Below are 72,089 nucleotides of genomic sequence, written 5' to 3'. Positions count from 1 at the left end.
GTGATTACAAATATTTTTGCTCTGAAATTTGAAGCTCTGTCTCAGCAATATATGAAACAAACGACAAAAATTTCACATTTTCATATACTGGCTATTGTTGCCGTTAATATGACCAGGATTTAAAGAGCGCCGTACCATTAGGTGCTAACTTTACTTTTGATAGAGTTGACTAAGACCTGGATTGATAATTCACATGTTTCTAGATACTTCCATGCTGAGAATGTATGTCCTCTTATATAAGAAGTACAATATGGTGTGATTACGAAAACATAAATAAAATAGTTAGATAATTAAACAATAATTAGAATGATAAAAATAAAGATTATTATTCACATTGATCTCTACACAATAATTTGGGGGGGGGGGCCTTAGCACCTTTACACCCAAAACTTTTGGCAAAGTGATGTACAACATGAACATTTTGTTTTAGCGACAATGTTTTTTTATTTTTTTAAACTTCGTTTAGTATCAGCTTAAAACTAGCATTCATGGAAGAAGATAAGTAAATATATATATCTTATGGTGGTGAGATATATTGTGTATTCCACATCATCGCATATATTCCCATTTTGAAATGTGCAATAAAACGAAGTTGACATAATAAAGTAAAGGTTATTTTGGCCATGGATGTAGATAAGCAAAGGGGTTTGATGTAAAAGTATTGTACCCTGCATAACTTTTCGCATGTCTAGCAAAATCAAGGAACGATAACTTTCCAATCAGATTTATCTTATTCAAATCACCCATCAGCAATCCTTGCTCCTCATCTCGCTGACTATTGTTCCGTCTCTGGTGAGAAATCCAGCCACATCCTGTGAAACATAACAACGTTTAAGAATTGAAACATTACAAACAGTCTAGTGATGATTACTCAGCAGACAAGTGTCTGCCTAGTCGCAGTTTTGAGTAAAACAATATGCAAGGAGGTTTCTACACTCATTGATTAGAAGCGTATTTGTGAAAATGGCAAAGACGGAACTGTAATTCTGTTTCTGGTGCATGTTAAATTGTTGTTGTTGCCTTACAATCTATTATGCTAACTCCTTATGCCATATAAAAGTACATTTGTCATTTCCCGGACCATCATTATTGTGTTCTCCCAAGACCCAAGACCCCTTTGTATGTTTACACGTGTGCTGTTAGATGTCAGCAACAGTGTCTGATATCAGTTTTTGTTTTTCAGTCGTGGGAGATTTCATTTACATTAAGGCAAAACAGCTTTCCATAAAATTTTGTTCAACCTTTGAAAAAAAAATGTCACGACAGCAGTGAGAGGCCAGACACGCACGACGAACATAATATCTCTCGCACGCATCAATAATGACTGTTACCACATTTAGCATTCTGATGACAATTTTTATCTTTTGTTGATAATGTGAAATCCCCAATGTTATGACGAAATACACTCAGCAAAAAAAAAAAAGCAAACACTTTTTCAAGTTCATTTTTTCTCATAGACTATTTGGCTAATAACTGCGTTTTATATACCATGTGAAAGATTTTTTAATTGGCTATTAACTTAGCAGTTCGATTAAAAGGGAAACTTAACGCATGGTTGAACACATTCGCTTTTGAGGCACAAAAGTAAAAATTGCAAAAATGGGCAAGTTGTTATTCAAGCGTGTATGCTGTTCTAAATAACAATGACAACAAAAGACAAATTCAATACAATCAAATTCCAAATTGATTCATAAAAATCAACCTATGATCTCTATAATGTCTCTGTAACCCTCCAAAGATGAAGAAAGGCAAAAAGTAATGGAGGAAATTGAAGAATCTTCAGTCAAATCCATAGTCAAAAGACATTAGAGAAAAAGAAATGGTACCATAGAAGGTTAGATTTGAAACGTTATTCGAAATTAAGAAAATTGAAATAATTTTCGTTATTGAATTTGTCTTATTCATTCTTAAATTCCTTAATTAAAATGTGAAATGAAGAAATTCTGTCGATTTTATCACCTTTGCGGCTTACTTCCAATTCATTTAACGTTTGAATTGGTAGAAAATTCTTATGTTCCACCTTCAGTTTCCCGATTTTGTATTTGTTTTAGAATATAAAGAGAAACGAGGGAACGGAAACTTATTTCTGCAATTTCATTCATGTCTCTCATTGCGCTAAATTGGTCTTTTGTTATTATTGCCATCTTGTAGGTCATTTGCAAATGAATTTCAATATGCCATTTTTTTGCAATTTTTACTTTTCTGCCTTGGAGTACAAGACCAAATCTGTTCACTCATGCGTAAAGTTTCTTATAATCCTACTAGGTCGATAGCCAATTAAATGATCTTTAATATGGTATACGACACAATGATTTTCATCAAAATCTTCTCCGAAAAATATTAATTGGAAAAAGTGTTTACTTTCTTTCTTTCTTTGTTGCTGAGTGTAGATAACTCTTATTTTCACTCAGACTTTAGCCGGGGCTCGACATTGCCATCTGAGGAGATGACTGGATGGGTGCACGTCACGAGACCGACACCCACGAGTCATACAGCCCACAAGTCATACAGCTCCCAAGTCATACAGCCCACGAGTCATACAGCTCACAAGTCATACAGCCCATGGGTTCGACACTAAAGGTGCGATCACACATTGCCGGTTGAGATGGCGGTTCATGGCGGTTCGGCAATTCGCCGTGCTCCGCCAAAGACCGTGTTCACACCGTATACAAACCCTGGTCATCCGTCACTCATTCGCCATAAACCCCGAGAACCGCGGGTAACCGCCAGAAAAATTAAACGTGTTTAATTTTTCGTGGCGGTCTTGGCGGTTTGAAATAGACCGTGTTCAAAACGCCGTTCAACGTGTAAAGAACGCATTCTCCGTGTCTGCCACGCAAGATCTGTGATAATACCGTGTCAACACCGCCATATCTTTTAATGCAAAAACAAATGTAGAACTTAAAAGAGAATAATGTCTCCGGCGACACTTCATGGCGGAGCAATAAAAATAATGAGAAAAAAAAAGGCAAAGATGAACCCATAATGCAAGATCGGGTAAATATATTGAATGATAAAGTTTCATTACTTTTTTTATTTCAACACATAGAGTAACAAAGAAAATTTAACGTTCAAATAGTTGGTAGGTATGTTGAATAGTACATCAGTTACATTGAAAGGTGTGTTCACAATTTCGTTAAAAATTACCAGGTTAAAAGATTGCCAGTTACGTGAACCTGTTAGTTATACACAGAAGACTTATGTAAAAATAAGGTATGTTGGGTTCTGCTTTCGTGATTATATATGCCTTTTTGTAAGACTGCATGTTGATACAGATGTTGAAGCTTAAGAGAGTAGAGGGAAAAACGATGTTGAAAGTTGAAAAAAGAACACCATTATATTACGTGAACCTGTAAATAAACAGGAAACTATGTAGATATACTGTATTCTTCTTTGATAACCAATATTCTGCTAAGCTAAACTGGTCTTCCATGGGGTCCAGTTGGATGTAAGGTGGGACCACTTCACCGGGTTAACACACTGCTCTTTTCGATGAACGAATGAAGCGGGATCTTTAACGTGTATGAGTTGTGACTCTCTCTCTTACTAGTCAGGTCGCTTAGTGAAATTACCGTTACACGGCGGATAAAAGCACCAAATTTGGCACACGGATTCTTTGAAGACCGAGAAACAATATTAGAGTAGGAGCCCACCGGGAATTTTTAAGAAAAACACTAAAAAGATCAAATTTCAAAATGGCCGACACTTAAAGGACAAACCCCTCATTTTTCATGTCACACGGGTGATACGACGACAATATTTTGTATATTTCTGTCTTTGGTTTGGCTTACAATCTTAATTAGGACATTGGAGTAGGAGCATTGTTTGTATTCTTGCTTAATGTAAAGTCTCTGAACTGCTGGGGGGTATAGGGCAAAAAGAGTGGGACCCCCCCCCCCCCTTAAAAATGGTTGTTGTTCTTTTTTGTCTTTCGTGGATTTTTTGTTTTTGTTTTGCCCTTGCACGACGGATAAAAGCATCAATTATTAAACTATTAAATTACTATTAAACAATATCAGAGTAGGAGCCTTCTCGGAATTCTTAAGGAAAACACAAGAAAAAAAATCAAATTTCAAAATGGCCGACGCTTATGGAAGATCCCCACTTTTCTTGCGATATGGGTGACAATATTTATGCATTCTTTTTGTATTTTTGTTTACTTAGAACCTTAATTTGGACATTAATTGTGGAAGGAGCTTTGTTTACATTTTTCGCGTAATAAAGTGTCTGAATTGCTTGGGGGGGGGGGGGAAAGGGGCGGAACCCCCTTAAAAATGGTTGTATGCTTGAACTTTTGCGGTTCTTTTTGTTTTCGTTTTGTACTTACACGGCGGATAAAAGCATCAAATTTGGCACACGGATTCCTTGAAGGCCATGAAACAATATTAGAAAAACAATATAAGAAAAACACAAAAGCGGTCAAATTTCAAATTGGCTCGATCACACCTATGGCAACCCTCCCCCCCCCCCCCCCACACACACACACACTTACATGTCATGTGGGTGATACGACGACATTTTTTTTTTAATTCTAGGTTTGGCTTACTAGGACCTTAATTTGTACACTATGATAGGAATTTTGTTTAATATTTTGCGTAATATAAAGTGTCTGAACTGCGGGGGAGGGGGTGGGAAGATGGGGCTAACCCCTCCTCCCAAACAAAGGTTATTTGCTTGTTTTTGCGTGTGTTTTTTTCTCTCTGTTAACAGAAAGATCATATAACCCTCCAAATCAAACCGTTACCTTGAATACAAATATACATTCAAGTCCAAGTTGCGCAAGAGTTTGGTTGCTTGAGCATTAGTAGTTTGTGTCGAATGCATCATTCATTGTGATTCAAATTGAAGGAAAGAAAAGTACCTTATCATGCAGAACATTTGCACTTGCAGAGAGGGGAGCAAACCAGGTTCGCCTTGCTGCACTTGCAGGTGGGAGCAGTCTCTTTTGCAAGAGCACTTGATTAGCTCCGTACACGCCTTGGAAATCTCTGGAATTATCATCCAGACAGGTACTCAAGACCCAGATATCTTTGTCCAAGCAAAGTCCTTCGGCGAAGGAACCGCCAGCTGATCCTGAGTGCTGTTTGTCCAGATTACTGCCTGGTGAACTGCTCGTCGGACATGGTGCATAAGTGCATCTCTGGTCGGTGGCAATTTTTCCATAGTCCGATTCTTGTGGCAGAAGAGTTCCCTTCTTACCTCATTTACTGAGGTCAGAGGACTAGTTTTGTCATAGAGGACAACAACCAGTCTCTCCAGCTTTGAGAAGTGGTCATCATGAAGACTCAGGATATGAAAGGGATTACGGGCAAGATACACAAATGTGTCCGTGACTTCTTCGTAAGCCTTCCAAGCTTGCCAAACAGACTTCTTGCCCTTCCCACTGAAGGCAGATGTTGTGTCACAACCAGAAAATGCGTGGAAAATAGGTAATGTGACTGTGGTTCTCCAAGGCTTGGCAGATGGCGTTGATGTGGTAAAATCTGTAAGTCTTGCCCGTTCCGAAAGCAACCCAGATGTCAGCCAAAGGCTGAATAGTAATTAGATCGTGAAATTTGCCGACAAGGATGACTACTACATCTGTGTCAACAGTGCGCACATGAATTGTCTTTCCTCCATGTTGAAGAGCATGAAGCACATGGACCACAACTCTAGTATCTGCTTCTTCATGATTGCAGTTTTGCATGGAGATGCTGGCGCCAACATTCACCACAGTTTCCCCTGAAGTGATATAAACAGCCTTAGTTGGTTGCCAGGTGAAATCGTCGATCTTGGACGTCAAGAAGGCAAACAGCTCCTTCTTGTTATTTGGATCACGTAGGAAGTCCATCCACATCCCTGGCAACTTGGTCTCACCCGACACCTTTCTGCGCCTCTTTTTTCCCGGGTTGACTCTTTCAAACTGTCTGAGATGTATGTGTCCCAAACAACATCCACCCTCATTGCGTCTTGGAGCTGTTTTTGAATGTAAGGGATGAATACCCTGTCTGCATACTCATGGAAGGTACTCACGCCAGAAACGGGAAGGCAGTGTACAATGACGGCACCATCGAGAACTTTGCAGTCACAGGCTGAGGGTGGCTCTGATTGGCCAGGATGCTCAAGACATTTTAGCAGGTCAGACTTTGTGTTTGGCAGGCGAAGTTTTCCGAAGTCTGAAAGAGATGGAGGGAAGGACTGTACTTCATGTGCAAAGAACTCAGCCAAGTCGCTTTCTCTAGTCTGCATAGATATGTACAGCTGTCCAAAGAGTGCCACATTATTCTGAAGCAATTTAACCTTTTTCCCTTGCTTTGATGTCACCCTGCGCTTAGGCTGCCTGAATAGTGCTAGGGAATTCCCCTTGACTGGGTCGTGAATAGAGTGACTATGTGCGTCAAGTACATTTCTGACAAAGTCAGTGTACTGTTTCCTTCCTGTATCCTCCAGGTAAGAAGACCTGCTACCATTGATTTATCTGCGCAATTTCGACTGTCGAGCGTTACGAGATCTGGAAAGTCATCGAGGAAAGGATTGCCCATTCGCCTGATGGTATTTGAGAGGCTTGACACCTGTCCCTGGAAAGTGTTTTGTCCCGAGAGACCCTGTTCATTGTGCTTGCTGTTTTTCGGGATCCCCAAGTCATCATTTTCAAGGCATCCTCCTTCAAACTGCTCAAGAAGCCGCGCCATCTCTGGCCCTGAGAGCATCCACCGTCGAAAGGCAACGGGATTCTCGGTAAGCCCTACAGCACCCCCAGAGCCCTTCACGATCTTGTTTTCCTGCTCATGAGCCTGGTCAAATGAGATCGCCGAGAACTTGCTCATTGTCTTAGAAAGCACCCAGTGAGAGCGTTTCTTGAACTCATCCTTGATAGTGTTTTGTAAGGACTTCATATCCCTGATGTGGACAGGCACCCATCGTGCGTAGTTTATGGCCCAGTGCAAAGAACAGGGGAGTGAGTTCTTCCAATTCTTCCATATACAGAGGAAAATTCCTCTCTCTGTGAGCCTTGATGAAGATGAGAATAAGGGTTTCATATCCCATGATCTGGTCCCAGTACATGAAAATAGGGTTCTTCTTCACCATGCCATCTCTCCAAGCTGTAGCATCTGTTGAGCCATCACGCAACATGAAAGCCTCCCGCTGGAGGTTGTGCAGTGTCAAGAGAGTTACTTGGTGGGCATGTCTGGTTCTAGTTAGATGAGTAGCTTTCAGGTATGAGTCTGCTGTACCAGATGATGCGACTTCTGCTTCTGTGAGGGCTGTAGTCCAACCAGAACATTCCAAGATATCCCCCAGTGTATTCTAGAGGGCCATTTCTGTGTGTAGACCACCAAGCGTAACCACGTGTACTTTCTCACCGTGAGTGTCTGGCCATTTCCATTGTACAAACTTAGCTATGGAAAACAGTGGTTTGTCAAACGTAGTGACTGGTATTTGTCCCGGATTCAGAAATTTAACGGCTTGTGTCACAACATCCATACCATGCTTGATCATAGCAGGGGTGGCCGACTTCTCATAGAACAGAGGGAGGAGTGCACATTTTGCTGGAGGCTCTTCTGATAGAGGTTGTTGAGAGGCATGATATGAAGCCCATGCAACTGCTTCGTTTGTGAGTTTTGTCTCTATTAGCGGCAGTGCATGTTCTATCCACTTATGTTCTTCTTCTCTGGCCTTATCTATGCAACTCGTAACTGGGAATACGTCACACTGTGGCACCTCTACTGCTGTGGTCTTCAAAGCCACAGCAGGAACGTCGGTATAGAAATCAAGAAGAGTGCGCTTTTCATGGTAGCATAATCGGAGGTCTGCTCTCTCCAGGTTCGGCCAAGGTTGGTAACTGGAAAAGAGTGATCCCAGTCCCATGAAATGAGGTCTGAGAAGTTTTTGAGCTGGGGTTGTGGTCCAAGTTGTCAAGTGCGCCAACTGTGAAAATTCCTTTCTTGAGGCTAGCAGGGGCCACTACTCCATCTTTCACAAATCGTTCGCATGAAGCAGTGGCAATCCAGTCTTCAATCTCCATAATTCTATCATATAAAATACTAAAGCCCAGATGACATAACTGCTTTATGAGTTTCTTGCTCCTTGATGATCCATGGACTTTTATGCCAATGTAGATTGGAAGAGGAGGCTCACGCTCCGTGTTGTGTCTGGCATTCTGAGTGTTATGTGATGAACGTTTCTTTGAATTCAAAACGATGCTCTGGCCGATGGTCAGGCAAGCTTGTGAGTCCTGCTTGTCCTGGTCTTTCAGGTTAGGACAATTTAAAATCATGGAGACAAGAGACTTGAGGCTTGAAGGCAATGAGTTTTCTTGACAACCTTCTGGAAAGTCACCGGAAAATCTGAAGCCTTGGTGGCTAAACATGTCTTTCCTGCCTATGGTGGCACCTTGGCGAGGATAACAGCCTCTTCCGAGAAGTCACGAATCTTCAAAGCTTCCTTCAATATGTCTCTCATGCCCTCTTTGAAAACAAGGATGGTATTTCGCCCATCATACTGTTCTTGCGCCTCTGGAAAGTGTTCCAGCAAGGAACTCTTCAGTCTTGTTTTGTTGACTTTTTTTTAGTATGCCCAGTTCCTGAAGACGATTTGTGTAGAGATTGTGGATCTCGTTTAGTCTGAAAAACATGGTTCCAGACCCTACTGAGTTTTCAATGTAAGTAGTCAGTTCAACAAACGCACGAGATTCGTTCATCCTTTCATCTGTGTTTTCTGGCGTCTGGCCTGCCTTGCGATTGTGACTGCGATAGCGATTTCTGAGCTTGACAAGACATGTCAAATGATATTTTGCTTCCATTGCAATGAGATCTCCTCCAACTATTCTGGCCATTAGTAATTTGTGATTATGGTCTGTGATCATGTTCCGGATATTTTTGTAAGCGTTGAATGTTGACGCTTCGTGGAGAACATCATCCTCTGCTCCTTTCTCACAAAAGAAACATTTTTTAATATCTAATGCTCTGCGTTTACTGGGCCTTTTCTGCTCTTCATTTTTCTTTTCTTTGCCTTCTCCAATTTTGAGTTATTGAATTTCAAATGGCAAGATTTGCGCCATTGAGCTGAGTGTGTAACGAAGTTTTCGACAGTTTCTTCACTCCCAAAACAGAGTTCAATCGGAACAGCATCAATGGCTCGGAACTGTTTGACATTGGACAGGAATGTCTTGTAGGCATCTGTCTTGTCACCACTTGCCTTTGAACTCTTCAGCGGACACTTCAGTGGTACCTTGCTGGCAAATCACACAACGATCCCACTTGAACACCATGATGGATCACATTCTGAAAATCAAAAGTATTGGTACTTAATCCAATTGTTGTATAGGCTTAAACCTTTGAATTCGATCGCGTCATTTCACTTAAGGTGTATTGGAGTAATTTGTCATCTATTTTCTGTAGAGCTTTTGGGGAATTGATGGTTGAAGTGTGGCAGCAAGGACATTAAACTGGTGAAAACTGATCTCTAATATGTACATGCGTGTTGCCTTGGGATGTTACACCAGAAAGTAGGCCTACATGTACATGATAAAGGTAATCCTCTGGGGGAAAAAAAGGAATTATACAGTTTTTTGTAAAGCAACCATGGTTATCAGCTAGTTCCTTTGGTCAAATGAAACAGTCTGCAACTTACAAATCTCCCTCGACCCACGAAACTTTAAACATCTTCAAACAAACATACAGATTATGGCCAGCACAACTATACGACAAGACATCGTGTCTATCTTTCTGTCCTCATTTTGTATCAATATCAGTAAAATTCCTGGTAAATGATAAAAACTTACCCATAATCTCAGAAGAGAAATTTTCTGTTGCTCAGACACGTGTCGGTGGCACAAGAAGTAAGCAGTAGCTGAATGTAGTCTAACATTCTCACCAGTGGTTTCTAAGATGTCTGTATTCAATGTGACTGGTCTGGATGAACAACGCTTATCTCGACATGACCTTTCACACCAGAGGAAGTGGTTTGTGGTTTAAGTAATTAATTAATAATGCTCATTGATTTCATGAAATTTAGAGCATGCTAGATTTATGATGGGAGTCTAATGTTTCCAAAAGACTGATAATGTACGTCGTCGGGACCGGCAGTTTGTTTGTTTGCTTGTTTGTTTGTTTTTTTTTTTCGTTATATCAAAGTTTCGTTATGGTTGAACAGTAAAGAATACAAAGATAGATTACAGTTTTGGGACCTGATTTTTTACTTCGTTGTAACGAAAATTATAACTGCGTTCATCATAACAGGAGTGCGTTGTATCCACTAATTAATTTTACTGCACTGCAAAATAATTTCAGCGTAAAATGAGTGTCTCAGAGCATAAGAGTATAGAGCAGGGACTGATCCAGGAATTCCATGGGGGGGGGGGGATGGGGCGCCTTTACAAAATTAAAGAGGTTGAACGCGCTTCCTCATTTTTTTCCTTTTATTTGTTTTGTTTTAACAAAGATAAAGGGATCACGCCCGCCAGGAACCGCCACTGAGTAGGAAAACTGTTCAAATCAGAAAATATTTTCTGTCTACTAGTATCTAAACTGTTTACATTGTATTTGATCTGTATATAATATATAGGCCTACATATTCAATTAATTCCACCAACTCCATGTTTCAAATGATGTTTATGTTGATCACAGTCTCAAATTTTGATTTATGTTTTCAGTTCCATGAAAAAATAAACCAATTAACAACAGATCTGAACCTATATTGTCTAGTTACGTAAATACTAGTACTGTATATATCTAACAAAAATTTAAAGAAATATAGAAATTCTGCATTTTCACTGTAAAAATCAAAAAATTCCAGAGGTCTCCTGCTCTAATATCAACGGGTAGGTCCTAAGGGATCACCTCTCCAAATTTGGTGCTTTTATCCGCCCTGTAACGGTAAGCCCAAAGTTTGACATTAAGCGACCTGACTATACACGGGACCTCCATTTTATGTCCTATCCGAGGGACAGAGTGTTTTGCCTCTTGCTAGAGGGGACGGTATGATTACACACTACATCGCTCAGTCCTGACTCGGGTGTGAACCCAGGCCCTTAGACTCGCTACCGACTGAGCCAACTCACCGCCATCGGGTAGCTCGGAGTCATTAGAGATAGGTGTCGAGCAACCAAATTCTATTTTTGTGGCCTGATCTTCTATTTGAATTAAAACCAAATATTTGAATGTGAAAACAGGTTGGAATGTTTCCCTTGATTTAGCGGCTCTATACTTTCTCTTTTTACCCGATGACTGACATTTTAAGTGTAATGATTTTAGTGGCCCGAACGGATGAGCGGTGAAAACAGCTAGTCTTGAGCCCTGCCCTAGCTAATGGGTGTCAAAATACCTCTGCCAAATCATAATGGTCAAAACTTTTGATTTCGATATAATATACGGGTCTAACGGTCCTGGTCTAGACCGTCCTAGATCTCGAAAAATAAGGGTTAAAAACTTTTTATTTACTATAAGCAAATAGTACATGCTCTTTCATGCACTATCCCAGCCAATTTACACACCAAATGGATAATTCACCCTCGAGCAGGGTGTTCTATTTCTATAAAACTGCACTTGGGCTAATTGTGCATTTGTCGCGTATATAGTCTAGTCCATGTAAAGTGCATGCAAAATCCTGCACTATTTGTGTGTGTGTGTGTGTGTGTGTGTATATATATATATATATATATAAATTACATAATATATCATGAATATATATGTTGATAAAGATAGATAAAGGTAGGCCTATTATGTGCGTGAGTGAGCGCGCACGCGGGTGTGTGTGTGTGGGCGTGTGTGAGTTCATTTAGAAATGATGTTGTCGTCTGCTGTTGTTCGTCATCGATAAACAGGTCCATATAGGCTACCATGACTGTACTTGTTGAGCAGCTGAGAAATCACTAATGTAATGATGTATTATTATTCATTTCAATATTCATATCTTTCATATGTTTTCTTCGTTTTGTGATGGATAAACAATTACACTATTTAGCAGAACTGGTTGATTGCCACTATCGTTATGCACTATTACTTTTGGTGGACGTCGATATAATCATTCTTACATAAAGATATAGCTTACATATTTTGAATGGTCTTCCCTTGAATAAAGATCATGTTTTATTCACTTCGATTTGCTTAGCATTATGGTTAGCGAGCATATCAAGTTTTCACACCTTTTCGTAGGTCCTCCAGATATTGGCTTGGCAGAAGTATTGCAACAAGGAGGAACATGATGACTACGGCAACAGGCAGACCAATAGCTAGTCCAATGATGAGACCCAAATTATCGCTCATTCCTGAAATTTGTGGGAGATAGAAATATATTATTTACATAACTGTTATCATAGTTTAACTCATCTAACTCGAATTACTTGACATGAATATACACACATGATAATTTGTATTTTCCTTAGCGCCAAAGATGTAGGCCCTACTAGACTACAACTATAATGAGGGCACATGCATACAACGCAATCAGTTCTTTTAGCGTATTGTTCACAGAAAATGTCTCGAAAAGTCGTGAGATATAAGAAGATATACTTTCTAACTTTGTACTAGGTAGAAAAGATACATATGCATATCGTCCTGATCGTCGTAAAACTAATAAAAGAGATAGAAATAACACTTTTGTTGGACATTAGTTGTCAATCTATTACCTAACCTCCCGTCTTTTTTTTTTTTCGTGACTACTCATGAATAATAAATTCAATGTTTTTATTCTGTGGCATAAAACTGGTAAAATTTCACCAAACCTGATGTCTGTAGGACAGTGATTTGCGCAATAGACACGCTATTCACTGAGTCACCGGTAGCAATGCACACGAAGGTTTGCGCTGTTCCATGTTTGGCTGAAACGGTGATTGTTTCGAGTCTCTCGTATGTGTCGTCTGGTAGTGTTATCTGTTGTGAGACCACAGAATTCAGTTTCTTTCCCGACTCTTCGGTCCATGACATCGCAATGTTTGGCCTGAATCCACTAACGACACACGTTAGGTTCGTGTAAGGAGTGTTGGGATGAGTTTGGTATGAACACCGGCTTTGATCGGACAGGCTATTACCGACGCATTCCTTGATTTCATGTTTTGATGCTTTCGCTACAAAAAGAATGAATCATGTTCAAACAATGTTTATTTTGTATCTGAACTCGAATCCTTCCTACAGAAATGGGAAAAGCACCTCTTGATTTTTATGGTATGAACTTAAACTTCCGTTATCAATAAATGAGTCTACAATGTTCGAAGAAGATACGAAGAGTTTGTTTGCAAAATCCGATAAATCCATATTTGTCAAATGGAGATATTTGCGATTAAAGGTCAAGAAAAATAAAGAGAATAATAAGAACATTTTTGCTTCTTTTGACCATAACTTCCAAAATATACCTTCATATGTAATGACCAATATGTCATTCAAAAGGTATTATTTTGTACTTTATGACAAAGACTGTACTTCAAAATCTTCAAAAATGGACTTATCGGTTTGTGCAAACAAACTCTTCATACAGAGCTTAATAAGAGAATAAGGAATATATTAATCACATTCATGACAGACCTGGTATCCCACATTTTATTTCCCAAATGTTATTGCTACTTATTGTGCTTTCTTAAAGCTAGTCACGATAAAATTTCTCCGCAGGTCCATAATAGCATCTTACCAGGTGCACGTGGTACAATGAACTACAGTAATTATTTCACGACGCGGATTATATAATTCAAATTCATATTTCTTTTTCTTTTATCTATTCGTAGCGTTTGAATAATTCGCTGTATCATGTCATATTTGTGTGTAATAGTTATGACTCTCCTGAAGAATAAGCAGTTCTTATACAAGAAATAAAGGACATTAAAGGGGTGGTACAGTATTGGTGGAGATGAGAATTGGGCTTTTAACTTTTTGCAAGATACCAAGAATACACTTCTGAAATAGTACAGAGCATACCATTTTAAGAGGAATTCAAAGTTTATTTGATGAAAATCGGGTTTGGAATGACTGAAACATCCAAAAACAAAGTAAAACAAAGCGATCGTAATAAAATGTGGGTCCCACACTTCATCAGAATCGCTCTGTTTTGGATATCTCAGCCATTTCAAACCAATTTTCATCAAATAAACGTTGAATTCCTCATGGAATCACATGTTCTTTCATATCTAATGAGAGGTTTCTCATTATCTCACCAAAAAAAAAATGTTAGAAATCTGAAATTAGGTGTCAACCAAAACTATATGATCCCTTGTCTTTATTTTTTATTTTGCAACACGTTTGTATTTTATATGTTGCTTTAATTTGTTACTACATCGGATGAATAACGTTATCAACAGCAATAACAACAGCAACAACAACAAAGTGACCTAGCTTTATCAGGGATTGACAAGCAGTCACAAACCTTTATCATCCAATTCACAAAATTGTCTCCATAGTTAAAAGGAAATTAATCTTAATCAATTTCTGAGAAAATAACATTTTCGGCTGCTATACGCAACGAAAGAAAATCTTCAAATATCTGATATACAATGAAACCTCCTTTGAAATAAAGAAAATGTTTCTTTGAAAGAAAGAAAAACCACTCCAAAATATTCTAAATTTCATAAGAAAGAGTCCAAATTCATGCAGAACAGTGCAAACATTATCAAAATCGGATAAAAAATAAGTAAGTAATGACATTTTGAAATTTCAAAATTTTTCAAAACACTTCTTGACCAGTCGTTATAACTATATTCAAATCAGAAAAAATGATGATGTCTATAATTGTGATGAAATGAAAACAAAACTCATATTTCAGCCATGTAATCAAAAACCAGACAGAATTGAAGAAAAAAGTTACTCCTGATTACACTGAGAAAAAAAGAAAGTAAATACTTTTTCAAGTTTATATTTCTCATATTAGTTCTCATTCATGGGTAAGTTTTCTTCCATATAACAATAAGAACATACGACAAATTTTACATAATTAGATACACGAATGAAGTTGCAAAATTAAACCTTTGAAGACTAAAATATCAATTAAGGCCAAAAATAAGGGGAAAAGGAAGAATCGTACGTCAAATCCATATTCAAATGAAATAAGAGAAGAAGCAATATTTTTTTAATGGTAGAAATTTCAATTTGTTTTCAAACTAGGAAAATTGTAAATGATATTTGGTTCTTAAATTTATCTCATGAATCCTGAAATTACTAAATAAAAAGAGTGAAATAAAGAATTTCTGTCTATCCCGTCATCTTAATGACATTACTCCCTTTGTCGCTTGAAGTTTAAAGGGATCGTGTAGTTTTGGTTGAGACCGAACTCCAGGTTTGTATTATTTTTGTTAAGTAATGACAAACTTCCCATGATATATGAAAAAGCATGTAATTCCATGAGGAATTCAACGTTTATTTGATGAAAATTGGTTTTGAAATAGCTGAAATATCCAAAACAGAGCGTCTTGATAAAATGTTGGGCCCACCTTTTATTACGATCGCTTCACTTTCCATTGTTTTTGCTTTTTAATGTTTCAGCCATTCCACACCTAATTTTCGTCAAATAAACTTTGAATTCCTCCTAAAATGGTATGCTCTACACAATTTTATAAGTGTTTTCTTGGTATATCTCCACCAATACTGTACCATCCCTTTAAGCTGACAGAAATTCTTCTTTCTCCCTTTAGTTTCCCACATTGTTTTTGTTTTAGGTTATAAAGAGATAGAGAGAACAAAAACTTGTTTTTGATATTTTCATTCATGTCTCTTATTATGTTTAACTGCTTTGTTGTTGTTGTTGTCACTGTTATCTTGAAGGGTATTGCCAAATGAAGACAACATGTCAAATTTTTCAATTCTTACTTTTGTGCGTTGGAGGGCAAAAATGAATATGTTCACTAATGCCTAAAGTTTCTCAATTTATTAACATACTAGCATGATAGCCAACTAAATCACCTTTTATATGGTATGGGATGGTAGATGCATTTCCTTGTAAACAGTCTGCGATGCTCGGACACTTGTTAGATGGAATGTGCATCGAAAAACATGCTCCGAAGCTCTACTGAGCATTACATGCAATTAGTATACCTGTACTCTATGATAGTCAGCTAGGGAAATCGCTTCATTGACGACTTTACAGTAAATAAGTGGGTCAGGAAAGAAGATTTCTTTAAATTGCCATACGTTTCTCTTTAATGACCGCATAAGCATTTACGCCGTTCAAGAATACACAATCGCCCATCAGACTGCTGCATGTAGGCTTACATCAAGCTATGCTTATTAAGCTAGACCACAAGATTCTTTATAATTAGTTAAGTTTGTGCCTTGTTTGTTTCAAATTGTACATAGATATAGCAAACGTAAATTGCAGAAGGGCTTAAAAGAATCTCTGAGTGATGGTATCTTACACAGGATGATACTGATAAAACATATTAATTATGACATACTCTTCTGTGATTATTCAATCAACAAGGGGAAGAGTTCGAAATAATTAAACAATTCTTTTGTTTTTCCTGGCCAGTACATTTAGAGGAAACTGAAAGCTTCGCTGTTATCCTCATCATCCAACCTTGCTTGCTTTCTTTCTCTCTTTCATTCTTCCTTTCTTTTTCGTGGGAGTGTAATACAGCATATAGTCTATAGGACTACCATTAATTGCTTTTCAGAAGATTCATAAAAATCAATGGTATACACAACTGTTTCCCAGTTGTAGTGCCACAAACAGTAGGAAGTCACCCAGGAAACTACCAGATTACTCTACCTCACGGTACCGTTACTTTGTGTGCGTTTGTTGCGTGTGTGTGTACAACGTGATTGTGTGTGTGTGTGTGTGTGTGTGTGTGTGTGTGTGTGTGTGTGTGTGCTTATTACTATGTCTCGATTGATTGTTGCCGACCTCCCCTCTTCTCAGGTATTGGTCAAATTATTCATACTGACATGTTTTTGTTACTATGTCAGCTGCATTCTCTAAATCGATTTACTTTGCACTTTCACAAAATTATCGTTTGGATTTCACCAACTTTATTTGCAGGTTTTTCCCTGTTCCAGAAAGAGGTTTACTCACAGTTTACTCTCATGACAGTAGAATTCTCGAAAATCTGGAAATCGCTCAGAGCTACTTGACAAAGGTAGAGACCCTCATCTGCCACCTCCAAGTCGGTGATGATGAGGTTGAAGTTCTTGTCGACATTGAAACGTTCGTCCGTGCTCTCGAAGCTCCCGTCGAAGAATCCAGCCTTGGTCTCCTTCTGGTGAGAGATGCTCTCCTTGATCCAATAAACAGCAAAAGGCTGTACCTGGAAGTCACATGGCAGTTGGATGTCTTCCCCTTTCCATCCCAGAACGTTAGGAGCTGTTCCTACCACTGAGGCTAGACGATAAAAACCCGTGAAAGGATTAATGCCATGCATACGAGTTCACCCCACGAGTAGACACCCACGAGTCATGCAGTCCACGGGTTCAATATTAAAAAAAAGAGGTCCATGAGTCATACAGCCCATGAGTTCGACACTAGGCAAATATTAAAGGCCCATGAGATCGACAATTATAGTCTATTTAAAGTTTATAGCGTACGAGTTCACCATCACAACAAGGGGCTTAGGCCCTATATAATTTATGTATGCGTCGGTCTCTTGGCCTGGTTTGTTTAGTGTCGAACTCACGGGCTGTATGACTAGTGGATTGCATTACTAGTATTCGTGGGCTGTGTGACTCTTACGGTCTTTGACTCGTGCGCTGTGTGATTCGTGGTTATCGAATCCTTAGGGGCCTAAGCCAGCCACTAGAAGAATTGCACGCATAGTGGGAAAATTCTATTTTCGCCGCTTTACAGTTATATCATAACAACTTAACATAAAGATATTTGGATTGATAATAGCATAGGCCTATTATACGTATATATCTTACCCTCATTCTAATGCAACAAAAAAGAAATCAAAGAGGGAAATATTTCAGCAGGAGCAGACATCACACAACTGCAGCGAAATTAATAGAAGCGTATTGATAACAGAATATGACATGTGTACACACAAAAAAAAAATCAATAAGCGTCTGCACGGCTCGTGATGGCAAATGATCATATAGGCGTTGTTTTTTGTGTGTGTGTTTGTTTGTTTTTGTGTGGTTTTTTTTTACTCCTTTTTATTTTCTACTTTTGAAATGTCTGATAAATTTCCCCTAATTTCAGTGACTTGATGCAACTGTTCCTATGAATAGAGTTGACTTAAAGTGTTCTTCCGTTTTCCGTTGACCACATATTCTAATATGATACATGCATACCCATTTATTGTAGATATTCCATAGCACAAAACAGTTATCATTCCGCACAATACAATATCTTGTGAACAAGGATAAATGCTTTGTTCTCTCGTCCGTAATCAGATATATCTTTATGTATTTCTGCATTCATGACAATGGGTCATCAACAATTTGGCCATTTTGGTAGTTCATTCTTAACTATCTCTCTGTTTAGGGCAGTATTCAGTCTCTCACACATATTATCATGTAAAGGGAAACGCCTACTTATGACAACTGGAAATCTTTGTACTTGTATCACGAATGCACAATATACACCATTAAAATGCACTACCAAATTTTACAATGATGCGAGTGTATAGCATGTTAACAGTTGGTAATCTGTTGTGGTTGGATCGATCATCTGAGTGTTGTTTGGCATGTAGCAAGAAATAAGCGCGTTTGCAGAATGCTTGCAATGAACTTTGTATGAGTTTAAATCTCTCAATATCTTAAGAAAAAGTAATCCATAATTGAAAAATACTTCTTTCTGTCAACACTTTGCTAAACAAGTCGGTTAATTCTAGGGTTAAGCATTCTGCAACGAGATTAATATTCTAGCATATCTATTTTTGGTTCCTTCTAATCTTATAAATATATGAAGAGTTTGTTCGCAAAAACCGATAAGTCCATATTTGCCAAATGGAGATATTTTCAATTTCAATTTATTTTCATATTTCTCGATGAAAAATTACATCAAATATAACAAAATTAAATGAAATACATGACATACATAGAATATTGCAAATATGTAAAACATAATAGTGGTCGATCTGTTCAGTTTGGAATCTGTGAATGAATGCTAAAGAAATATGAAGGAACCTACTTAAAAAGCGAGCTTGTTGAGCGTAGGTCCCGGTTAAAAACGAGTTTAAGATTGAGAAGGGGAGCACGGGTTCAACAATGACCGGAACATAAGAGAAAAAAAAATAAATAAAAAAGTACAAATATACAGTTATATAGCAAATTCTTCTCTAGTGCAGGTTAGGGATCGGAAAAGCCACATGCTGTATATAGGCGGATGAACCATTGTCGTTCTGGCAGTACAATATGACTTAATATAGTTATAATAACAATGATACCGTTCAGACAGTATTAGAAATGTGTACATTGCGTGTATTAAGAAGGGAACACATGCACCTGCAAATCCATTAAAAAAGACATCGAACAACCAGTTGCAGTGCAGTGAGAATGTGAAATACCAGCTGTTTCCTCGTCCCAGCTATCTTTAAAGAAGGAAAAATATACATAAACACAGTGATAGAATTTAAGGGCGCAAACAGCTGGGCTCTTAAAGTCTGGTTTTACATGACAACAACCCTGGAGTACAGTATAACGGGATAGTCCTGGACAGCACAAAACAGAATTTCAATGAGCTGATGTAGCGTAATTATTCAATAAATACTGTCTTAATTTGCATTTGAAGGATGATAGTGATAAACAACCTTTGAGTTCAGGGGGGAGGTCATTCCAGTATTTCGGTCCCGCATACATAATTGTTTTCATCGCGAAAATTGTGCGAGTACGTGGAAGGTGATAAGCGTCCCGTTGGCGGGTGGGATAATTGTGAACTGAGTAGTTTCTTTTGAACATGTGAAGAAAAACATCAGGAAGATCATTCGTTGAGTACTTATACATGAAAATACCTAGATTGTAATCAAACAAATCAATCAATTTCAGAATTTTATTCTTGTGAAAAAATTCATTTGTATGAAATAAATATCCGGCGTTATTGATAATTCTGATGGCGTGTTTTTGAAGAAGGAATAGCGAATCAAGTAAAAATTTGGACGAATTACCCCATGCTAGAATTCCATAGTTGAGGTAAGGGGAAATCATTGTTGAATATATAATTTGTAATATATGTATGGGGAAATTATATTTCAGCTTGTTTAAAATTCCAATGTTTCTGGACAAAATTTTACTTAAATAGTTAATATGGGTTTTCCAGGATAGATCACTATCAATGTAAAATCCCAGAAACTTGATACTATCTACCTGGTTTAAATTGATACCATTGATCTTAACATAATCAGAAACAGAGTTCAGAGAATTGCTGAAAAGCATATAATGCGTCTTATCAATATTTAGTGACAACTTATTTGCGTGGATCCAGGACTGAACAAGTTTCAGTTCATTGTTTAACATATGTATAAGCGTGTTTGAGTTACGATGTGAAAGAAATAAATTTGTGTCGTCAGCAAAGCATATGAAAGAAAGAATCTGGGACGAATTTTGGAGGTCGTTTATGTACAGGATAAATAATAACGGGCCAAGTAGGGAACCCTGAGGGACACCACAAGAAGTTGTTTTCAAAAGAGACTCATATCCATTTACATAAACATATTGCTTTCTATTAGTAAGGTAGTCTTTAAACCAATCTTGAGCTGTCCCACGAATGCCGTAATGGCTTAACTTATAAAGCAAAATATCATGGTCTATCGTATCAAACGCTTTCGAGAAGTCGAGAAAAACACCTATAGTATGGGAAGCGTCGTCTAAAGCATGTGCTACTTTATCAATGAAAGCTAACAAAGCGTGGGTTGTGCTATGCTGTTTTCTGAAACCAAACTGAAAATTCGAAAGAATATTGCAGTTGATAAGGAATCTAAGAGTTCGTTTGTGAACAAGCTTTTCTAAGATTTTTGAAATTGAAGTTAAAAGAGATATTGGACGATAATTGCTAACCGATTCTTCAGCACCCTTTTTGAATATGGGAACGACTCTAGCAATTTTCATCTTTTCAGGGACCTTTCCAGTCGACAAAGATTGATTAAAAATATAAGTAAGGGGAGTAATTATTTCAGTTATTATGTTTTTTAACAGAAAAACTGAAATTCCGTCATCACCTGTACTTTTCTTGTTATTTAGTTTGCGAACAATTTCTTTAATTTCTTCCTCAACAATGGGAACAAAAAACAAAGTGTGTGCATTCGTATCCCTTAGAAACGAATGAAAAGGTGTCCCGGAGCGAGGTATTTTCTTGGCAAGATCTGGCCCAAGGTTAACGAAGAAGTCATTGAATGCATCTGCCATCTCCTCTGGATTGTCTATCAGGCGACCCTCTTTCAGAATACGATTTGGAGAATTCGCCTTAGTGCTGGATTTTAAAGCTGTGTTAATCACCTTCCACGTACTCTGTATATCAGATTTGCATCTATCGAACTGTCGGTAAAAATACTGTTGCTTAGCTAAGCGTAACGTAGAGGTCAGGGTATTTCGATAACAAACATAACGAGATTTAGTTGAAACATTTGGGAATTTACGGTATCTACAAAATAATCTGTTTTTCTTATTAATAGACCTAAGAAGAGATTTCGTGATCCAAGGCTGTCTTGGTATTCTTTTATAATTAGATTTAGATCGTTTTAACAAAGGTATATGATTATCACAAGTTTCTATCAAAATTTTCATAAAAACCTCAAAGGATGAGTTTACATTTGCAATTAAAGGTCAAGAAAAATAAAGAGAATAATAAGAAAATTTTTGCTTCTTTTGACCATAACTTCAAAAATGTACCTTTATAATTTGTAGTGACAAATATATCATTCAAAAGGTATTATTTTGTACTTTATGACAGAGACCGTACTTCAAAATCTTCAAAAATGGACTTATCGGTTTTCGCGAACAAACTCTTCATATGCTGTTACTCTTTCCCCATGTTACACAAAGCAAATGGCATGAATACAGAGCACAAATCTTCTGGGTTTTTTTTTTTTTTTTTTTTGGGGGGGGGGGGGGGAGAAAACTTAATCAGAGTTAATGACATAATGGAAATGCTTTTGTCTCTTAAGGTTTGGGGATGGTGGAATTGGGCATTGAAGATTAATGGTCAGGATGCGGTCATGCAATATCTTTAATGTTGGAGTATTGCTTCCTTTTTATTTTGCTAATTCATGACACTTCAACACTTTGCACCCAATACCAAACATAAAGAAATACTTGAGTGCTCCCACTCTATTCTTCTTACACTTACTCTGTCTGTCTCTCTCCCTCTCTCTTTCTCTCTCTCTCTCTCTCTCTCTGTTGTCATTTGCCACACACACGCAAAAAAAGAAAATAATATGTTAAAAAAAGCTTTATATCTGAAATACTTGCAAACATGTACTTGAGAGAATAAGCGATGTCAATCTTAACTGGTATCTGAGCCTCTTATAAACATAATAGAATTTACCAAGTTTCTCTTGCTTCATGTTGCTCCATTAGGTCTAGGCCTACAGGCCCGATTAAGTAATGTTACACGTAGGCCTACCTTTTGCAGTGGGGCCCCAGAAGACTAACGAAGTCAATATCAGGAGCAGAACGAGGTTGTATCTTCGATCCATCGCTGTGGGTTATGAAAATCTCAGACTGCTTAAACCATGCAAGTTAGTAGGTTATCCTACAGCACTTTAAAATCGCTACGCCCGTCAAATTCTGACATATTATATCATCATTCTCGATGTCGGAAATCGAACACCCTGCATGCACTGTAAAGCCTTGATGTGAATGGGATTCTTTTCTCTAAAAGGGTAAAGGGGAGTAAACGCGTGGTTCAAACCAGCGACGTAGCCATTTAATTTTGCTTGCTGCAAACTTATCAAATTGTCCGTGTAGAAATTTTTACGTGGCGTACAAGTATATCACACCGTTGACTTTCCGCAGGAGACATGGTTCAAGGTACAACGTTATATAAATTTGCTCGCCTACATATTGATAAATAGATAGTGCATGACAATGACTTCAAATGTTTCATAGCATGATAAATCAAGGGTTTGAACTGTTATCGACCAAAGTACCAATTTCATTCTTTGGGGCTAAAAGCCGGCTTAAAATGCAAGATGGCATAATTACTAAAGGTGAGTGTGTGTGCATGATAGATCTTCCTTTCTTCGCCAAGAAAAAAAAAATGGTGAGTTAGTTCAAGAGCTTGTGACAACAATGTCAAAATGCATTATATACTCTCGCATTATGCATTTATCAGAGCCATATATTTGCACACGTTAAAGATTAACCTGAACGATTATTATCAATCATCTTTCATTCTAAAATTGAATTACATGTATATTGTAAAAGCTGTAAGATGAATTCCACGCTGACAGCGTATGGCAATACCACAGACCATTTTTTGTGTTGTTGTTGCTTTTGTTTTTTGTTTGTCTGTGTTTTGTTTGTTTGTTTTGGGGGGGACTTTTCCCCCAAATACTATAGACCTATAGAATAACACTATCTATATGCTGTCACACTATATTTTACTCTTGTGATGAAGCCGCTGTATTATGAAATGTGGGTATACCTCATGTCTGTAGCCGGAAATACCTGTATATCATGACGATCTATAAAATCACTTTTAGCAAAACCAATCCTCCAGATGTATTTTAGGATTTGTTTCTTGAATGCTTTACGTTTTAATACCCATGAACATATAGACCTATTATTCCTCACAATTTCTAAAGTTTATTTTATTCCTTGATGTTGTAACTTGATGTGTTTCTCAGAACATTTTGAACTAGTGGTTGGGAACATACCTGACGTGCAATTATCATGCAAGTGACTTATTTTTCATAAGCCATATCATCATTTGAAAACTAAATTAGGTATTCTGCTCAATATCATTTAATTCCAGATCGTTGGCGTTCAGTTTCAAAAATGCAACATCTCTCTCGTCGTTTTCATGAAAGTAGGCTTATGTAAGGATGAGTCACACAGCCCATGCACGAAGCCCACCAAGTTATCAAGACCCACGAGCAATAAAACACTATGTATAACTAGTTTGTGGTGGGTTGGAGGTGACTCCTGGCTTGCAACCGTTTTAGTGATTCACAACGTCCCCGAATGTTTTTATTCATATTTGTTTAATTAGAAAATTCACAAATTCACTATTTTGTGTGTCCAAATCGTTGTGATGTACTTAAATTCGTTATAAAAAAAAATCACTGACGGGCAACGGGCAAACTCTGCCTGATGATGACCCAAAATGACAGGGGCCATCAGTTGCATAAAAGTTACAATTATGGTAATTTTGCCATCCAATGGTAACTTCTATGGAATTCTTGATTTTCATTGGCTGTTGAGTATTGTTACCATGGTAGTTACCATTGGATGGCAAAGTTACTTCAATTGTAACTTTTGTGCAACAGATCCCAGTATTCTCCATGTTCTTATCTTCCATAGTGCTGGATTCATTCTTCATGTCCAAAGGCCGACCTGAAATGTAGAGGCATAAATGCTGTAGGCCTACATCTGTGGTTTGAGTACGTGCAACTTAGGATATCGTGTATGGCAGAACATCCAGGAGGCGGTGTGAAAGATAAAGTGGAGTCATGCAGATCGACTGCTTACATCAATAATGTCATAACTACATTGTTTACTCGTTCTGTTTGCGATATCACATTCATAATAATTGTACAGATTAATGATTAACCTTAGGTTTATTTTTTGAGTCATATTGACAAAAGCGATATCCGTAAGCGAAGATTGCAGGTCTGTCTGTGATAATTGTAGACACATTCTGATCTTTATTTGCCATAAGAGAGAGACTTTATTGCTAATAGCAGACTATAATGATTATCTGTGTGATACCTTGCTCACGCTTTGACTCAGAAGAACAATAATGTTCTATCGTTGCAACTTTATAATTTATGATGATTTTTTTTCTTAATAGCAACTTTCAGTTATGCAATTGCGATCTATATACATCATTCATCGGAGGCTTTCAATAAACTACCACACTAAATACTCTGTCAAAGCAGCAGTATTACGGATGAAGGGCATGCACAATTATGCTTAACTATATAGTACACTGCAAAATGTCCGGTGTTAAATATGAAACACCGAGCTGGTGTTAAATTTCCGGTGCTCACTTATGGTGTTAGATTAACACCTCCGGTTGTCATTTCAAAATATAATTTTTTTTAAACAGTTTCTTAGTTACTGCACTTCTTGTTAATTTTGAACTTCAATAAGACGATAAAAAATTTTCCGATAAAGTACTTGATTTTCGAAAAAAATGTGAAAACACATTTACACCACAGTAACACCAGGTGGTGTGGTCTCCTATTGCAGCTGGACGAGTGAAATTAACACCACCGATATCAAATCAACACCATGCGGTGTCATTATTGAATTAACTCTAGCGCAGTGTCAAAAATATCCCCAGCCACAGTGTCAAATTAACACCACGAAGTGCCAGGTGAACACTTTTTAACACCATCACAATACATTTTCTACACCTGTGGGTGTGGTCCTCTATTGAAGTTTGGCCGACCAGTGTTGGATTTAACACCCATGGTGTTAAATCTAACACCGCTGTTTTTACAGTGTACATCATGTGTTTGTCTGGCCAGAAACCGTTTTTAGGGTCAAATGTGTATTCACCCAATCCAAAAACCTTAATAGCATCCCGCAGGACTGAGTGTTTGATTCATGGGGTATTAGTATATTTGACAAGATTATGAATATTATGCTGTAGTAGATCTTGCAAAATGTATTCAGTTTAGCTGTTTGTCACTTGTTTGTGTGTTTGTTTGTTTCTTGCTGACTAGATGTTTTGAATTTCCTTTCATCAAACTTTTGAGATTTTGGTTCGTAGAGTTGACACACCAGTAGTTATTTTTAAGCAGATATGTTTGGCTTGTTTGCAGTATATCACAATTGCATGTTTTTAAAATTAATCTCTTGTTTACAAAAACATCCGGCAAAATAGGAGATGTAACCATTATAATATGAAATTTTGTATCAATAAATCGATGGAAGTGCAGTGCCCTGTTGTTATATTTCTCATTGGGTACACCTCGGTTATTTTTGAAGGCATGACTCGTATGCTTATTTGTTTCATATTTGTTGTCTCAAATTGTTCGACACAAGAATTAGATGAGATCAATTTAATCTGACAATGTTACTTCTCTATACATCTACCTATAGTTTCCCTATATGATGTATAATTAAACTCTATTACGCTCTTTTGCTAGTTGTTCAAAGCATTGACTTTGCTCCTTTTTTACAGCAAAACGCTGTCTGATGATTTTTTTTTTTCATTTTTCCATATCATTAGGACCTATAGGGCTCTGATGGTTCTATCGTAACAAAGCTTATGTTGCCACCCTTCTTGCAATCTTGATCTTGTGATGTTCGTTCTTTCTCTTCCTAGAGTTAAATAGGAAGAGTAGCTGGGTGAAATGGACCATCTGATTTTGGCTTGTTGTTCCTCTGTATAATGATAACATTGCTTCGGGAGGATTTTCTCTGTTAACAAGGATAGAATTAAGCTTAAACTACAGGGACCCTCATTATTTGTTGTTCATGCTACAAGTACTTCATTTTTCTTGACAATGGTAACCAATAATGAATTTTAAAACAGAGTTCCCTTTAACCCGTATAGGTTGGGTAAAATTATATGGACATAGAGGAACAACCATTGTCATAAGATGTATTTAACTGATTCTCTGAATAAATTACCTGTCGGCAATTTGCTCAATTTTCTGTGGGGTCATGATTATGTTCGGGTGAGTATGAAAGAGAGAGCAGAACGAGTTTGGTAAAGCAAAAAACAAAACAAAACAAAACAAGACTTAAGTCCCCTTTACTTATGATATGTTTAAAAAGGACAAGTTCACCTTCATAAACATAAGGATTGAGAAAATGCAGCAATATTAGTAGAACACATCAGTGAAAGTTTGAGGAAAATTGGACAATCGATGCAAATGTTATGATTTTTTAAAATTTTTGTGTTGGAACCGCTGGATGAGGAGACTACTACAGCTTGTGAGTCATATGCGTACAACAGGATAAAGAAAATTTAAAGAAAATTCAACATATTTTCACTTTTTTCGCATAATAAAAGAGCACTTGACTTGTCTCTTTCTAAAAGCAGGGGGAATAATATTACCCCTAACATATGTCGGTAACGAGTCAAGGGAATATGTACTTTTTTCAAAAGATGGAATTTTGTGGAAATTCTCTTTATATTTTCCTTATATTGTTGTACGCATGTGACATCTAAGTTATTCATACACTGCAGTAGTCTTCTCATCCAGCGGTTACTACACAAAAACTTCAAAAATTCATAACTTTTGAACGGGTTGTCCGATTTTCCTCAAACTTTCAATGACGTGTTCTCCTAATATTGCTACATTCTCTCAATCCTTATGTTTATGAGGGTGAACTTGTCCTTTAACGACCTACGGAAACTACCGCGGGGTTATCCCACGAGACCAACACCCACGAGTCATACGGTCCAAGAGACCGACATCAATAATAGGTTCATGAGTCATACAGCCCACGAGTTATACGGCTCAGGAGTCATAAAGCACACGAGTTCGACACTACGCACAAAAGGCTCATGAGACCGACACTAAGCAAACACGGCCCACGAGACCGACACAAAGCAATAAAGGCTAACAGGACCGACACTAAGCAAAGAAAGCCAACGAGACCGACAGTAGGCAAAGAAGGCCCACGAGACCGACAGGATAAACAGCGCCATCTACATGTCAATTGCCTGTACAGGGTGTTCCATAAACGGAAAATTAACATACTGGCGGGTGCAATTTCGTCACGCTATCAAGTGAAAGATGGTAATCATCTACATGTGAGCGACATCAAATTAGAAAAATAGGATTGTATTCTTCATCCCCCCTTCAAAAAAAAAAGACGAAAAAAAAAAACAAACACAAATGAATTGGTAAAAGAGGACAAGAACGATGTATGGATTAATTTTAGAGCTTTGATAATGCAATCGTGCTATCTTTGATATGCTTTCTTGGTTTTTAGCTAGAAGATAGACAGGATGTACTTTTTAACGCTTCTCTTTCTCGATTCACTAGTTACTTAGGCTATATAAAATATCCTACCCTCCTGCTTAGACGTTTTGGAGTAAGATCTATTTGTAATTTTCTCTGTAACTTTAATGCAATTCAAACGATTAAAACGTTTTGCATCGCAGGGATTCACCTCGATTTGTGGCTTTTATTATTCTCCTCCAAACAGTACATTTTTTCATGAAATACAATAGCCGTTCTCATGGATGAATCTTGTTTTTTGTTCCGAATCCATAATGCTACCTTAATAGGCGATTACGTTATTTCTTTTAATTAATACTAAATCAACACTCTCGCAGGTTTACTATGGAAAGATGTGTTGCACACATTTATTGAATTTGTTCATTTTTTCACAAACACACACTCACGCAAACACAAATAAAGATCCTGATCATTTCAGGGGGTGGGGGCAACTAGTGGGGTTACAGCCTGGCAACTCTTCTTTTCCATCTCTCATATCTTCTTATGCCATTATCAGGACACCCTATACAATTTATTGGTCTATAGGTGGCGCTGTTGATCCTGTCGGTCTCGTGGCCTTTGTTGGTTAGTTTTAGTGTCGGTCTCATGAGCCTTATGTGCGTATAAGTGTCGGTCTCGTGAGCCGTATAACTCCTGGGCTTATTTTACTTGATGTCGAACTCGTGGGTTTTATTTTACTCAGTGTCGAACTCGTGGGCTGTATAACTGGTGGGCTGTATGACTACAAGTGCTGTATAGGCCTAACTTGTGGGCTGTATGACTCGTGGGTGTCGGTCTCTTGACGTGCCCTCAACTACCGCAACCCAGGTCGGGCGTGACCCCTATGCCAAACAGATGCGAATTCATTATTACTCAACAAATTCTTAACCTTGTTTACACAATCACTCAATACAGCTATAAAAAGAACGATTTCTCCTTCACAAAAATAAGTCTTTTAGGTGTAGAGGTCATGGAATTACATCAGATACTAGAACTCTTCATTTTGTGTTTCCCACTGCAGGACCGCAATAACTTTCTCAGCAGCAAATCTAGAGATGAACATCTCTAAGACTTGCTCTCACACTTTCTTTTTATACGCAGAGACTCCAACTCTCCCGTTTTCGACGAGAGATCTCCCGCCGAAAAGCCATTTTTTGCAAAATCTCTCGTTCTCCCACTTTAGATGTAATTTCTCCCTCCATGGCTCTTTGTCTCCCGTTGGAAAGGATTTCTTGCCTATTTCTATCGTATGTTGAAAAATAAGCCTCAGATAGCACCAGAGAGCAGCTACAACCTTATAGGAACTTCGCACACATCAAGTTGGAGTCCCCCGTTTGCTAGGGGTTTCAGGCGGGAGAATCTCCAGATCAGAAGGTGCTTTGAGCTAGAGTCTCTGTATACGAATTGAGCATTTTGTGTAATTCAGGCAGAATGGAGGCGGTTCACGAACATACAGGGCCGAAATTATTTCTTTGTATGATTCTTTTTGTATCATATCATATTACAATACTATGACAGTAATATGGGAAAATGTAATCACTACACGCTGCTGCAACACGTCGGGTCGGCCGGCAATAATCTCGAAGAACTACCAGCAAATAAAGTCAGATCAGCGCCACCTGGCGTTAGCCACATGCAAATTATGGAAGATGCAGGGTATACGGATCATTGCCCCTAAAATTCTTGATAAAATTCTGGACGCTTGATAGTTATGAGATTCTCTAGAAAGTGGCGGTGGTGGTACCAATGATTATGGCAATAACATATCGGGGGTAGAGATGTAATATCAATCGTGACTTCTAATAAATGCAGAGAAAGAACAAGCAGCTGTTATTAATGAGTTTAAGGTCAGGTTAAAAAGTCATAAAGTTATCTTTTGAACAATGCATTTTGTTTGAATTATGTATGATGTGATTGTTACTTTGTTGTGCGCAGTAGAGTATCCTAATCACAGTTACCTGCTCGATATAAATGCCCACTATTATTAGTAGTATTACTACTACTATGTTGGCAGCTTATTTGCATACATAGGCACCGTCCATCACTCTTTAGAAATTGAACTATAAGTTAAATGACGTGGCAAGGTCTCCGCAGATGATGGCTCTCATGAGAACATAAACATAAAACCACGTAGGCCTACACACATATCCAACCATCCCAAGTAAATACACAGACACACATCAATTCCTTAGGCTAAACAGTGAATATTCGTATCCTTCTGTTCACCGCACAATATGGCAAATGCTTTAAAACCTACCTGCCACAACAAAGCACTCTGCAAAGCGGTTTGAGCAGACAGGCGGAAAATTATAAGCCACCGAACTTTTACGTTTAAGTTTTATAAAGATATTTCGGCTCAAAGCAATGTGAATTGGTCTCCCATATTAATAATTTTAAAAGCAGCGTGGTTCTTTGTCTACTTTTCAAAAAAGATATATGTATATATATACACTGCAACTTCATAAACCAGTAATACCTGCCTTTAAATCTTACTGACTCTCTACGTCATCATGCTAGGATAATAATATGCAGTTCTCTTTTTTTTTTTTTTTTTTGATATTTCTCCCTTCGGTAAAAGTATCCTCCAAATGTTTTATCATTGCAATAATTTATTGTTGTCATCATCATCATCGTCATCATCATCATTATAGGGGAGAACCCTTCACAGATGAGGGGTTTCTTCCCTCACACCTTGCATGTATGTCATGATTTCTATCTACACAACTTCATGTAATGCATAATTCTATACTCTATAAATACATCTTGTGCATTCAATGGTTCTAATGCTGATTTGTTTATCCTCTTACCCAAGTTGCAGAAATCTATAACATGAAAGGAAAAGATAGAATATAGAATCTGGCCTCACAGTAACATACATAATTACTTGCTCTGCACAACAAATGTCAAGATTCACTGAAACGAACACCACAAGGCACAGACAACAGCAAATAATGTATATCGTTTTTGAATTTCAACATTTATTATCAGAATCTTCATAGAGTAGATTACACGCATCGCTCTCCCCTCAAAATATCTAGATATCTCTCTATGATATAGCAGCTTGCTGATGACATAATAGGATCAATGAAGATAATGTAAACACACAGAGGCTGCCAGTAGGTGAGAGTACTTTGTCAAGAATCTGTCAAGAATAGATTGGAAAAAGGTTTGAATATGCAGGATAACAATTAAGCCTATGAGAAATATAAACAGAAATACAGACAAAAATGAAACACTGCCCTCTAGAGTCAACGTCTTCTACAATAAGCTGTATAGTTCCAAGTGCTTAGATAGCACATTGCCTACAGGATCCACGATATCATGTATAACCTCTATAGGAAATTTAAATATTTCAGGTATTGTGAGCTAATCATGCTTCAACAACCCGGATAAATCTGAACTTGAATGATCAGGACAAAATCATTTCATTTTAACAGTCTCCACTCCTCCCAACTACAGATGATTTAACCCTATTCTAACTGGGGGGGGGGGGGGGGGGGGGTGAAATTGACCCCCCCCCCCCGACGTTTCGCGCCACGATTTCGCAACGCGCAAAGCTTTTGCCGCGTCGTTTCACGACTTTTTTCATTGAAGTCTCCCGCATATTTTGAGACCAAATTTGCGACGTCCGGGTACACCGTTTTGAAGTTACATAATGTTAAGCATATGCATGTCAACCAAAAAACAGCTCAAATTCATGATATCGTGTGCAAATCCAATGCAAATTGTGTTTTTTGGTTAAATTGATATAAATTAGATTATTTCAACTCTTAACCGTTGAAATTAATCAATTCTAGTGTAGATAAGCCTGAAAGAAGGCCTGCAACAAATTTTGGCAAAAACAATAGAAAACAAAAGGTTGAAAAAACAATAAAATACATAAGAAATTAACAAAACAATAAAAAAACAAAAGAAATTAATTTCAGTTGAGCTATTTTTTACACGAAAATTGTTTGATGTGTCTTGAGGAATTCTGACACAAAAATTTAGCAATCCTCTAGTCTTTTTAATGGAGTTATAGGTGAAAATATGATTTCATGCACAAATTTGCATAATCAATTTATTAAAAATAGAAAGGCAATATTTTTCTATTGTATGACGAAGTAATCTTGTAGTTGACATCCAGCTCTATCTTCAGGCAAAATTTTGCTGTGATCGCGCGATCGGCGGCCGAGATCTGAAGGGGGGTTCAAATTGACCCCCCCCCCCCTCAGTAAAAACTTGGTCTCAAATAGCCCAGTTAGAATAGGGTTAAGTGGAAGCGGGTGGAGTCAGTACAATTAAAAAACCTCACTAGAAAGCACATTCATCCCAACAAAACTGCTGATTTTATGCTTTGGTTGCACCATGACCTGATGTACCTCAGAGTGTCAACATAATACTTTTTGTCCATGGGGGCATGTAACTAGATTCTCTGTATTAAGTATGCCTCTGTTCAAACTAATGGTAGGGCCTATATCACAAAATGTCACACAGTAATATCTGCACTGAATCTATGAGCCATTTTATCCAAACATATGGGTTGATATACACAGTTCTGTGATATGGAAATGGTATTTCCCTATAGACAAACCCTGTTGTAACGGAAACGAATAGGACATTTCGTTACTTTCAACAAGGTTTCATTACAACAAGTACATTCTCACAGTCCCGACTATGTTGTTATTATAATGGGGCTCGTCTGCATATACAAAATGGGTGACTTCATGATATGATAGTGAATTGCTTCTTTCCGCTTGATCTTACATACTGATAGCTTGAATATTATATGACCGGCATTGGGTACTAAGGCATTCTTCACATTTTGACAAATACATGCACCATCCAGGCATAGCTTGCCATAAAAAAACAGAATACTGTATGCCATGCGAACCTACAGCACCCATAACAGGCAATACATGTATAGTGTTGGGTAAACCTTGACATGTAGGAAGAGTAAAGACTTTTAAATGGAATCATGAGCCACATGGAGTCAAACTATATTGAGGATAACAGCAACATAAGTAAGGACAACATCATGAAAACATATCATGGAATGCTAAAATGGTCGACTAGCTTCAGGCAGCCTGTTGCGTACCAGAAAAAAAGTGTAGTACCTTAACCGAATTTTTCTCCTTTTCTGTCCAAGTAACTTTGACTACACTGCTGTCAGCTCTCTCCTATACACCTCCTTGTAAGCAAGATGTGTGTTTACACAGGACATAGTGTTGGTTATCAATCAATATGATGCAATGGAGAAAAAAAAGAGAAGAGTCAAAATGGAGATGAAGAGATATCAATATTGATAGTATATCTGTTAAACTGTTGAAGTATATACACCTGTGTATGTACAGCTGAAAGAAAAGCAGTATAAAATGTTCTCAAGCATTATTTTGCTTTCGTAGATCATAACAGAGATATTTTGCCATGAATAATCCCACATCAAATACTAATTGCAACTTTTTCTTTGCTGTTTTCATTGCGGCCCATCAATATCCAAGCACAGTCAGATTACACACACAATAACCAGTTGTAGAAGACTTCACATAATTACCCTGTGTCATATTGTGCGTGGTGATTCTAGAAAGAATTTTGATCCAACTAAAGGATGTGTGATCAAACTAACTGACATATGGACAGATATAGGTATAAGCTTTGGTATGTACTTTTACAGCAGCATGTATCGCTTATGGATGTGTATGTGAGCATGAAGAGGGAGAGGTGGAGTGGTGGACATGTGTGTGTCTGTTTTTTGGTTTGTTTGTTTTGTGTGTGTGTGTGTGTGTGTGTGTGTGTGTGTGTTTGTGTGTGTGTGTGTGTTTGTTGTGTGTGTATGTACAAAAGACAGCACTATGCAACTAACATACTAACACTACACACTCGTTATTTGTAAAAATCACCTACCTTTTTATTATGAGAGTGCAAAATGGCTTACCAACATTTCGTACTACATGCAAATTCTGTAGTGACATCCCTTCCATTCAATGGCATTGCCACATGCCTGGAGAAACATACACGTGTATTATGTTTCTGTAATGAGTGTAGTCGGTGATGGGATTTATCGCACATCATCATGCCTGAATTGTTTTGATATACATACTAGAAAATCTATTTATCTTATCACAAAACAAAATCTGCAACAGTGAAAATTTTCAAAGAAATCTGCCTGCTAACCCAGTGGTAGATGCCTGATTGTATTGAAACAGAATTGTCATGGAGTTGATGGCTTCTGTGTATGCCTGCTTTGTGTTTGTTTCATTGATGGTGTTTGTGCTGTAGATTGTAGGAAAGAGAATAAAAGAACCATACTGGTTCAACATCAATATTTTCGTGTGACCTAGTTTTCACGTAGAGCGGCTCAAAAAACATATTTGAGGTTCTTAAATTTGCGGTGCGCAATTGTCAACCCATTAAAAATGTGCAGAGAAAATTATTGAGATATTTTTCACGTCTTAGAATTCGCGCTAGCAAGTAGTAGTACGAAATACAAGGAAATTAATGTACCGGCAAAATGTCTGCGTTTACAATACATAGCTTCTATCATTACCTTCACAAAGTGATTTACTATATCTCAAGTTAACACACATGAAGTATCGACATGGAGAAATATGTCAATACAGAAATTGAATAAAGACAAATATGAGAGCTCTCTAGAAGACTGATCTATGCATGTTTAGAATTTGAAATAAATACATATTGGCATCATTGGTAAAAAAAGGACAACAAAAGTATTTACAATTAAGTCTTGACTAGAGATTACTGTTACTCATAGCGGCATTCAATAGATGCAGCTGTACACACACACAAACATACTTTGGATGACAACTAACGGTACCTAGAACCTTACAAATTTCCAGTCAAAGCCGAAAAGAATTCCAGTTTCAATACAGTATCAATTCTCACACACAGAGAATTAACATTCCAACACTTCATCCACATGGTACAGGAGGGAGATGTGAAATGTACTGTATATGCCATATATTTCACAAGTCTACATTTTTGCAAATTTGGAATTTCCAACAATTTCGCGAGTGGATAAATTCACAATCATAGAGTCCTGTGCTGAATGGAGAAATGTACAACCGTATGTCACATTCACATCGGAATCAGAGCAATATTTTTGCGTGTCTTTCATTTCGCGAATAACACCTAACTTGTGAAATACATGAAAATAAAACCTCGCGAAATATTTGGCGTATACAGTAATCCTTTTTCAAACCTGTACGGTCAATCCATTGACGAAGAATTTGGTAGGCAATCTTAATCTGTTATGATGACAACAGATCGCATACAAGGATGTAATTACATGAAAAGTAAATGGCTTTGTGCCATCTAGAAAAGAAAAAGAAATATATAGAGATAAAAGTGATTACTACCATTTTGGCTTACACATTGCAGGCTGCTGTATTTACATAGAGCACTGGTTTATTCCTCCGACAAACACATTAAAGGCTGAATGTGTACAAATTGACCCTAAAAATCACAGACATTTTTCTGCCCTGAAATCAAAGAGATCTTGTTCCTCAAGTACTGCACATTACTGAACAAAGCTTTAATATTTTCTTCTTCCTCACTCTTTTTCTTTACTGTGATTATATTGCACCCATGAAAGAAGCAGATTCAAAATATTTTATGGCATGTACATCTAAAAACACTCCTTAACAATATCACAACTTTCAATGACATACACTTTGTATTATCAATAATTAGTATCTTCAAAATGGTTTACAATGAAACCTTCGGTGCATCTTGCGCTTCACCAAAAAGGACGGACCATTCACTGATACTAATATTTATCTCCCTCAAGCCTAAGCCCAAGCCCTACACCTACCCCTACCCCTATCTCATCATAATAACTGTAGATTCCCGTAAGATAACATAATGTACCCGCATGGACAGATTTAAAAACACAAATCAGTAGTAGTGTACAATGAAGCCACAAGAGTGTACTGTCATTTTCTTTCTACCTGTACTTCTGTAATTTATCATCAGACTTTCAGAAAGGACCTCTGAATATGTATCATTTCTTTCTTTCACTACTGTTGGTCACAAAGATAATTGGCAATGTCTGTAGGATACACCACCGCTAATTCATCACCATACATACTGCGTTTCGTTCGGATCGGATCAATCTGCATCATCTATCACATACATTTTCTCTAAATCGTTAAAATAGTGTGTTCTGTTCAGTTTGATGTTCAGCGATATTTTTTTTTATGTGTGTTTTCTGTTGAGTTCGATGTTCAGTATTTTTTCTTTTCTTTTCTGACACATTTTTGGGATATACATTAATTCATGGCAGCTGTACTACATCAAAGGCACGCAAAATTATGGGAGCGTCAAATCGCACTCCAGTTTGGCACAAAATAACAGCGAGCAAATGAGTGAAAGGAAACCAGGGTGCAAAAGTATGTTGGAACACAATCGAGGGCTTGGGAATGAGTTATGCCGGAAAAAAACAAAACAAAAACTGAATGGAATAGCAGGCAAAGGGGTTTGCGCTATTAAATGGCACATGTACACAGAACTTATTGAGGATTACATACACCTGGTTTAACGGCAGACCTTTCTTCCTCATTTACGTCACCATACAAAACTTCTAACTAACTATGGGTACAAGATGGAATTCATATAGGTCAATATGGAAAAGGATATCATACCAATGCTAAACTTGATTGTGGACTTGGGACAAGACATGGGGTGCACAGTCAATAGAGGAGTTTATATCAAATTTTGAAGACTTTGGCGACAGGAATAAGGAACTCTTGTCAAGAGGTGTAAGCACCACTTATCTCTCAAGTCCCAACACCAACATTATTGTGACTCGGTGCTGAATCTTTTTTAGTTCAGTTTTAACCACTCACTGATGGCATGTCATACTGCAAGCGATTTTCTCCTGGGGAATCGATGAGTTACAGACACATTCCACATCAACAAGAAGCTTCTTACAAGGACAATACAGTCATGGTGGAATGTTTAAAACTATCAACAAAATCTGACGTCTCTTAGTTAAAATTCGTCTGCTAAAAACTGGCACTCCTGTATTTCTGCACCTTACAACACCTTCTGACAAGTATGAAGGGGGAGTTCAACATTCCCCTGCAATCTGTAGTCAATTCTTGACGATCACACATACATCAAAATATATTTCTTATGGCACTCGCAATTAACAACACCTCAAGCAGAACTTTGCAGTCAGAGAAATTTTGGTAACTTTGCACAAATGTCTGCACATCACAAAAATCTCTTAGTGGAAATTTCCCTTCACGCAATCTTTGTTTCCACCCCTGTTCATTATTTGTTTTGTCTAACCTGTTGTATGAGCTTCAAATTCAATCATTTTTGGAAGAAAGTCATATTCCATTGTCTTGAATTGGGTTATTCATGGTTAGATTTTCTACAAAATTGGCAGGTATCATTTTGTAGAAAATCTGACCTCAACCCTAAACCAGACATGATTTAACTTTAACTAGAGTGAAAAATCTATACTCCGAGCACTAACAAAGCTTGTAAAGATTCCTTAATTTGCCTCCCACCCAATCCATTTGCATGAAGGGGTATTGTGCTCCTAAAGCCTAAAGATGGGCACCCCTTTGTAGGGATCGATACTGTATCACCCTGGTGACAATACCTGCTGAGTTTGGTGAACCTTTGACCATGCCTTGTTCAAGAAGAAAATGAATATGTGAAAACTGGGCTCAAAGGCCCCACATGGGGAATGATGCTATATTCTACAAACATACAATCTATTATTCTATTATAATTCTTCTATGGCTGTAACTATAACACCTGCCAAGTTTGGTATAAATGTGGCAATGGAATATTTCAAGAAGGATATGGAAATGTCAAATTTGGGTCCTACTTTGGTTGATACATTGGACTTGGAGCATACATATGAGGAGAAATTTAAAAAAAAAAAAGTCCTTCTACTCAATCACAGGATAACATGTGGTAAGAGGGAGGGAGAAAGGGGATCAGGTGTCAAGCTGCATTTAGATCTTTCTGCCATGAGGAGGTTGCCGCAGAAGCCACTGCAACCAAGGTAAAGTGGCCATGTTGAGACTCGGCAAACCCACTGATATCGCGATTGCAGAGCGCAGTATCCCACGGTGATGACGCAGTGCCCAACACGGCCTCTTCCACACACTTTGGTATTCAATAAAAAGCTGGCTGTCTGCATTAACAGCAACAGTGACTGACATCCTATCGACGTGGAGTCAGAAATTAAAGTTCAGGAGCTCCCGCCACCATCATGTCACAGCAGCAAATCACTTTAGCAAAATCCATGTCGTCCTGGTGACCAATTATCTGGCAATATATCAATATTTACACAGCACATCATATTCTTCACTTGGCAATCCTTGGAGACTTCTGTCCAATCATTAATTAGTTCTCCATTAAAAGTCTTATCAGATTTCTTTTCATCTTTGTCAAGACATTACACTATTTTGCACTTTGTCCACGATCATTTCCGCACCCCTCTCGTGAAAGAGGAGGGGGGGCAGGGATTATACGATGGTGCCGGGCCACGAGACGACGGTCAGCTGGGCTCGGTCCTGAATGTTCTTTAGCAGCCCTACGGCCAGCTTGTGGGAGGAGTCCACCACGGACTGACCGTTGACTGACTCAATGATGTCTCCGCACCTGTTTTTGAAGAGAAAGGACATAGAGGTCAGTATTAAAAGGGAATTGAGTTTATTGAAATTATTTGGATGCAAATGTGCTGGCTTCTTTCACATGCAGATGACAAGTTGGTTGTTCTTTTCATATCTTTTACAGGTGTTAAATCTGCAAAACATTTAAAGTAGTGCGTGATCTTCCATACAACCAATCAATGACCGGGAGCATCTTAACTTGGTTCATTATTTAGCTACAGAGAGAACATAATGCACAGAAGCCAATAAAGCATTTCTGCAAATCTTTGCTGTGCAATTTCCATATTTCAGAAAGCAATAATTGTATCTCGCAGGAAACTCAGTCATCATAACACTGCCTGTAATTATGGAAAAAAGACACAGAAATAAAAGTGTATTACAGCTTTGGGAAAGAAAAAAAAAAACGTTGTAAGAAGCACCACAAAGAAAAAACACTCATTGACAAGAGACATTAATGCCAGCCCCCAATGTCTTTTGAAATGCAGTAAACTGGTAATTATACATTCTAATATGACAAACAGTTTAACACGCTCAAGGCTGCATGTGCAAATTACTGTAAAACAAGGAATGTTCGCATGCATTTTAATTTCGCAAATTTTGCGAGCCCCAACATACACAAAATTAAATTGCACACCAAAGTTCTTGCCTACACCATATGCACTGGATGCCAGTGGCAATTTGAGAAAATTTCATGCCACGAGAAAGGCCATCGGCTCCAATTCGCGAAATTTTCATGCCACGAATATTTATAACAGTATCCGATCTTACTTCCATCACATCATTACATACTTGAGAAGTCCACTCCTGGCGGCTATGCCACTGTTGACTATCGTCTTGACGTAGATCGGCTGTGCCCCGTGCGTGGAGTCACTCCCTCCGACGATACTGAACCCCAGGCTGGAGTTCTGTCCTTTCTCCAGATTCACCTGCTGGGGTTGCCGGCAGTAACTGGAAGAGCCAAGAGGATGAAAGGCATGAAATATTCCTATCAACACTGTCAATATTTCTAATAAAAATACAGTAGGACCTCATTTATCCAGCCATCAATAACGCAAATTCTCTGTTATAATGAACGTCAACCGGCTGATATTTTCTTTAATATCTTAATGTATTCTCAGTGTCAAATCTCACCCAAAACAAGCACATGTTCATCCACTATCATGCAAATACAAGACGGGCCATAATCCAATCATTGCAGCAGACTGTACCTTTTAAGTCAGTTCATGAGACGATGTCAATGACTGGTGCCGCACTTGTCACTGGCACTGAGTGCACAGCAGTGGTTACAGTACCATGCAGCGGCAGTTTTGGATGAGTTGCAACATTTGATCTCATTGTCGCTCAATATCAATCAAACAAACAATACATGAAGGAATACATTACTTGTAATTTGTTTTATTTTTGTATCAACTTATGAAGTATGAAACATGACGATACCATATGGATAACCATAATATTAGTGAATTGTTGATACCATGTGTAACACCCCTAACATGAGACACTAGACACTAGAAAAAGCTGTATTTGAGCATATCTCTCATATCTGGCCAAATCGAATATCCACACCCTGCCAGTCCTGACGTGGCCGGATAATCACGGTTCTACTGCACTACAGCTGTAAATCTGCCGTAATATGTTTGAGCCTACATGTATGTCAGCCATTATCTTCAGTGTAGCTATGTTTTTGTGAGGGTTTATTTGCCAACTTTGAAAATGGGTTTGTATGCTACAAAGTCAATTTAATTTGCTATCCTAATCAGCAAGAAGCACCTGCAAAAAAAAAAAAAAAATGGGATGAATTTCAAAACTGTTGCAAGTTGATGTCTCCGCTGTTCTTTATTTGCTTATGTCTTCTGGAGATAAATAATCAGGTGGAGGGGAGGGTGAAAGTACTGCTGTTAAAGGGAGGTCTCTCACATTCCTGAAGAAATATTCATTTTCATTTTCAAGACATGACTTTGCTGAACATCCATGTGCACTTTGTGTGTGTGTGTTTGTTTTGTTTGTTTGTTTGTTTTTAGCACAGAGAAATTTGAGGTCATGTTTGTTATACATCCTTTCTTTACAAAAACAAAAACAAAAACAAAACAAAACAAAACTTGCTTTACATACTGGAAGAGGTTACAAGAGCAGGTTATAATCTCTTCATTATTACTTTGTAGCAGACTGTTCCATTCACTCACTTGGGGAGGGACAGCCACGTGAGCCAGGAGGGAATGTAGCCGTGGGTCTCATTGTCAGGGTCCGAGTCACCCTCGATGACCCGCAGCGTTAGTGACCTAGCGTTGGCTGACTCCTTCAGCACCTTGACCGCCTCTGTGTGTGGTAGGTCCAGCAGACTGGTACCGTTCACACTCAGCAGAATGTCTCCTTTCTATGTACAGGAAACAGCATGGAAGAAATCAATAATACAACCTGTGAGAACACACATGTGCATGATTAAAGCATGAATATTTGCGCCACTACACATGCCTTTATGTGTGTCCTGTACATCTATTTCATACTTAAGTAAGGGCTGTACGCACTGCAAACACTCGTTTATAATCTCCTAATTTGCATGAAATCAAATCCATGAAATTGTCAAGCAGGTATGAAAAAGAAACCATATCATCTAGTCCTGATTGCATATCGATAATAATGATTCACAATGGTAATTCAAGGTAAAAAGTTTCACACAACCAACACATGTTTGCACTGGGCCAAAATCAGTGGACTTTGCCTGTCTATAACTTTGATAGCACTGGTGAACAAAACAAATATCTCTCATAAAATCCATGTGCTATTACCTTCATAATGTTTCAGATGAGAACAAAGTTCACAAAAATTTCCACATGAACAGTACTTGCTTAACCCTGAGAACACTTTTGACATCATATAGCTTTATATAAAGGGACTGTACAGTACTGGTTGAGGTTGGGATTCATGTTTTGAACATTCCTATGTAAAGCGAGATAATGAAAAGCCTCTCATGAAATATGAAAGAGCATGTAATTTTAAGAAGGATTCAACATTTATTTGATGAAAATTGGTTTTCAAATGGCTGAGATATCCAAAAAAGTGCTAATAATAAAAGGCGACATGCCACAACTTTGTTAGGATCTCTTTGTTTCACCTTGTTTTTAGATATCTCGGCCATTTCAAAACCGATTTTTATCAAATAAACTATTGATACCCCTTAGAACTGCATGCTCTTTGACATCTCATAGACTGGTTTCTGAATATCTCGCAAAATGTTTAAGCTTAATCTACACCTCGACCAGAACTGTACACACCCTTTGATCTCTTGTTTCTTTTTCTTTTCTTTTCTTTTTTCCATTTTGTTAACCCTTGCAGGGCTGGAGGCCAAAAATGCCACTGCTACTGTTTTACCTTTTGTTTTTGATGGGGTTTAATTAACTTAAAATGTATCAACTCTGCTGGAGCCAATCTTGTGACTGTTGGAAACTTGGAAACTCAACATCGTTCCAAGTGCCAGAACAAGAGTTCTTACATGCAGGGCAACTAGGCTTTAACTTGCTAATAAAATGGAATTTCATTCACATCCAAAGTTCCATTCTTTCTTCTCTCAGCCAAAAGATTTGTCATTATGATGAAGTACACTTGGGCTTCCAACATCCATGCATGAAAATCAGGGAAATTTAAAGAGTCATAGTGAACATACATGTAATTGTGTATTACATGCAAACAGTGTATAAACCACTGATGGGGCTACCCTGAGCAAAGAACACTGAGAAATTTAAAAAATAAATAAACTCTACTGGATACAATAAATGTGAACTCGAGGACGTCTCACATTCCACTGTCAGGACAGGAAGAGAAATGTTTAGGATACTCCTCAGAATCAGGGACACTTGGTAGCACTGCAAAATATGATTTCCCTTTATCCTTTAAAAAAAATTATAATAAAGATGTGACGAGTTTGTTCCCAAAAACCGATAAATCTTTAAAAATGGACTTACCAGTTTTTGCAAACAAACTCTTCATGATTTTCTGCAATGACCATCACTGAAACCACAAGGCAAGAGCCAAGTTTCAAGATTGACAGTGAATTCAATTCAACTCAAAGGGATTCGACCCAGGGTTGCTGCAACACTTTCAAAATGGACAATGAATGCAATTTTGTGAAATTCATAGTGCTTCAACCTTGTGTTGCAGCCACAGACCCACCTTGAGTTGCCCGTGCCTCGCCACACACCCCTCAGCCTGGATACCGGTGATGAAGATGGGGACATCCCCCTTTCTCTGACCTTTGCCCCCACTGACACTGATACCCATGGACTCCTTGTAACCCTGGATGGGGGTTGAGAGAGGGGAGGGGGAAGAAATCATGATGGCAATGAGATCTTGGAAATTTGAGAGAATATGGATATATTAAAACTTGTACTGTTTTGATGCTGCTACCAGACCGGTACACAACTCTCCAGATATTATGGTTTCTCTTTTCATGTCTTTCCACACATTTATTCCAGCTCCTTGTAACCCTAGGTGGGGTGGGGGATTATGGTGGCAAAGAGATCTTGGAAGTTGAGAGAAGTCTGATGTTTGGAAACTTGCACTCCTTTTGATGATTCAAAACTCTGCAGACTATTAGAGTCTCTCTGTTTGTGTCTTTCAAAACCCTCATTTGGACTCAGAATTTCATGTACTGTTTGATCCGCACACATTCACAGTTCAAAATCAGGGGCGTTCCATAGGTCATTCTGCTTGAAAACTGCTGTATTGAATTAGTCAATTCCTACTTTTTTTTGGGGGGGGGGGAGGGATGAGGATAGGGCTGGATCAAGAAATGGTAATTCTACGTGTTTTGTCCTTGTTTTTCTTGTATAAGAACACTTTGTATGGGTGATATTAAAAATAATATGAGGTATCATCTGGACTTGTGTGCTTGTGTGCTTGTGTGCTTGTTTTTACATGCGTAGATGGCACATTGTTTTTAAACTTAAAGGGACTGTACAGTACCGGTTGAGGTGGGATTCATGTTTTGAACATTCCTAAGTGAGATAATAAGAATCCTCTTATGAAATATGAAAGAGCATGTAATTTTAAGAAGGATTCAATATTTATTTGATGAAAATTTGCTTTCAAATGGCTGAGATATCCAAAAAAGTGATAGTAATAAAAGGCGACAGGGCACGCTTTTCTATTAGGATCTCTTTGTTTCACTTTGTTTTTAGATATCTCAGCCATTTCAAAACCGATTTTTAACAAATAAACTTTTGATACCCCTTAGAATTGCACGCTCTTTGACATCTCAAAGAGTGTTTTTTAATATCTCACAAAACGTTAAAAGCTAAATCCTCACCTTGACCAGAAATGTAAACACCCTTTAAACGAGGGGACTATAAACATAGGCAAATTTGAATCACTGGGACAGGGTAGCTAGTCTGTCCTGTGGAAGAAACGTACTGATGCTTTAGTAGAAAATATAAACTGCAAAATTGCTCATCCTATCACTGTGGATATCAAGCTTCAGGAAATGTACATACATTGTGGGTTTTGTTTATTTTTTCTATTTAAAAACATATATTTTTCCTATTTCAATGCAGACATACTAAGACATATCTTAAAGACACTCCATTGGGCATCTGTCTTAGGATATGTTAATATTTGTAACCATTATAAGTCATGGAGCAATTAAACAGACAAAAATAAAATAATATTCAGGGTACACCTGATATCAAATTCCTATAAATACCTTCTTGATGCTGACGGTCTTTTCTGCTCTAACTTTAGGAGCGAGGGCGTGTCTGAGGAGGGTGAAGGGTTCGGTGGGAAGCTCTGCTGGGGGTCCCTGGATGACCTCTGGCGTGGTCACTGGAACCTGTCTTGACACTGCCATGTCCACCCGGTCCCCACAATCCTGAATCAAAAGACCAGAAGACAAAACGTCATACTGTAACCCTTTTGGGCAGCAAATGCGTCACACCACTATCCAAAAATAAGCGGCCTGAACAATGCTGTTATAATGAGATAGCACACAGCAAAACCTTTTTGTAAGAAGGTCATTTTGCAGGTCCAAACTCTTTGTCTTTTGTACCCTGATATGGTAGGAAACCTGATATAACTAAACTGTAGGAAATTGTCTTTCGACTCCATGCTGGAGACAGATTTAATTGTTTAACTTCATTTCAACAATCATCTCACAGGAAAGAGAGAAAAGAAGGTCTTTCAAGAGAAAAATAGAGTGTTCAGAATATTAGCCTTGAAGTTAGGGATGCTATAAACATAGCATGAAATAGCTTCGGTAGTGGAAAGTAAAGACCAATGCAATACAACCATCAAAAACAGATAAATGAATTCAGAAATACAATGTTGGGGGATATAAAGGCTTTTAGCAGCACCCCACAGAAAGGACGATTTCTAAGTGAAGGGTCAAGGGTCATGAGTCAAGGGTCACTGCTACTGCCTTGTACACAGCATTGGAGCAATCTCAGTGCCAAAAAAACACATAGGATATTTCAAGTGAAAAAACAGTATTTTCTCCTTTCCTGCAACATATGTGTTAAGATACTTTTTGTTATTACAAATAGTCATTTCCATGAAACCTGCAATATTTTTTTTTTCAACAAAGAGGCACAAAATGCTGGATAAACAAAAGGAACAGCTGACATCTCTGCTACCGACATACCCTAATGATTTTGGCCACTTTCTCAGGTCTCTCCTCCTCCACATTATGTCCGTTGATCTGCAGCACCCTGTCGTCTGCCTTTAGTCGGCCGTCCCGTCGGGCCAGACTACTCTCCAGCTGGGTGGGATATCAAGGCATCACATTGTCGCGTGAGACATTTGGATCATATCTTTCGTAACCCAATTCTCTCAGCATGTTTGTGTCTCTGTCTTTGAGCATGAATGTGAGCAACATGTGATCATGTGTGTTTGTGTGTCATTATCTGTATCTAAAGAGGAAGTTCAATCTTTCAATGACAAGTACAAGTCTCCTCAACCTGTCACTGAGACAACTGCAAGAACTATTCTCCATGTCTCCTAAGAGCTCTTTCCATGCCATAGAAAATTAGATTCTCTGCATATCCTTTTATATCTTATTGATACTGTTCAACTCATGAGACATCATTAATTACTGCACAGGACCTGTGTAGAGAGGGCAGCACAGGATATTACCCACAATTTAAAGAGATTCATAACTTTGGAACAAATTGTCTCAATTCCCTAAAAGCTTTCAGTTTATGATTCACTAATATTTCTTCACGCTTGGGATCATGACGTGTAATCTGGGAAGCTTCCCCCATTCAAAGCAGGTCAGGGATGAAGACATTGATATAACTTTTAAAGCTCTATTCTCTTCTCTAGAAAGTAGCCAATAGAGGCTGAAATTATCTAACATGGTTTGGTTTCAACATATTTTGGGTAGACAACATTATGATAACATGGATTGCCTATTTTCATTGCCAATCATCTTGATAAAGCATCACAAAATTCTCTCTATATACTTAGCTGCAATTAGATTTATCGTAAGGTGTAAGTGGGACAAAATAGGATGGGTTAGGGATCAAGCATAGCAGTTCCATCTAACGTTATTAAATGAGATAAAATTTGTTGAACTCACCACTTCCATAATGTAGATGCCTTGCTCACTCCTTGGGTTGGGAAAAATGAAAATCACACACACATGATTAGTACAGAAAAGAGGAAAACAAGAAGAACAAATTTCATCTTTAACACTCTCATTACCAGTTGTAACAACACAGCATTAGATGCCACTGAGATTTTTATACAGTGGTTTTCAGAGGGTTAAAATCAATTAAAAAATGGAACATACAATTTTATGCTGTTCTGTATTATCTAACTATTTGAAATAAAAGTGAACTCAAGAGTCATCTTTATCAAACAATCTTTGTTTAACCCTATTTTAACTGGGCTATTTGAGACCAAGTTTTTACTAGGGGGGGTCAATTTGACCCCCCCCCCCCCCTTCAGATCTCGGCCACCGATCGCGCGATCGCCGCAACGTTTTGCCTGAACATTGAGCCGGATGTCAACTACTAGATTACATGGTCATACAAAAGAGAAGTTTTGATTTTCTATTTTTAGTAAATTAATTACACAAATTTACGCATGAAATCATATTTTTACCTATAACTCCATTAAAAAGACTGAATGATTGCTAAATTTTTGTGTAAGAGTTCCTCAAGACACATTGAACAATTTTCTTGTAAAAAAATAGCACAATCAAAATCAGTTTCTTTTTTTTATTGTTTTGTTAATTTCTTATGTATTTCATCGTTTTTTGACCTTTGGTTTTCTATTGTTTTTTTGGCCAAAATATTGTTGCAGGCACTTTTTCAAGCTTATCTACATTAAAATTGATTAATTTCAATGGTTAAAAGTTGAAATAATCTAATTTATATCAATTTAACCAAAAAACACAATATGCACTGGATTTGTACATGATATCATGAATTTGAGCTGTTTTCGGGTTGACATGCATACGCAAAACATTACCTAACTTCAGAACGGTGTACCGGACATCGCAAATCTGGTCTCAAAATATGCGGAAGACTTCAAAGAAAAAAGTCATGAAACGACGCGGCAAAATCTTTGCGTGTTGCGGAATCGCGGTGCGATATGTCGAAGGGGGGGTCAAATTGACTCCCCCAGTTAGAATAGGGTTAACAGTGTGATGACTCAGTCTAAAAGCTTGACAAACAGTGCTACAAGGACTTGAGTGTGTAATGATGCTAAAAATGGGGGAAACAAAAGTCAAGTCAAGCATACAAAATGACTGCAGGATATACCATCTCTGCAATTGCATTTAAGAAAAAAAAAATCAACATGCCAGTCAATTATACCAGGATGGTTCCTACCAACAATGCGAACATAGTTTTCTGTGTACCATCACTACTGTCTATTCCAAGCTTAGTCCCACCCATACTGCATTACACCCAGTGGGAAAGCGCTGGACAGCATACAGATAAGAATGCCATTGTGCATCATTGTGACTAGACTCAGATCTCTCAAAGTAATGTTTACCCCATACACGAAGGTGTAAATGACTAGCAACTGTCCAGACCCAAATTTGGATTTGACATATAAACATAAAAGTAGCCATTTTCAAAGTGTTGACATTTTTGCCCATTTCACACAAAATGAAAGTAGGACAAAAAGAAATGCATGCCAATCTATTCGTTTGCTATATTACATATTATGTTACATTTTGATTCTGCAGAATATAAAAAAAAAAATTCATCTTAGCCAATGAGTGCAGTAATGGGAAAACTTAAGTTCTGTAGTACGAGAAATCAGGCCTTACTGTTTGGCTGCGATCTTGATGCCAAGCGGCACGCCGGCGACCTTCGTCAGCGACACCTGGATGACCTTTGTCGTGAAGGCCTTGCCCCGCCCCTCATTCTTCTCGCGATAGATGGTGAGGCAGATGGGTGTCTCTGCCGATGAGAGGGCGTCCCTCGCGATGCTGTGGGGCACGTCACGAAGGTCTCTATTATTTACCTGGGTGATAAAAAGAAAATCAATCAATAATACAATGTACATACTGCAAAACCAGAACATAGGCAGCATGGAACATATGCAAATTACCAATGACATACAATGCCTTGCATTAAAAAAGCAAAGAAAGAAAGAAAGAAACAAACAAACAAACTTCATGTACATTTTACTTTTGCAAATCTTTTAACAGCTCCTTACAAAATTTCATGTACAGGAACATTTACAGTTTTACAGTAATACAAGGTAATCGATATTGAATGATTTACTTTGGAGTATGAAATCTTTTACCCTCCCCCCCCCCCCAAAAAAAATGAATAAATAAATAATAAATAAAATAAATTAAAAGCCTACATTCATTGCCATGGCAACCATACCTGGACGATCTGGTCACCCGGTAGTATCCTCCCATCCTCTGCTATCACTTCACCAGGGATGACCTCTTGGACTACAATTCCAATCTGACGGAGAAAAAGATGTCACAGTTTACAAAACCATAATCACTTTCAAATACTTATTCCAGACAATGTAGTGGCAATTCTACACAGGTATGCTATTGAAGTATCATCCTCTTTTTTCATTATATCTTTAAGTATAAATGTTCTGATGTCTGTACACTATGTTCTATCAGAAAAAAAAAAATGGAATCAAATCACATTTATTCAATACATCTATTACATGCCAAAAATAACAACAACAACCAAACCATGGATTGAAAAAATGTTAACATTCTTCAACTATTATTATGATAAAATGTGCCTCTAGTGCAGTTTCAATCTACGATCATGAAATCTTTTTCACGTTTCCATAGATCTGGATATTGACAGGAGGTTTTTTTCCCCATAAGATACTCCTCTATAATTATCATGCCAACAAATTTCAAAAGTTTTATCTGTAGCTGCCTTGCCCCATGCTCAAGGGTCACCAAAAAACTGGGACACACACAGGGAATTTATAGTGCAATGTAACCCTTTCTTGTGCCCAATAGCTTTCCCCTTTGGTCCACCACCCGAGGGGCGAAGAATTGGGATCAGGGACTCACCAGCGGGGTCTCGTTCCCTCCCACAAAGTAGATGCCCAGGTCCCGCTTGTCCCGCCGGTTGATCTCGATCGACGTCAGCTGGCCGTTTCGGATCGGGGCTCCCGGACCGACTGCAGGTGGTGGAGAAGAGAGAAGAATAAAACAGAAAGAGAAACGAAATGCTTTAGTATTACAAGGATTATCATTTTGGGGGGAATTTCGGCATCTTTGGCTTGTGATACAGTTCATTAGCTCACAACAAAAGTATGTTTTAACAGCTTGCTTCATTCTTCAGTTAACACTTGGAATCCCTTTGTGCATCAAAATGTCTTGTTCAACCACTGTGTCAAAGCATGATGTCTGTGTACGCACATGAAGGAAAAAAGAGAACTGGTTGCAATAGAAAATTACAGGAACAGACTCAACACAGACACAGACATACCAAAGATCAAGACGGAAAATAAAAGGGACATAGAATACATGGGGAGAGCAAAATTATCAGTCGAAAGACAAGTAAACAGAGCGGAAGGAACGGACCAAGAGACAGAAATATCGAGAGATACTGTAGATGGACAAATACAGAGAAAGACAGCATGGGAGATGAAGAGTGATAGAAAACTAGGCAGTAATAATATCAGACAGAAAAAGAGAGTGAGAGAGATATAGATGGAGAGATACAGAGAGAAAGATATGAAGACAGCTGTTTTTTTTTTTTTTAACAGAATGACTGGTAAAAGCGATAGAGATGGAAAGACAAAAACAAAAAACATTAACAAGACGGGAAGGCAGAGAGAGGGGGGGGGAGAGGATGCAGGGAGGGGGGCAGTCAGGGAATATATGATACCCCTATCAAATGTGGTAGCTGTGTACATACCAACTGGGGTGTAACAAAGCTATCATCCCTTTTATACCAGTCAACTGCATCATCCCCCTCCCCCCCTCCCCCCACCACCTTGCCTTCCTCTCCTCCTAGGGGGAGGCTACGTTGGGCGCAACTTCCAAAAAAGGTTTGGGATGTTTGCTCGAAAATCATGCTCGGGCATTTTTAGTGGTGGAGGATGAAGGCATCTTGTGAATCTCTTTGCCAAGTATCTGTGAGTCAGCGTCGGTATGTCAACAGCCTGGGAGGGAGAAAGTGCACGAAACCCAATGTTTGCGCATAGGATTTCCCCCTGTCCTCCAGCGAGCAAGAGTCCCATCCCTTCCCTCCCCCGGAGTGTGGCCACACAGTGCAATCCAATACGTACACCTGTTATCGCACGCACACCTTTAGATATTGGGATGCCACCTTGGGAGTGGCTATTAAAAATGAGTGGACACGGCTGAAGGGCGCGAGGAATGATTTCGGCGGACGGGCGTCATGGGGCGATGTTGGTAGAACTATCAGAATACTGCATCATGGCATCTAGCTATGTACGTGTACTTGTCTGACATATTTTTGCGAATCAGAAACTGTGAGGTAATTTCACAAACGGTTAACTTGCGATTGAGACAACATGGCACCGGGCTGATAAAAACACACGTCTTTTAATACAAGAAACAAAATTAGTACTTCCCCACTCTACAAATAAAATACACTGAATGAGATTCACTACTAACGGGTAGCAATATTTTGGTGTACTGTTCATTTCACAAGTATCACCTCACTCAAGAAATCTGCTATCAAAATATACTACCCACGGCATGAATAAAGCAATCTAGTGAAGAAAACAAACAGTGCATGTATGTGTATTATTTTCAAGACTTCTGCAAGAAATAATGCCACTTGAGGCAGGGATTACAAGTGTAAACTGTACAATGTACAGAAAATTGCCAGCGTATTGTACATTTTTATATTGTAGCAGAGCAGATCTGTGGCTCAGATAACACCATCATGGAAAGAATACTGTAAAACATGATATATTTGCGGCATGAATTTTTCGCGAATTGGAGCCGACAGCCTTTTTCGTGGCATGAAATTTTCGCGAAGTGCCACTGGCGTTCAATGCATATAGTGTAAACAAGGACTTTCGCATGCATTTTAATTTCGCGAATCTTGGCGCTCGCGAAATTCGCGAAATTAAAGTGCACGCGAAAATTCCTTGTTTTACAGTACATGCGAATACCTATAGTGTCTACACACAAACAAAAACAAAATCAAGCAGCCACCTTGTCCTTTGAGATGCACACACAAACACATGTACAATGCACAGTGTATACCAGGTGTAGAGAGCACACCTGACGCACCACAGGGTAGGCAGCACACCTTGGGAACCTGGCTGACTCATCGCCATAGCAACCTGATACCTCGCCACAGGGAAACACTAGGAGGAGATGCTCTTGACAAAGTGCAATTATCAAGGTCATTTGGTCTCCGTAAAACAAGGGAAGCATACTGTGATCTGACACTTAAACAGTATACATGTAGACAATGAGTACCAGAAGTGCAATTCAAGGTCAATTTGATACTGTGGCAGATATTTAAAACCTGGCATGTGGCTCAGCTGGCTCAGTTGGTACAAAAGTGTATCAAAGGGATGGAATAGTTTTGGTTGAGATGGGGATTTGGCTTTCATATTTTGTGTGAGTGTATGAGATCATGAAAAATGTCATGAATTTGAAATATTATAAAGAGCAAACAATCTATAGACATAAATATTCAAAGTCTATTTGATGAAAATTGGTTTTGAAATGGCTGAGATATCCAACAAAAAAAAAAAAAAATGAAACAAAGCCGTGGTCATACTAAAAAGTGGGTCCCACCTTTAATTAAGATAATTTTCAATTTCTCTTCTTGTTCCAATAGATTTCTGTCAGCAGTGGTTTATAAAAGAGTCAAAAATCTTTTCTTCTCCACATACTATAGGACATGAAATTGAGGTTCTGTGTGTGTGTGTGTGGAAAGAGTTAGAAAGAGAGTCACGCTGAAAGTCACGAAAAAAAAAAATGCTTTGGTATCAAAGGCATAAGTTACCATATGCTGATGAAAACGAAACCCCAGCATTAGTGCTTCAAAATAACTAACAAATTTTTTAAGTCACTGTTCCCAAAGGTAAACAGGACCTTTAAAATCAGTGAAACAAGCTCCACAATGTTTCAAGGAATTTGGACAAAAGGGTATTGTTATACTGATACTGTAGACAGTGTTCAACTATCTAAATTGCACATTATGCATGAATTTGCAGAGAAACACTAAAATGACACAATAGCCATCGCAATGCGAATCCTACAGGGAACAAGACAAGGGCTATATCATGCTGTATTTAATACCATGATTAAACACCTGTAATGTATTTCACTCTCAGGCTTCACACACACACACACACAAATATCACACAGTCTATTAATAAATTTTGTGCAGTGCTTGTACACTGTAGTGTGCCTCTCTAGCAAGATGCCCTATGCCCTCACATTATGGATTGAAAGATGGGCACAAAGTCGATTCATCATGCACAAACATATTGTATGTGATAATGCACTCTCAAAGATAAGACTGTGGTAATACAGCAAAGGATGGCATGGACCCAATGCACACATTAATCTTTTCCAGTCTGCTACAAACCTGCAGTGCACAATCTGAATTTTATTAAATTAATCTGAAAACATGCAGTCCATTGCTGCCTACATTTTGTCTCCAGCAATGCACTAAATGGGATGCATCTGTATCTAGGTACACTAATCATTCCACTTCCAGCCAATGTGCTGATCAGCAAACATTAAAACAAGTAGCTCAAAATGAATGGAAGCCAGCCGAACATACTTTGTACATGCACACTATAGGCCTATACTATGAATATCACAAAGGTAATCAAAAGGTTATCAAACACAAAGAGCATTTGACTCCCATTATAATGAAGTCTTTGGGACCTGTGCAGGTTTTTGGTTTTTTTTTTTCTTTTCTTTATTTTTTCAAATGTTGGTATCTACAGCAAAATAGTAAAGTGTATGTACAGCACATGTAGTACAGGTGATTTTTAGGGACTTTGTTTGTTTGGTAATACGACATTTGTTCCTTCGACGATTGCTCCTTTCTTATTTTCTCCAAGGACTTCGGACAAGGGTTTGGGTTTTGATAGGATTTCAGGTACAATTTTGTATACACGCTTGTAGTTTGGTGTGAGGATTAGGATTAGGGTTAAGGTAAGGTTTGTGTATAAAATTTATGTTTGGCTTTTAATATAAAAGCATGCACATGTTTCATGGCAGTAATTGTTGCAGGAGCAAACGTCATGGAACCTGTTTATTTGATCATCAGGGGAAAAAAAAAAAAACAGGTCCATTGGTTTGAATATTTGGATAAATTCACTTGTTTGGCTCATTCTGTTAGAATTTGACCAACAAAAAAAAAAAAAAAAAAAAATGAATTCATCATCATAGGTTCTACCAAGCTGACATACACAGGCAAACACATGTATACATTTTAAACAAACATTGCTTTTCATCATTTTTGACAAATGCATGGCTACATACTGCACGACTTGACATAAAAACTCAGAGAGACAACAGAATCCAACAGCCCCAAATCAGCTTGTTTCAAATTCCATACAATGTACAATTTGTACACACAGCTCTTTTCCATACAGAAAGGCAGAGCATACAGTACCTGGTATTCATGGTTAGTTGATAAATCTGCCATGTTTCACCCGTTAGCTATTCAAACCCAATGTTGTTTGTTTGTTTGTTTGTTTTTTCATCAGCCTTCAGTAATAATTCTGATCTTGACTTCACTGTACTAATAGCTAAATGAGTCCACTCAGGCAGGCATAACAATGGCCTCAGTCCAACAGGAAGGCCATGGTCTCACAATAGGGATTAGGGAGATAAGGTAATCTCCATTCAATGGCAATTAGTTTCCAGACATGAGTACAGATTGGGAGGAAAGCCGGACTCCAGGGGGATGTGGCAATCAGGGAATAAAGCGTGGTAAAGGGTCAATTAATGTCACTGGACTTTGAAGAAGTCAGCAGGGATACAAAGAACACAAAACTGTTAAAAAGTCATGTATGTGTCACCGTGAAACTGATTACCATATATGTATGACACAGTTAAATTCAGTATGATTCATCAACTTTTGCATTAAATGAAAACCTTGATACACTTCACATGCAAGCATTTTCAATTCAATCATGATTTTTAAACTGAATGTGAAGTGATGATAGTCATTGTTAACCCAGCTCCGAACACTTTCCTTGAAGTTAACGCAAAGTCTGCCTTTGCCTTGTTCTGTCTCCTCGGGATAGGCAGCCTACACAGTATATCCTTTATAACAGTCTTATTGTCTTATCAAATGCTTTCAAATCCCAACTATAAACTTCTGAGGTGAGGTCCTTCTGTGAAAGTTCATATAATGTTGGCAGATACAATGTAGCGATATGAAATGCATTGTATTTGAAGAAATATATAAGAACATCCATTCAATGGTAGATCAAGATGCAACATACTATTTCATCCCTGAAACTGAATATGCTTGTACTGTCACTTGTGGAGACCTTTAACCCTATGTAACTAGCTTCCAGAAATTCTAATCCACCACTCTTCATGAGAAATATCGACTGAAGAAAATATATTAAAGGGACTGTACAGTACTGGTTGAGGTAGGGATTCATGTTTTGAACATTCCTAAGTGAGATAATGAAAAGCCTCTTACGAAATATGAAAGACCATGTAATTTAAAGAAGGATTCAACATTTTTTTGATAAAAATTGTTTTTCAAATGGCTGAGATATTATATCCAAAAAAGTGTGAATAATAAAAGGCGACATGCCATAACTTTATTAGGATCTCTTTGTTTCACCTTGTTTTTGGATATCTCAGCCATTTCAAAACCGATTTTCATCGAATAAACTTTTGATACCCCTTAGAACTGCATGCTCTTTGACATTTCATAGAGTGGTTTCTGAATATCTCGCAAGACGTTAAAAGCTAAATCTTCACCTCGACCAGAACTGTACACACCCTTTAAGAGGCTCTCAGCAGTGACTGTGACACTGAGTTTCGAAAATTGCCTCGACGGTGGCAAAAATATAAGAATCTTCAGTGATGATTAAATTAGTCATTCAGACTCCATCGCTGTGTAAGCTTCGATTCCTGGAAGCTTAAACTGTGCAAGAGCTTGAACACGTTTTTAATCAGCTTGTAAATTGGTTCATTTCTCAGAGGCAAAGACAGATCTAGAGCCTTACCACTGTCAAAGATCATGAAGTTAGACTTGAAGTGTGGAGTCTTCTCCTCTGTGAGTAAAGGGGCACCATCAATAATGTTGACTAGGCATTGATGAAACACACTGAATGCAAGCAGTGGATGACATATATATCCACAATATTTTTAGCACGAGATGAAATTTTATGTTCCCGTGACGAGCATGTACAATACACTGTATGTGAGCTCTGCCACCGACATACACATTAAAGGGGGCGATCTATGGGGAACGATGGCTCTCATTAAATATTCAGCACATTTTCCACCGTTACCGGGGGACCCAGCCGTCTCTTGCCGTCGCCTATTCCCGTGCCAAATTATCCGATCAGTTTATCATCAGGGCCTCTTAAACACGGTCCGTGCGTCATCCAACGACCGAAAGAAACTGCCACTTTAAATCCCTGTTAAAGCCTATGCATGGTTTACAAGTCACCACTTGAGAAAAATGATGGCAAAATGCCACTTCACCTCACATAAACACTTTTGAACATCATGCTACGAGAATGTCAACATTCTTGAGTGCAGAACTGCTTTAATTCTTTTGTCATGATGATCTTGCTTGATCACAAGATTTCATGGGAGAAAAACAATATTTCACTTGTCCAAAACCTTAAAATCTCCTTCCTTAAAATATGTACACCCGTTGTACTTTTAACATGAATGACACACAACGGGTGTAAAACTGCTGCTAAGTATTTCATTTTGAAGATGCTACTTCACAAGATACAGTGTAGATATTGTTAGGAACATGAAGTACCTAGATAGATATCAATTATCAACAAAATTTCACTTTTTTATGGAGTGGGGTGGGGGTAATTCAAAGTTCTAAATTTCGAAGTAAACTGCAGCTTCATGAGCAGAAAATAATCTGCAGTACCGGTCCTCAAAAAACATACCATGTAGTGCTTCACCCGACCCTTGTTTTTTCGGTTACAGCTCGTTATTCCGAAGGTTCGTTATTCCGAAGGCTCTTTATTCCTAAGATTTGTTATTCCGAAGGTTCATTGTTCCAAATTTCATTTTCGGATTAACCAATCTTCGGAATAACGAACCTTCGGAATAGCGCCACAAATTTTCGGATTAACGAACCTGTAGGTATAGGGAATTTGCGTGTTACGGATTAACGACCCTTCGGAATAATGAACCTTCGGAATAGCGAACCTTCGGAATAACGAACAGCACCCATTTTTTCAATGTACCCGTATATCATACAGTGCAATGCACACTAATCAGGGGCATGTTTCAAGCCCATTTTAACTTCCTTTATTTTGTCCTGGTCTCATAAACTCTGAAAGCAAACTTGAAGCATCTCTTTCACAAATACTTTGAAATCGCAATCAGCACTGGTGGTGTACCAGGCATTTTCTTACTATATAATGTAAGTTTTGTTCCATTTCTGGGTATGAGTTGGCAGTCAGTCTGAGTGGTGGTACCCATAAGAAACTGCCAAAGTACTTTTGTAACGTACCTGTAATGTATCACCAAAGTCTATTGATCAAGAGTTGCATGTTAAGATTGACAAGCCACTTTGTGACATGTAGCTGTTCACTGGAATGTTGTGGGATGTAATTTGTAAAATTATCAAAAGGCAAGTAGGAGGCTCATAAAACAGTGAGAAAACACCCTGTACACATGTCTCAAGGGCTTTTTACACTTGTAAATTTTTGCTTAGTCCCGTACCAACGGACCACGGTGGGGCTAAGAGGGGGCCTTAGCCCCACCGTTGGTACGGGACTATCCTTAGCCCACTTTCTGTTTACACTCGTTTTTGCCAAAGTGGGCTAGCCCCACCGATAGTCCGGTACTATCTGGCCCTGCAATATAGCAGGGTTAGCACCGCAATAGCGGTGCCAAGCAAGTGAGTGTAAACAGAACGAAAAAATAATCCGGGGCTAAGCGACAGAGACGAAGTCCAACCCCCACTGACCAATCAGAAACGAGGTAATCAAGTGCTGCCGGTGCGTGCGTGTACGTGTACAGTGCACAGCGTAATCATGAATATTCATGTGGTTTGGAAAGTCCGGGGCTAAGAAATACGAGTGTAAAAAGGTCAGTTTTCTCCTTAGCCCCGGACAAGAGATAGTACGGGACTAATTGGCCAGTGTAAAAAGCTGAAAAAATGGGTACAGGACTAACGATAGTCCTGGGTCAGAGAAAGTCCGGGGTTAAGAAACACAAGTGTAAAAAGGGCTTGAGACTCATAAAAATGACATACATCATATCAAACTACAGAGCTACTTGACTCGACTGTTGAGAGTAAAACGGTGCAACGACTACATTGTAGATTCTCCTACAAAACAAACACCAACTGCCAAAACAAATCAAGGGCTTATGTTGTTCTGCTCGTTTAGTTTGAAGACTGCGCAGACACTTTCTCATTAAGGTGGATTATAGTTTCCCGTTAAACATTAAAGTTTCGTTCTTTATAATGGGCGTGGGGAGAATATGGAGAGTTAGATGCACAAAAGATCAAATGTCCGCGAAACGATAACGACAGCGAAATGACAGCAATAGGAACTCATTCACCCTGAGTTGCCTCAACCAGTATAAGGACATCTCTTCCCACTACCGGCCCTGTTATTATCATTATCACACAACACCATGCATCAAGTAGTATCCTCAGATGGGTTTTGACGGCGATGGCAATTTGACGATGTTAGGAAAATAAAGGGAAAACATGTGACTGAATACCTGGTAAGCATTCAGCCCTACCAGCCTCCTTGGGCAAGGCGACAAGTCTCCATTAAAGTTTATTAAAGGCATAATTTACCATTTGCAGATGAAACAAAAACCCAGCAATGGGTATTAGTGCTTCAAAATAGTTCTAAAATGTGAGTTAGGGATAGAAACAGCCAATGTAAAGATTTGAACAGCTACAATCAATGTTAAGAATTGTAAAATACAAAATGTGAACAATATAATACTGTAACTAAACAGTCTACAGTTATGGTTTATTGAAAAAAAAAAGGGATACTTCCTTATATTTTACACATAGGTTTATAAATTGAAAAAATTGTGGCGGTAGGATGTTTTGTGATACAACTGACCTACTTGTACATGTACGCATCAAAAGTACCAATCTTGAACTTTCAACAACAACAAAAATCACAGTCGACTCAAGTGCTCCCAAAGGTAAACAGGACCTTTAAAAGGAACATGAAAGTCACAATATACAGAGCTACCAAGTCTCACGCATTCTACGTGAGACTCAAGCATTTAGGGCCTGTCTCACGATCTCACGCAGGGCACCCATTTTTCTCACGCATCGGGTGAAGTCTGCAATTTGTGCCAAAAATAAGGAGTATAGATCAAAGGATTCAAGTGATAGTTGCAATTGAAGGTATATTTTCCTTTTGTCTTTCAAAATTAGTAAAAAATAGTCACTTAAGTATGCACCAGATCGCATCATTAAGAGCTAATAATTCAAAAAAGCTCCCTACCATGGGAGGGATGACACCCTCCTCGTACGCGAGCGCCGAAACGCCGAGTCATGAAAATCTCACTCATAAAAGTTTTTTGAACTTGGCATCTCTGAATATATGCTATATTAAATGGTAGATAACGAATAATTTAACAGAAAAAGACTGCTGTTCATTTTTAGCATTAAACTTTTTTACTCAAGTGGTTGGAATGCTGAAACCGTTGTCAACCACATCATTACTCTGTTGATACCAGGTACAATGTATGAAGGAAAGGATTTTACGTTTTACTTCAAATCATTTCCCTCTCATCAAGCATTTACCTTGCTTTATTAATTCCAACTGTAAACATTCTGGTTCTCTGACTCTCACGGTACAGTTCTTTGTCAGCCTCTTGAGCTACAATGTATGTGTACTACAGTGTACAATGTATAACATGTTAAAGGGATCATAATAATGATAATGATAATGAATAACATTTATATAGCGCTTAATACTGATGTTTCTAAGCGCATTGATCCGGAAAAAAAAAAGAAGTATGACATTAAAATAAAATACAGCATTATGTAAATATACAAATTATGATATAACATGCAACAGCAAAACAACATAATTAAAGTTGAGTAAACAGATAAGTTTCAACGATGACTTGAACTTATCAACGTTATCAGCATTACGAATATGGAGAGGAAGTTTATTCCAGAGAGACGGGGAAATAACAGAAAAAGCCCTATCACCATAGCGGGTGCAGGTGCGGGGACCATGTGATAGTTGGAGAGTGGAGGAAGAACGAAGAGAACGGGTTGAAGTAGAGGAGCGGAAAGAAATTAAGTCTTTGAGGTAAGATGGAGCAAGATTATTACATATCTTGTAAACGATAAGGAGGATTTTGAAGGTGATACGTTGATGTATGGGGAGCCAGTGGAGGGATTGGAGAACAGGAGTAATGTGGTCAGATCTTTTTGTAAGGGTTACAAGCCTAGCAGCTGTGTTTTGAATTCTTTGAAGTGGTGCAATACTAGAAGCAGGGAGACCAACAAGAAGGGAATTGCAGTAGTCAAGGTGGGAAGAAACAAATGCGTGGATGAGACGTTCAGTGGAAGACTGATCCAATAACTTACGGATTTTACCAATTTTACAGATACCCCAAGCAGCAGAACGACATGAGTTCTTAATGTGTTGTTGAAAATTCAAGTGCTTATCTACAATAACAATCATATACAATATACAATGTAGTTTTGGTTGAGACCTAATTTCAGGTTTCTAACATTTTTGGTGAGATAATGAGAAACCTCTCATGAAATATGAAAGAGCATGTAATTCCATGAAGGATTCCAACGTTTATTTGATGAAAATTGGTTTTGAAGGGGCTGAGATATCCAAAACAGAGCGATTCTCATAAATTGTGGGACCCACACTTTATTACGATCGCTTTGTTTTACTTTGTTTTTGGATGTTTCAGTCATTCCAAACCCGATTTTCATCAAATAAACTTTGAATTCCTCTTAAAATGGTATGCTCTGTACCATAGTGTATGTGTTTTCTTGGTATCTTGCAAAAAGTTAAAAGCCCAATTCTTGTCTCCACCAATACTGTACCATCCCTCTAAATACAACTTTCTACTTTGCCTGTATTTTGAAGCTCTCTATTGCAGACTCTCTCTATTGTTTGCTTTTGCATTTTTGTTTGTTCTTTTTTGTGTGTTTTTTTTTTCTTTTGTTTTTTTTTGTATTGATTTGTTTTGTTTTGCTTTTTGTATTGATTTGTTTTGTTTTGTTGTGTTTTTTTTTTTGAGAGCAGAAAACCTGCTCATGGGAGAGTGAACCACCAGCAACAAAATCAGCCACACTGGTGTTGAGCGCCTCTCCATTCTCTTCAAAGCAACAGATTTATTTGCAAAATATTGAGCTTCTATGGATGAGTTCTGTCTACAGGTGCTCAAATATTAAAGTCTAGTGGGAAAGTTTAAATATAGTACGGTATACCGGTACATCAAACCATGGAAGCTGTGCTACACCTGCTTTTTTACATCACACGGAGTTCCCAATTTGTCTCTAAACTGTCACAATTTAAAACTTTGTCCATTTTTTTTTCAGATATTTTCACTATTACATTTACCTTTCTGAACTTTCTGCTTTCATAAAAAAAAAGAAATCACTATTGTTATCAAGAAGGAATTTCTATTGAATGCAATTCAATTTTACTTGCCCAGCAGTAACTTACAATGGTAGCCCTGCTGGCTGATAGGCAAGTGAGTTTGTACGATAGCATCCTCCCTTGATAGCTAACCTGTGACTCTCAGTGTACCAACAAGCATCTTTCCACAAGTACAGCATACAGTATGGAATGTGTGTCTCCTATTCATTACTGCACAACATCCTCGTGAACATTGATTACCAAACACTGTCCGAAGGTAAACAAACAGTACGACCACCACTCAACATTTTCCCCCTTTTTTTATATCACACATATATTGATGTCCCCCAATCAAGGCCTTCTTATATTGATTTGCTTTTTTCAAAGACTAGACACCGCCATTTCTCGCTGGTGCGGCTATACAAATGTACAACAATGCACACGATTCACAGAATATACACACACTGCACATGTTGTATGAGACCATCAAATGAATGTTCCACATGCATTTATAATGCATTCATGGTACACAGATTTTGCCCTGAGATCTGATTAATTATTAAATGCATGACTGGAATGCCATCGTTGTAATCTCTGAATAAACAACAAATTGATTACACGAGCTGCCCCGACGACACCGGAGGCTCTGAGAAAGGGTGAGGGGGTGCTTCAGTTTTGCTATCATTAAAAATACAGAAAAACAAAACAGAAAAACAAAACAAAAAATAACAGCGATGAAACTACATCAACAGTCAGACTACAAATGTGTTGCACGTTATGCTCAGGACTGGCAACATAATACCACTTCTATACCTTATGGCTATTATAAACTCGTATCAAATTCAAGGGGCCAATCCAGGAATTCTGTGGGGGGGGGGGGGGGGGGGGGGGGTGCGCAATCAATATTTCTGGTGCCACTTCCGGGTGTCATTTCGTTATCTTTCTATTTATTTCTTTTGTTTTTAACAAAAGAAATAATGCCACTGAATTCATCAAGTGAGATTGAAGACATTATGAAGCTTGAATTTCTTTTACCTTTTCCTGTGAATGCAATTTATCATTTTAAGTGCATACCAGGTACATAGGAGATAAAATCAAAAGCATTAACACACTTCCTACATAGTAAATAGAGGCATGACATTAAACAAATCATCCCAGCTGTATGATAAATCCTGTACAGGTTTTAACCTGTTGAGGATGGACTCATTTTGCTAAAGCACGTATTTTTCATAGACACCTGCCCGAGTATCGGTCTTCAACGGCTTAAAGGCAGACGATCGTCATCCCTAATGGTACGTAAACTCCAAACGACCGAAGTTTGTGCATGTAATTGCGCAATGCCAGACTCGGTGCTATATCCATAAACGTGTGGGACAATGCTGCCACTGAGACACGTGTGTGTATGTGCGTGAGTGTGTACGCATCATACACAAACATTGTGACCACGAGCTGCGGTGACTGGAGGAGAGAGGCCAGACGACGCGTGGCTCTTTTGGCCTCTCTCCATGCTCATGCGCACTGAGAGTGTGCGTCCATTCGGAAGCTCTCGAGGCTCGCTCGGACAGCCATTTTGGGTCAGGAGCTTTGTAGCACAGAACTCTTGTAGTCTAGAGTGTTGTTCGCTGACCCATTGAGCCACCGCTATTCTCATTCGGGGTCACTACATTTGATACAGAATGGGGGAGGCAGCGTGTTGCTTTCGTCTCCGTGCCGCACAAACCACTTGCCACGATTGTATGCCTTTAACGTACAACTGTAGCTCACCATGTGACCCATACATACAATGTAGAATTTCTCTCCCTTACCTATTCGGCCTGGACACCTGTTGGCTAAGTGGGGCTCCAGCTCACTGCGTGGCACCTTGGCAGTACAGAAATCTGTGTTGGGGCACATTACAATCAGTCTGTCCAGCATCCTAGGGGTTAAATAATCACACACATGATAGTGATTAGTATCACAATACACGTCTCATAAAAACACACAAACAAGTTCTGGTACCGGTACTTAAAAGCCCAGTGCCAGAGCATTTGTTTCAACACTTCACAACTACAGGTCAAAGGAGGGATCTAATGGACATAAAAAAGGAGTGTACAATGTGTGTAGGGTGTTGTGGTATCTTTACTGCATACGATACATAGAATACAGGGTGTACAGGAATATTAATACTTTGTACAGATTGTACAATGTACAATGTACACATTTGTAGACCTATTTTGTACAGACTTTATACGTACAGTGTGTACCGTATACAATGTACGGTAGGTACAATACAGGGACACAGAACATGTACTACACTGTATGAACACCTCAAAATGACAACAGGTCCACAACTTGAAATTCTTACAATTTGTGCTTGGAAGAAGAAACTACAGTGTACATTCATATTGAATTCAATTATAAGCCATTATTGCCAGATGTGTATGACCTGTAAAACTGTAGAGCATGCAGACCTACATGTACATACAGTGTACATATCGTACATAATATGCACACATTTTACCCTGTGTACACGTACAGCACACAACACTGGGAGGCAACTTTGTTTCACACCAGAAGAAAAGAAAAGAAAAGAAAAGAAAGTGTAATCCCCACGACACCTCATACTCATCGAAGTTCACTTTATACAAATTGCACAAAAAAATAACATACCGCTGGGACAGTACAGGTCTGCTTCCTGTGTAATCTGCCAAACATGACACCTTGTCTGCCCTTAGTGAGCAGGTACACGTTAGTGTACACTTGTACAGTATGTACCAGTAGTGGGTTAAAAAAAGTTCAAGCATGTCGAATCTTCTTTTATCATACATTTGTTTGAATTATTATTAAATGAATAATATCATACAAGACATTACATAACAAAGTGAACAAGGACGGTCACCACCACACCACCGTTACCCAGTACATTTCATAGTCAGTGCACATTATGCACTCATTTTAAAACACAACAACGAAGTTTCACCCTGCACGGAGTGCGGCCAGCGAATCATCTCCGGCAAGATTAATTTCCACTGCACGATCAACGCAATAACAGAAAGAAAGGAAGCTAGAGAAAGGGAGAGGGAATTGGCCTAATTGATGACCCTTCCATGTTTATCTTCCTCATAAAAACCTTGAAGTGAGGGGGAATTAAAGCTGGGGAAAATGAGATTCCGGGAAAGCAACTGGAGATTGCGAGGAGAGGTTGGATGGTGGAAGGTAGTGTAGGTAAGATGGGGGTGGGGGAGACGCGGAGGAAGGTAAGGGATCGAGATGGAGGGAAGACAATATCATCGGCACGTCTGCCGAGCGCTCTGCTCCGTCTCATGCATGATTCACGTTTAGCCTCCGGGCGTTGGAGTCGCGGGGACCAAAGGATGAGAACGCCAGACAATGGACAATACCCGGATGAGTCCATTGACATAACGATGGCGGTATCGGTTACTTGCTGGCGAGCATCTGTTAGCGCGTCTGCTACTTTAAGCTGGTTACCCCCGTTTATTAATTTGGGATGAATCATACGATACCAGGAGAAAGGCGAGGGATTCCCTACGGGAGGGCAATCCTCTAGAATGACCGTCTTACATACTGAAAACTGTGACGGGTTCAAATGAAACATTATCATAAAGGGGGTGCTGTCCTTTCATTTAAAGAGCCATATCAGAGACTTCAGAAGAATCAATCAACTTGGGGGTTAATGATAGCATGCTTAATCCCTTGAATACTAGTCTCCACTATACTCGAGCAGATGTCTATGGGGAATGCCTGTTGTAGCAGAATCAGCCTGTCATCAACAGATTAAACCCAACATAGATTAAGTATCTGGGAAGTTTAAATTTATGCAAAAATGTAATTAAGGGGGTTGATACTGACTAGATCAAAATCATTGTCATGAATCTTTAGTCATTTACTCGCAATCATAAACATTATACTAAAACCAGAAACATTTGCTTTATAACATTTTTGCAAATTGGAGTTGATGGCCTGATTTCGCAGTATTTCATTAATTGACACTGCCATTCTATGAACACATGTAGCGTAGACAAGAACATTTGTGTGCATTTTGATTGAGTTGTGAATCTTACTGTGTACAACATTGTAGCTCAATATTTTGCGAATTTCACAGAATTATTAAAACAAAAACCCTAAAATTTGTGTTTTACAGTGATGGAATATTTATAAACCAGGTCAACACTTTTGAGTACATGATACAGTATGCAATCGGGATGCTCTCCTCCACCCACAGAAAACTACATTGTACAGTACCCTGTGTGTCTGTACTCAAAATGATAAAATGTTTTGTATTATTTGTTGTTGTTTTTTTCCGGTCTAAAAACGTACACAGTATACATTACACTGTGTACCGGTATTGTATGCCCAGCCAAACTTTTTTCACTTTGTTAATAGCAACCATAAACCCATTACAACATTACCGGTACTGTACATTCAATTTGTACACTCGGGCATACAGTCTGTAGTAATGTACAATGTATAATGCTCAGCAATAACTGGGAAGGCCATCGATGGGGACACAATAGGGATCTGGTATTAAATGTCTATTCATTGACAAAAGGTTTCAAGACATGTGTGCTAATCAGTGAAGAAAGCAGGTCCGCCATGAGTACCAAACACTGAACAAAAGCATGGAAAGGGTTAGAGGTCCAAAAGCTATTACAGCACAAGTATGAACACATGTGCATCAATGCATTTTTAGAGGCCAAACTGTCACAGATTTACGCAAGAAAGTCAATCAAATACGTACAGGTGAACAGTTTACTGTGTACGCCTGTGGAAATAGCTATTTTGTAGCTGGACTCAAATTTAGGCCTCCTAGAATAAATGATTGAAATTTGGTGCTATCGATACAAGTTGTACATTGATGCACCAGTGTACAACTGACATAGTGCCACCGTCACTTACTACAGTGTAGTATGTCATGGGGTAGGCCTACACTGTATAGCAAACAAATTCTTTCCAAATCCAACATTTGAACAGATGCCTAAAATGAAACATTGCACGAAAGATAACAAAATAATGATGTACCATGTTTAATTAGCAAGACACAATATTATTTGTTGATAATCAAACTCCATCACTGTAAGAAATTAGACTTTGTGATCAGTAAAATATATAATTTAAGCCTTTAATAACTGTGTACTTTCAACAACATGCATCTAATTTCTGAACCCCCTTTCAATGGCTAACAAGATGCATCTTTTAACTGATCAATATCAATCATGCACCCCACACAATTTCGATGCTATGACAATATATACAAACTCTGCATTGTATTTGTAATACAGCACGGCCTGTGTACAGACCTTGTAAGCATGCACTACAACATGTGCAGAAAGGAGATTTAGGCTATTGGATGCAAATTGCTATCTCAAACTTACAATCTGTTGGTACATACAGTATTGCGAGTATGAGTCAGTCCAAGGTTTACAAAATCTTGGTCACACTTGGACTTTAGTTCTACTACCATGATACGATTTATCTTCTTCTTTTTCTTCTTTTTTTTCTTCTTAAACGATTCCAGCATCAACAACAGAAAAACACCAACTATAAAGTACAAAGTGCACTCAGGGTTTCAATCCAATGGAAGAGACACAGCACAGGTCATGTACACTGTACATTGTATGCACAACATGATGACTGGTGGGGGAGGGAACATACCGAATGTTCCACCCGAAGGGTTTGAAATGCTACATGTACATGTATGTATTGAGGGACTTATAGCCTCCCAAAATGACATTTCAAACCCTGAGGGTGGAACGTTTGGTACATGTTCCCGCCAATAAAAGTCACCATCTGTTATATTTTATGGGTTTTATAGTCAAATTTGCTTTCACATTGTATGGAATAGGCAAAATTATTCTACGATTGCGTTAAAATATATGACTGTTCAATCGTTTGGTATCGTTTGTCATTTGCTATAATTGTACACGAAAAATGTTTTCCCATCATGGGAGAACATTACAATATGTTCTACCCATGGGCGAACATATTCACCAATTTGCCTCCATCACGTGACTGTGTTTAGCCAATCACTAACCGGTATTTGACAAGCCCATTTAAGTGTACAACTACGTACATGTACACTGTAATGAACTACCTTTTTTTTCTTTTTCTTTTTTTATTAAACTCAGGTTGGAAAACAGACAAAATGTTTGAATAGTATAAATCATACCATATTTGGCCAAGAGTTCTCCTCCCTTCCTTCCCCCCCCCCCCACCCCACCTCCAGCTCCCTCTTTCTCACTCTCCAGCCAATCCAAACTGACAGTGTGTAGTGGATTTGATGAAAAACCTCTTGCAGCAGCTAATTAGCAGCCTTTAACTTGACTACCTGTACTTGTCATTAATCTCGTGAGAGACACTTAACATCAAGAGCACTTGTAGCTCTCTGCCCACTCTAGCTGAGAGTGGCAATGATAAATTCTTGACTGCATACGGTCGGTGACGAAGCATTGGTTTGGGACCATGGAAAGGGATGAGCACCCACTAATCACTATAAAAACGCCGGCCCAACGCCTAATTTGTAGAACGACTGACAGGTAACATACATCACTTGTATACATTGTACAGCGACATGGATACAAAAATTTGTACACGGATCTATATACAATTTATGCTTATGTACCGTACTTATTATAGAAGATGGTTCATTGCACAAGTTTGTAAATAACTCTTACGTGGAACAGATGTCTTTTAAGTATAATTGAGGGCGATTGAATGGAAGTTGAAAGAAGAGAGAATCCAGAAGTGAAATAAACACTTTAACTGTATTAAAACTGAAGTGTTCAACAGAAAACAAAACAGTTGATAATACAGTGTATTCTTTCCTCCTTGTCAAATAGTCCATTGCGTAACCTTTAACTAGCCCATTTGGAAAGACGGTGTGATCTAAAAGTTTCTTACCTGCTTTATAAATTAAGATATTTTGCTAAACTCACCTCCGCACTATCAAGCTCGATGACCGGCAGTCCTGGCTGGTCAGGGGCCGGCGGTCAATGGGGCAGAACTTGTGCAGGTGCAGGACACTGCGCAAGCAGCGCATGCAGAACGTGTGGCCGCACATTGTGTCCATGGGATTGACCAGCGGCTGCAGACAGACATTGCATGCCAGCTCTTCGTCCACAACGTCGCAGTACTCGTACACATGGTTGTCATGGAGATGGTGGCGCTGCCCACACGTGCGGCACAGGATGATGGGGTTGCGCACTGCTGGCGATGGGGCCGGCTCCATCGCCATTACAATTCACACACACAGACACACAAACTCTTACAGAAATATTCAACTTCGTATACAACATCCAAAGCCGCTGATGTTGCAGACTATGTCACATAACACCAGTGCCTCAACAATGGTTGGTGTTAGGCAACTCTGTCCATTATAACAATAGCTCGAAGTTCACAAATGTTAATTTCCAAACATTAAACAACGGTTATTCCTAGTAGGTCCATTTTCCAGCACATGTGTATAATCCACTGGTGTGTTCCCTTCATTCTATGCGACCATTAATTCCCAGCGTTTCACTTTGCTGAGCTATCCTTGCACAAAGCCCATATAAAAGTTAACTAACATGGTATATGTCATGGCACATATTTTCTCATGTCCTGATTTAGTTTGTTTTTTCCCTGAAAACCTCTATGCTTTTTTTTTTCACAATTTCTCTTTGTAGGTACTTCAAGACAAAATAAAATGCAGTCTGACATTTAAATTTTGTGCTTGGCACGTTTTCTCTCTCCTATCCACAAGCATCCTCATTCCTCATCTGCAAGAACAAATTTCCTCTCACGGGTAGATTTCCGAGAAAGAGCCGACGTGAGGATCGGGTTCACATGGCCGAAGAGAGTGCTGCCATAACGTATGCATGGCTCAATTTTCCACGTACGTTGTCGCTCACGATCCCCCGAGACACTTTCGCCTTTCTCACACGTACGCCCCCTCAAAAGAAAAATGAACAATGTGTTTCGCGTGCCTGGTGATCTCTTCCTCAAGCACTGCTGCCACGCTGCCCTCAAGCTGAACCAGCTGGATCCTCCCTTCGACCGACCTCACCGCGACGCCGCTCGATCATTATCACCTCCCATACCTGATCCCCCGACGAAAAGAGCGCGGCGTCGTGACGTAACGAGAGAGGGGATTTCTACCCCCAAACAATGGTCCCGGGGAAAGCGATCGCAGGCACGCCGAGTAATTATGATGATGACGAAGACAGTGCGCCGTTTAATATTTGAGGGAAAATGGAGGCCGTATTTTATAGTCTGCAGATTCTATTCTCTTAACCTCGGAATGTGGGGGGGGGGGGACTGTATTTACCCTGAGTAAGCAGTAAGTCTTCTGCGGCAAGGAAATAAAAAAATGTTAGCTCGCTTTCTCCCCATAATCAATTCATCTCGGATTCGATCCGTTGACAACTTTGGTTGGTGCATTCGCCACGACAACTTCTCAGTGGGCAGCTTGTTCGGGCAATGATACCATTCACAGACAAGTCCCATGCATATCCAAGTCCTGCGAAAGATAGAAGAAGAAACATTCGTATTTACAATCTATGGGATGTTATCAGTCTTCTCTGAGTGCCCACTATCCTATAGAAGAACCAAATTAAAATAATCTTCAAATCTGTGCTGGAATAACATTGTTTAAAGACATGACTGCTTTCTGACATCTTTTCAACTATGTACCTAGACAAATGCTCAGCAAAGGCTACAAGTAATATAAACAAAGAACAACAACAGAAAACACTATCAGGCAATTCTTTCTACAACATCAGACCATTCATTTAGATGTACACTATGCAAATCAAGTACAGAATCCCATAAACTTTGACTAACCAATTTGGTTATTTCAAGTACTATTCTGTTATATCTGTTTCATCTTCTGTTTCATCCAGTCCAGTGGATGAAACAAACACCACCCCCCCCCCCCCCTTTATGTTATCCCTACCCAAAGCACTGGAACTGTTTATATTTCTGAAGCAATGTACACTCACTATTAAAACACCCATAATCCACAGGCATACAATCATGTACTATATTACGCTGTAGTGGCAGGTACTGTGTACAAATTGTACCTTTAGGTACATGGTAGTACTGTAGATGGGTGATACCACTATTGAGGGTTTGTCAAAGTGGTATTAAACGAGTTGAAACTCCCCTTCACTACAAGGTGGCACTGTACGACTGTACAATGTAATGTGCTGCATTGTGCATCCAGTATTAAAGGAGTGTCCCTTCACCATATCTTATGCAAAGCATACATGTAGTGCCACATTGGATTCTCAATTAGCAGAGAGAGAGAGTAAAGTACCCCCTGTTGCCATGCACAAAGTGTGCTGTGTGAACGACACTGGCCTACTAATACGGTACGAGGCAAACGGAAAGACTCAATGAGACATGAATATATTAACAGTGTGGGTGGGGGCTCATCACCTGCAGTATTATCAATCATATTTTATCAGAAATGAAGGCCTCAGTATTCACAGATCATTAGCCCACTTGAGCAATAATCTACTCTCCTCAATTGCTCTGGATATCACAATAATACAGTGGTCCTGTTAGTGTTTATAGTGTTCACTGGGTAAAATCACATCCATCAAAAGTCTTGAGACCACATTAGCATGCAAGTTTGATGCCACACCTGTGTATCAGTTACAGTTCACTTGCCAACATTTTCATAAAGAGAAAGCGGTAGAATCCAGGCTGCCTATAGATGCAAGCAGGCACTACAATGTAGCTTGAATGTTTTAATGAGATCTCTCAAAAGGGATAGCCCACCAGGAAGTTTGTAGAGATGGCAAGTACAACTTGTATGCTATTATAAATAATGGATAGTATCTAATCACACTAGAAATATTGAACTTCTTTGGTCATACCATGATCAATTGTTAAAGTACTTTAATAGCATAATTATCAAAATCCTTAAAATTTGAAAATTTGCTTGCCAAACCGGGCAAGTACAATACTGTAGTTTACAGCTAGAGACTCCAACCCCAAGCACCTTCTGATCTGGAGATTCTCCCACCTGAAACCCCTAGCAAACGGGAGACTCCAAATTGATGTGTGCGAAGCGTGAAATTCCCAGGGTTCTAGATGCTCTCTGGTGCTACAACTAAGGCTTATTTTTTTTCAACATACGATAGAAATAGTTATGAAATCCTTTCCAACAGGAGACAAAGAGCCAGGGCGGGAGAAATTAAATCTCAAGCGGGAGAACGGGAGATTTTGCATAAATGGGTTTTCGGCGGAAGATCTCCCATCGAAAACGGGAGACTGAGTTGGAGTCTCTGAGTTTATAAGAAGAAAAAAAAAATAAAAAAGTAAGTCATGTGTGTACAACACACCCTGGTTCAAAGGCCATCTCTTGTATTGAGTGTTCCTAAGTACAAATGTGCCATGCCCTAAAATGCTCGATGTACAACCTGTACATGTGCATACAACTTTGTACACATTTGAGTGGACAGTTTGATATATTTGTACAATGTAGTTTGTACACTTGCAGATTTTTGTCAAACTCTGAACACTACACACAGATGTTGGGAACTGTAGAATGAGCACAGGAATGTTAATTTATTATGTACAGGTTCTGCACTGATACACCAGGGTAAATCCAGGGAGGTGGGAAGACCCACCTCCCTGGTAAATCCAAGCACTGGCACTATTGTTCAATATTTTGCAGCATTCATTAACTCAGTACCGTATTCACACCCTACTCTATAGGTTGGGCCTATATCCATGGAACATAAAGGGGGATTCCCCTGGACTTCTACTGTATACTGGTATAGTTGATCTGTAACATAACAATGGCACAAGCATTTTTTTAGGGTTCACTGCCCTCACTCAAAGTTGTCAATACTCTGTGGGCATTATAAACATTGAGCAGAATGCACACCCAACGCCCCCATTCTGTAACAAAAAAACCTGTGCTGCCTACAGCAGTGGGCAGGAGAATACAAAAGAATTTACAAACACACAAAGCGTGCACTCTCACACCATTTCATGCCACAGGGAAGTCTTGAAAATATGCAGTCACTATGAAGAAATCAATACTGGCCACATCTGTTCTAAACACAAACCATCAAAACACTGCTCAACTATTAACATACCTTATGAATACATACATGTACATACAATGTACATAAAATGCAATGTCTGGTTTGTTGTACATTGCACATGCTTAGCACTTCTCTGAACTAAACACATCTTGTACCTAGATATTATGTACAGACATTTTATGCATTAAATTACACTACACTTTCATTCCATTCTATGCATCATTACACTTGTATCATGAATATTTATACAAT

General features: G+C 38.6%; 1 protein-coding gene across 1 annotated transcript; it reads right to left on the bottom strand.

The window, feature by feature from the left end:
- Positions 1–38,403: 38,403 nt before the first annotated feature.
- On the bottom strand, positions 38,404–68,032 carry LOC139708584 (ligand of Numb protein X 2-like). Its single transcript, XM_071620521.1, has 12 exons — positions 67,734–68,032; positions 62,607–62,716; positions 49,091–49,200; positions 48,426–48,509; positions 47,858–48,054; positions 46,154–46,184; positions 45,218–45,334; positions 44,285–44,449; positions 42,757–42,879; positions 40,773–40,963; positions 39,379–39,537; positions 38,404–38,578 (listed from the first exon to the last, which is right to left on the bottom strand). Exons 1-12 carry the CDS (start codon positions 68,030–68,032, stop codon positions 38,443–38,445), a joined length of 1,722 nt encoding a protein of 573 aa, XP_071476622.1. The 3' UTR covers positions 38,404–38,442.
- Positions 68,033–72,089: the final 4,057 nt, after the last annotated feature.

This window comes from Diadema antillarum, unplaced genomic scaffold (genome assembly GCF_040938485.1).
Source record: "Diadema antillarum isolate AM-2024a unplaced genomic scaffold, OU_Dant_1.0 seq00001350_RagTag, whole genome shotgun sequence".
Classification (NCBI taxonomy): domain Eukaryota; kingdom Metazoa; phylum Echinodermata; class Echinoidea; order Diadematoida; family Diadematidae; genus Diadema; species Diadema antillarum.
Note: the sequence above shows the minus strand (reverse complement) of the source record. Positions and strands in the feature narration are given on the sequence as shown.

Bases quoted from the DNA above. Each gene is read 5' to 3' on its own strand.
- LOC139708584 (XM_071620521.1), bottom strand. From the start codon at position 68,032: ATGGCGATGGAGCCGGCCCCATCGCCAGCAGTGCGCAACCCCATCATC. The intron at 62,717-67,733 runs GTGAGTTTAGCA...TTTAACCCCTAG, and splicing joins TCGAGCTTGATAGTGCGGAG to GATGCTGGACAGACTGATTG. The intron at 48,055-48,425 runs GTATGGTTGCCA...TTTATCACCCAG, and splicing joins CGGGTGACCAGATCGTCCAG to GTAAATAATAGAGACCTTCG.